We start from the raw sequence: 60,948 nt of genomic DNA, 5'->3' as shown, positions 1-60,948 counted from the left end.
ATGAATATACAAAAATACAAAAAAACTGTATATTTATAAACAAATTTATATACGAATGTGAATAAAATGAATATAAATTGTTTGATTTGTATTAAATTAATTATTATATACATATATAAGTTATTGTATATGTATAATTAAAAATATGAATATAGTACTTGTAAATACACAAATCCTTCAAGCAGTTTTGTACATAATAACGTAAAATACAAAAAAAATTGTGATTTAAAACAAATTATTACACAAATAATTGTATTATTTTTTAAAAGTCATACTTATATACATATATAACTAATTGAATATACAAAAAACTTAAAATATGAATATAACAATACAAAATAACTTGATCAGTTTTGTATATAATAATTCATTGTACAAACAACTATATACATAACATTCAAACAGGCAATTCTTACAGATTGAGATGAATCTTTCATTCAGATTTTAAACAACTTGTAATATGATGAGAAAGAAAGATTTTTTAAAAAAATAATATGAAAACTAAGAAACATAATACATATACAATTGTTGATGAAGGAAAAAAAATAGATTCATGGGTTACCTGCGAAAAATGAGAGCAAGACGGAAGGAAGTACGTGAAATCTTATGAAATTTGAAATTTAAAATAGTGTGGAGGAGTGATTTTAGGACAAAAAGATGTAATGGAGATAGAAGAGATAAAATGATTTTATATAAAATTATATATAAAATCATAAATAAGTCTTTTACTATTGGTATACAAATAGGTGGTGGGTCTCATTAATTATGAAAAAAAAAATGAAACTATTATTATTGAGAGTAAATAAATTAAACTATACTCTTATTAATGGGATAATACTCAATTACATCCCTAGCCTATACCCAAAATCCCTACGACACACCTTATCTTTGATGAGGTCCTATTACCCCCTCCAACTTTTTTTTTAAGTAATATATTACCCCTTGCGTGCCTACGTGACAAAAATCGTGATTTCACCCATCTAGGGCGTGTGAGTGCAGAGTGAGTGCAGCTTTTGGCTAACAATGGCCAATAAAAATGAGCCACGTGTCAAAGCAATTTGAAAAAAAAATCAAAAATAAATTTTATTGTTTCTCTCAAAGCATCTTCTTCCTCTTTTCAAAAAATAATCCCATGTTTATGGTTCTTCATTTTTGAAGAAGCTCCATCCATTATCATTCAAGCTCCTTGATTTGAAAAGGTAAAGTAAAATATATTTTTTACATCTTTTTATGTCGATTATTAATTCTTATTTTATGTTTATTAATTCTGAACTTGATAATTATATTAAACCAACTGATAAAATAATAAAAGATCAATATTAACAATTTGAAACAAAACTCATTATCTTTATTCATATAGATTTATTAATTATGGGGCATAGGAAGTGGGGTGGGACGTGAGAGAGGAGGAGTATATTTCATTAAAGTCACTTTATCGAAAACTGAAAAAGTGGATCCCGGCGCGTGTTCAACAAACAAATCGACCTTGCAGATTATTTTTGCCACGTACGCACGCAAGGGGTAATATATTACTTAAAAAAAAGTTGGAGGGGGTAATAGGACCTCATCAAAGATAAGGTGTGTCGTAGGGATTTTGGGTATAGGCTAGAGGGGTAATTGGTTATTATCCCCTTATTAATTAATTACTTAACATAGTTTGTCATGTAATTTCCCTTTAAAAGAATGTGACATGACATTCAATTAGGAAAGAAATACGTTTTTTTTTTGTTTGTCAAGTATATTTTTAGGAAAGTAAGTAAAGTTAAGTGATATTTTAGTCCTAAAACAAACATAAGTGATATTATTAGGTAATTTCTCAAACATGAGTGACTATCTAAAGAAATTACTCGTTATTGAGGTATAATAATTGTCGTCGTTGGAGCTATACAATAGATATTTCACGTTAATCGTCTCAAACAATTCACATTAATTTTGCTCTCCATCTTTCAAGTTTTAACACACCCCAGTTTCATCCCACCTACATATCCCCCCCCCCCCCCCCCAATCCTACCATCCACCCTACTTATATAACATTTTCCTAAATTATATATAAAATACTTTTAATTTTTTTTGTTAATTACTTATCAAACACTTGAAGATAAAAAAAAAATTGTCTTTTAGGAAAACATTTTACAAAAAAATATTTGTTTAGTAATTTCTTTTCTATTTCTCAACTTATCCCAAGAAAACGGATCAAGAATTCCTTTTGATATGTTGTTAACCAATCCAAACCATAGTTCATGGTAGTACCAATCAAGTTGTTGAATTTTGTCCTCCATAAGTTAGAAAATGTATCCATTAAGCTCACCTTTTGAGCACATAAATCACCTATATATATTTTCCCACATATCAAATCATTTCATCAATTACTACCTTAACTTCATCACACAAACATAAATCACAAAATTAATTAACATGGCTAGCAAAGACTTTTATAGCAGTGGTAAAGTTCCTGGACAAGCTCAGGTATATATACTCGATTTATATATTATTATGCATAAGCGATCGATTTCATGTCTCACTACATTTACTTTTACATGAGATATGAGAATATAACATAAGAAATTGATGAATAGGTCATAGGAGATATTTCAAAATTCATTGAATTGTAACTGATTATAGAAGATCATTTTTTCTTTCTCGAATTTGCTTAAGTGACATTATAATTTATTACTATAATTAGATACATTTAATTAAATTCTTGCAAAATAATGTTAGATGACACAGTTCTATATAGTGAAGTCATTTTTTTCCCATCAATTGCAGATAAGAAGGGATGAATCGACAGACCAAGGCCAAGCAACCAATTTGATTCAAGAGGTATTAACATAATTATACCATATGTTAGTCTATGGGTGGAAAAATGAGCCATTGACAGTATTACTTTATTTAATTTGATGTTAATGATTTATCTATTTATTAATTTTGTCTATTTTAATTAGTTCAAAATTTTCCTAATTCAAAAGTTGATTGATTTGTGTTAAATATGTTGTATAAACTGACTCATGAGAAATTGTATCAAAATATTTAAATAAAAATAGGAGAATATTTTTTTATTTAATTTTATTTGGTTATTAAATAAAATATAGAAGAAAATAAACAATAAAGTTAAATTCATTAAGTGTTAGGAGGGTTGGATTATTTATGACCAAATTCAATTCAACCTAATTTACTTTTCAACGCGCACTGAACCCATGTATTGATTCAACCATCTTTAAGCCATCAAATGCAATTTGAACTGTCCATTTAAAGACCCTCATATGAGTATAATATTTCGTTAATATTAATAATTAATTAAATAAAAAATTACTTAATATACAATTTATTTTTATTATATTTTCGATAATTTCGTATCATTTGAAAAAAATTATAAAAATATCTATGTTCTCCTATTTTTGGATACATCACTTTAAACGAAGTATCAAGACTTTACGTGATGCATTCGAAATCGAGCCACAATGTATCCAGACGCTAAGGGATGTATCCGAAATTGGGATGCGATGTATCAGGACATTTTGGAGTTGTATTGGAATTCCACCAAATTTAAGGGATTTTTCTAATTTGAAAAATAGTAGGAATAAAATGTAATTAGCTCTTAACACTATGAAATTGATGAGATTTATATAAAATTTCCTTAATTAAATATGTTTGATCAAAGACCGGGACACAAGTGAAGAACATGGCTCAAGGAGCAACACAAGGTGCAGCTAATGTGGCTCATGTAGCTGCAAATATGGCTCAAGGAGCAGCACATGGTGCAGTTAATGTGGCTCATGGAGCAGCACAAGGTGTAGCTAATGTGGCTCATGGAGCTGCTAACATGGCTCAAGGAGTAGCACAAGGTGCAACACAAGGTGCATCTAATGTGGCTCATGGAGCTGCAAACATGGCTCAAAACACTGCTGAAGCTGTTAAGAACACTCTGGGAATCAATCACCCTATAGGCACTGCTTCTACTAACAATATTACTGAAGGCGGATCCAGAATTTAGCGTTTGATGATAAGTTGAACATTTTTCCTTACGCATAAATAATTTTTATTTCATTTTTATTTTTGTTATATTACTACTATTGTAGACTGTAAGATGTAGCACCTATGATTTGTTGCTAGCTAGCATGCACACTACAACAATATTTATATATCGAGTTGTACTATTTCCAACTTTCCAAGAAACACAGTTACTTTTTATATCCACTTTTAATTGTTATGTTGTGTTTTACGAAAGCCTAGTTAAGTAATTGTTAAAATAAAATTATATAACATTAATTCAGTATTTTAAATAACAAGTTTTGATATTAAAAACTATATGGAAAGTATTATAAATTGTAATTTTTTACATAAATATGAAAAAAAAATACTTGTAAAATATTAGTCAAACTTTTTATTATTTAACTATAAAAAAGAAAAAACATGTCAGTTAAAAGTGGACGGAGAAAGTATTTAAGAATAAACAAAAATAAAAACTTATTTTTAAGTAATACTTAACTTGAAAAGAGAAGAAATAACCTATGAAGTTTATTGCTTTGAGAACTAGAGCTAGTTCCTAGCTTGCAATTGTTCTAATCAGAATTCAATAGAGGCCCATTATTTTGTATATTTTGGGAAAATTCTACAAAAGTGTGTGTCGTGATTTTTTCACTTTTATAAGCCCCGACATAATATTTGTATTTTATTGTATTTCTTAGTTGGTAACAAAGTATAAAAAATAGATAAAGTTATCAAGACGTACAAAAATATCAAAGAAAGACTTAATTAATCAAATAAGAATTTTTTTCTAATTTTAGTTAGTATTGTTGAAGTTAAAGGTTAGGTAGTTACTTTCCTAAAGTTAGTGTTTGTGTGTGTCTATATATATATATATATATATACACACACACACACATATAGGCTTATTCATTATATGATACACTTCAAGAATTAAAACAATCTTCACCTTCTTCTACAATTCTACTTTCATATTGTTCAATTGTTAGTCACTTCATGGTATCAGAGCTTGTGAGGAATCTGAAGTCTTCTTGTTCAGCTGCGTATTGTTTTTGAAAGCCTGCATTAGAAGTTGTTCTTGTTCATTTATTTTTCCTCAATTAAGTTTAAAGAATAAGAAGAAAAAATGCTAACATGATCTGAACAAACCATTGAAGCCAGTAGTGCTGTCGAAAATCCCAGCTCTGTTCCAGTTTTGTCTATGAGTCAAGGGGTCGATTATAGTCATCCAATGTTCTTGAGTCCTACTGATATCAGTGGGTTAAGTTTGATCTCGTTTCAACTGGTTGGAATTGAAAATTATGCTTTGTGGAGTAGGTCGATTAAGTTGGCTCTACTTGGAAGGAACAAGATTGGATTGATAGATGGATCTTGTACAAAGGAGGATGCAAGTGCAGAACTAGGAAGCCAGTGGGAGAGGGTGAATTCTATTGTTTTCTCATGGCTCCTAAACTCGATGTCAAAAGTCTGTTAGGAGGAATAGCTTTTGCTTCATTAGCTCAAGGGGTATTAAATGATCTCAAATAAAGGTTTGATCAGTTAGATGAGTCAAGAACCTTTAGCTTGCATAAAAAATTGCGACATTGCAACAGGGTACGGAGTCTGTATCAGTATATTTTTACTAAGCTTAAAACCTTGTGGGATGAATTTGAAGCTTTAGTGCCTCCTCCTGGATGTGACTGTGAAAAGGCAAGAGGATTTTTTGATTATTTGAAGCGACATAAATTGTATAAATTCTTGATGGGATTGAATGAATTGTTTGAAAAGGCAAGAAGTGAGATTTTGTTGATGAGTCATGTTCCTACAGTGAATCAAGCATATACAATGGTGGTGAATGATGAGTGTCAGAAGGTGACTTCTAGCAGGTCAAGGGTAGGGTTAAGTTCTGTGACTGATTCTGGTGTAGATCCTATGGTGATATATTCAAGAACAAGTGTAATTCAAGGATTGAAAATGTAACGTTTTTGTTGTGTGTGAGTTCTGCAGATACAAAGGTCATAATAAGGATCAATGTTACAAGCTGATTGGGTATCCTTCTGATTTCAAATCTAAAAGAAAAGTGAGTACAAATACAAGAAGTGGAGCTTACATGGTCGAGACTGAAGTTAATAGTACAAGAAAGAATGGCTATGAGGATGGTTTAGATGGATCAAACTTCAACTATGTAAGTAACAACAATTAATAGATTTTATATGATCATGGAGTTAAAACTCCATTGTTGCAGATCTCTGCAATTCTAAGGAATTGACAGATGAAAATATCTAGAAGAAGAAGAAGAAGAAACAGAGAGTATATTATTCATATATGTTGAATACAATTTTTATTCCTATTTATAGGAATCATGTTATGCTATTTATTCACACTTTAGGAGCTGTAGTTAGTTATAAATAACTACAAGTAGTCTAACTACTTTCATGACTCCTAACTAACTAATACTAACAAACTTAACTACTTATTGGATTATGTAATTCCAATACTCCCCCTCAAGCTGGAATCTTTATAGACATTGAAGATTCCAAGCTTGTCTAACAGTCCAAGATGTTGAGTAATTCTCAGTCCTTTGATTAGAAGATCTGCTAACTGTTCCTTTGAGTTGATATATTCTGTTTGTATCATTTCACTTTTGATTTTTTCCCTCACAAAATGACAATCAATCTCAATGTGTTTGGTCCTTTCATGAAAAATAGGATTAGCTCCAATTTGAATTGCAACTTACTATCACAATGCAATTTGACAGGAACTATCACATTCACATTAAGTTCTTTTAGTAATCCAAGTAGCCATGATATTTCTGATAACGCAGCTGCCATGCTCATATACTCAGCTTCTGCTGAACTTCTGCTGACTGTATGTTGCTTCTTGGATTTCCAAGAAATGAGTGAATTCCCTAGCTTGATTACATACCCTGTTACTGACCTTCTTGTGTTTGGGCATGATTCCCAGTCTGAGTCACAGAATGCCTCCATTTCATTGCTATCTTCACTGCTTAGTAGTATTCCTTGTCCTGGACATCCTTTAATGTATCTAACCAATCTGAATGCAGCTTCCCAGTGAGACACCTTAGGTTTTTGCATGAACTGTGATAAAACTTGTACTGCAAAACATATATCTGGCCTAGTAGTTGTCAAGTATAACAACCTACAAATTAATCTCTGATATGCAGTAACATTTGAATATAAAGGATCATCTGTCTTTGCAATGGCTTCATCATATTCAACAGTAGTTAATTTGACACCTGACTCTAGAGGTGTGCTTGCTGGTTTTGAACCTCCAACACCATAGTCTGAAATCAACTCCAGTGCATACTTTCTTTGACTGAGAACAATACCATTTTTTGATCTTAGTACTTCAATACCAAGAAAATACTTTAGATTATCAAGATCTTTCATTTTGAAGTTACTATGTAATGTAGCCTTTAGATCCTGAATCAAAACACTGTTATTTCCAGTTATAAGGAGATCATTCACATAGATCAACACTGCTGCAATATCACTTCCAACTCTCTTTGTGAAAAGAGAATGATCATAAGAACTTTGAGAATAACCAGCAATAACTAGAGCCTCAGTTAGCTTAAGGTTCCATTGCCTAGAAGCTTGCTTCAAGCCATATAAAGACTTCAACAATTTACAGACTTTGTTCTCCCCCTGCCTCTGAAATCCCTGAGGCAAGTCCATGTACACTTCTTCAGTGAGATCACCCTGAAGAAAAGCATTATGGACATCCATTTTAAAAAGATGCCAACCATGAAATGCTGCAACACTAATCACAGTTCTCACAATGACCATCTTAGCTACTGGGGAAAAAGTTTCATGATAGTCCAATCCTTCTTGTTGATTATAGCCTTTGGCAACCAACCTAGCCTTGTACCTTTCCACCTCACCATTGACCTTAAGTTTAACTTTATAAACCCATTTTGAACCACTAGGATGTTTACAAGATGGCAAATCCACTATTTCCCAGGTATTGTTTTGCTCTAAAACAGCTATTGCAGACTGCATTGCATCCACCCATTGTTGATGTTTGGAAGCTTTCTTGAAGCTGGTGGGTTCCTCTATAACTGAGAATCCCTTGATATAGCCATGATAAGATGGTGTCAAGAGTTCATAGGACAAATTATTAGCAATAAGATATAAACAAGTCATATTGGACTTAGTTGAAACTAAGTAATCCTTATGCCAAAGAGGAGGCTTAGAAGATCTGGCAGTCCTTCTAGCAGGTGCAAGATCACCATCACTTGTGATATCATTATGTTGTGGCTCCAACATATATATATATACATATATATATATATATATGTATATATATATATGTGTGTGTGTGTATGTATGTATGTGTATATATACATATATATATACATATATATATACATATATATATGTATATATATGTATATATACATACATACATATATATATATATATATATATATATATATATATATATATATATATATATATATATATATATATATATATATATTTATAAATTTCAAAATAATTGATATAAATAAATAATTATGTAAATTTTGCTTTGCTATTCTTGTTAAGTTAGAATAATAACTTACTTCTTGGAATAAATAATTGACAGAAAATAAATAAAAAGGAAAAAACGTGATTTATGGGAATATAAATAATATTAATGAAGAGATTAAAGAAGTTAAGTAAAAGAAACTAACAGCATATGATAGTACTTAAATATGGTCATTTTTTTAATAAAAATTTATAGTCTTTTAAAGTTAAAAAAAAAAATAGTGAGGCATACCTTTTTTTTTTTGCAAAAGTACCTTCATCTTTGAATAGTTATTTTAATAAAAATATATGATAAATGTTAAAATAATTGATAAAAAATAATAGGTATCAATGCTAGATTCATAAGGGTAACGTTGCATTTTTATTTTAGCTATTATTATTAAATATATATAACTTATTTTTAAAAATAAATAAATAATTTAAAAAGTTATTTAAGGAAATAATATAGTAAATAATATTATTAGTTATGATATTATGAGAAGAAATTAATATAATTGATGATGAAATGATTCAAATATCATCATCTTTTCTCCAAATAATTATTTTACCTAATGCTACACTAATTATTCTTCCAATCAATTTTTTTCTCACGATATAACATTTCTCATATCAATATCTTTGAAAGGATTATGATTGCTTCTTCTTTTCTCTTTTGTTGAAGAAATTTGAAAGCCTAAAAATTTGATATATCAAATCAATTTTTTTCGTCAATACAATATTTCTCCTATCAATATCTTCGGAACCATCATGATATACTTTTTTTCTTCTCTTTTGTCAAAGAATAGAGGAGTTCATTGTTGTTTGTGATACCCATATATTCTTCTTTATTATCGCAAGAAAAGAAGAAATGAAGAAATCATCCTTTCAATCAATTTTTTTTTTCTCAATATAACATTTCTCTCATCAATATCTTTGAATGGATCATGATATACTTCTTCTTTTCTCTTTTGTTGAAGAAATTCGGAAGCCTAGAAATTTAATATATCAAATCAATTTTTTTCTGCCAATACAATATTTCTCCTACCAATATCTTCGAAATCATCATGATATACTTTTTTTTCTTCTCTTTTGTCAAAGAAAAGAGGAAGAGTTCATTGTTGTTTGTGATATCCGTCTATTCTTCTTTATTATCATAAGAAAAGAAGAAATGAAGAAAAGAGCAAAAGAGTTCATTATTATTTGTCAGAAATACTCAAATTTTTTATTTTATAGTCTAAATAAAATAAACAGTTATGAAAAATGAAAAGTTTTTGATCTTTTCATGTTCTACTTACTTAAATATATATTAATGTGAGGGATGTTTTTAAAGAACATGATTAATTGATAAATTCATTTAAATGTTTTCAGTTTTTTTAAATATAAATAAAAAATAGAAAATAAATTAAAAACTTTAAAATAATGGAGATAAAAGAAAATGAAAATGCTGGTCATAAAGAGGTGTCACATAGGATTGTTTAGATTCAGATTTATATATATATATATATATATATATATATATATATAGATTCGATCTTATCCCTTATTCACAACTTTTGGATAATATATATGATTTACGCAACTATGTACATAATTAGTGTATTTTAGATTATTCGAAATTCGTCTAAAAAGATTTAATTTTATTTAAATATTTTACTAATTAGTTTAGTTATATAACATCTTACGTTTTTGAATTAGTAATTTTATAATTAAGTCAGTTATTTTATTTATTTAAAATTGAGAAGCTTATTAATTAACTGAAAACAAGCAAGCAATTGATTTTTGGTTTTAACTAGTTCTTGAATTGTATCTATGGAAGTGAGTAACAAGAAGGATAACTTTTTTCTTAGAGAAATTTACTAGTTTATCTTTTAAAGAAAAAAGATTTACGTCTATTCCTTCAAAGTTTGATTCAGGTTCAGTTTTCGATTCTTCTATGGCTATCAAAGCGAGGTCCTCATCATCTTCGTCATACATGTCCGAACCTATTCCCCAAGCTGCATACATTGCTTGTTCTTTTTTTTGTTTTTCTTTTTGTTGAGAAATTCTTTCTTCTCTTTTTCGGCTCTTCCCTTTTTCCATTCTACTTCCCACATAGGACAGTCCTTAATCTGATAATCAGTTTGACCACATTTGAAACAACCTCTGTCTTGTGGTTTCTCAGCAATTTTTTCTTTCTTAGGTGGTGTTTTTTTTTTTTTTGCAGAATTCAATCCTCTTTTGAAAAATTTCTTGAAGTTTCTTCTTATCAGTGTCAAATCATCATCATTTATATCTGATTTATCACTTTCAGTTGCTTTAAATCCAAGATTTTTCTCTTTGTTTCCTTCACCTCTTTTGTCAACATTCATCTCATAAGTTTTGAGATTTCCTACTACATTCATTCAAACTCATATTGGTTAGATCCTTGGCTTATCTGATTGCAGTGACTTTTATTTCCCATGATCTAGGAAGATTCCTTAGTACTTTGTATACGTTTTCCTCATTGGTGTATACTTTGCCCAAGGATGTTAACTCGTCTACAACAGTGGTAAATCTGGTGATCATATCTTGAAGTGATTCTTTTCATCTTGAAGGCTTCATATTCAGAACAAAGTCTGGAAATTCTAAATTTACAAACTTGAGTTGTACCTTCGTGAGCATTTTTTAAAGTGTCCCATATTTGTTTTGCAGAGGTACAACTAGAGATGTGGTTAAACTCATCAGGTATTAGTCCACATACGAGAATGCACTTAGCTTTTGCATTCTTCCCTAGCATCTTGTAGTCAGCTTCTCCGTAATTTTCTGTAGGTTTAGGTACCTTTTTCCCTTTACTATCAGTATTAGTAGGGATTAATGGTCCATTAGTAATTCTAACCCATATTTTGTAATCTTCATCTTGAATGAAGTCTTCTATCCTTGTCTTCCACGAAGAGTAGTATTCTCCATTAAATAATGGTGGTCTGTTGATGTGTTGTCCTTGACCATGCCCAAGAGGAGGTGCAGAATTCATAATGATCTTATCTTGAGTTGTTAGACACTTTAAAGATAACATGCTCTGATACCAATTGTTGGAATTCTACCCTCCTGAATTCTTCAGAGGAACACGTATAGACAATGTGTTTCTGTTTGTTTGAAACTTAACGATAATCAATTCGAACAACACAATAAAATAATTTACTTGCAGATTACAACAACTATATTTTGTGAAGCAAATAAAATAATAACACAATATTTTATCGCGAAAAATTCTAACTCTTAAGCGTAAAAACCATGACTTATACCTCTGTATGATTTAACTCCACTTTATTAAACTTTAAGTCTCAACAAAAAATTACAGAGCTATGTAACCTAAGGAATTATAAACTTTAATTCCTAGAGGAATTATAAACTCTAATTCCTAGCTAAAAAACTATAAATTCTAATTTATAGCTATCCAAAGACATAAAAACCTCCGGTTTTATATCTCCTACCGTCCGTCAAGTTTCTCAAACTTGTTAGACGAATCATACACACACACTCGATTGTAATCAAAACTCTTAATTACAATGTTACAACGTTTTCCTCACAAATTGGCAACATTCCCAAGTAACTCTCAAAACTCTTCAAACCTGTGTTTTGATCTTTTCTCTATGTAAGTGCGCAATTTTTCTCAAGCGAAACTATCGTCCTATTTATAGATTTGGACTTGAATCCAAAACCTATTTCAACTAAAAATCCTACTTCATGTAGGACTTCTCTTTTGTGTGGAATTCCTAGTTCAACTCGAACTTGTCTTCGCTTTTCTTTCTTGACTTTAACTTGATTTCCTTATTTGATCATGCTTCCTATTTCATTCCAGATTTGAAACCACATTCACGTCATTATACTTTCTTCTTTGCTTCAGCTTTCTAGTTTGTCTAGTTTTCCTATTTGATTAAGAAAACTATCTTGCCTGCGAACTCCTTTATGAAAAGAAACTTTATGTACTTGTTGGTTGTTGAAAAATCAATATTTTCACAGCTTTATATCTTCTAATTTGCGAGATTGACGTTCTCCTTATCCAAGTCGAATTCGATCACATCGGGCAACCTTTTTCTTTTACCTGATGTTGTTTTATACCAAATTTTCTTATTCTAACATATGAGATCTTATATTTTCTTAAATAGAGATTTCAGATGATTTTTGACACAGTTTACGAGGTGAACAGATGAGTTTGGGTAGTTTTTTTTAGTTTTGAATCTGAAAATAGATAAGCTTTGATACAAGTCAACATTTCGGATAAACGAAATTTCATCAATTTCATTAAGACTTTTGAATTAGTTACATTCTTGATTCTATCCCAAGCATTCACGCGTAATTCAAATTGTTGATTGAAAGTTGAAAGTTTAGAAATATTTAAACTATCTTCAGTCAACATTCGATCTCCGAAACAAATTAAGTACTTTAATTGTGGGTTTATGTACCTAATTTATCCAACTCACATTTCAAATCAATAAAGCTACCAAAAGTATCATTTCATTTGTAATTTATTTATTATAACAACAATTCTGAATAAGTGTTACACTAATTAACTAATTCTAGTTTAAGGAATATAATTGAGTGGGACATATTCCATTTGTGATGTAATTGTGTGAAGATTATGTATAGAGCAAGACCTAACCATGTCCCCAACAAGTGGAATAATAGGAAGCTTATCACAATTGCAAATTTCAACCATAAATCCATCTGGATCATGGAAAAATAGTTGATCAACATGTTTACCTCCTTCTTCAACTAGCTGTTTTATGTACTCTATCCCCATTTCTATAAGCTTCTTCTCCACTCCATCTATGCTCTCACACTGCATGCAAAGTTTAATTAGGAACGAACGTCAATCTAAGTAATTATATGCACTAATATTGTAAAACGTAAGGTAATTTTGTTTAGTATGTAAGATAGAATTATTCAGTTGACGATCTAGAATTTGGACGTGTTATTGATTCACGATCAATTAAAATTCAGGACGAATTCAATAGCCTTTTGTAGATTTTGTGTCTGCATTAGAAAAATAAATAAATATATATAAATTAACTTGTGAACTTGTTAACAAAATTGACTAGTGGCTTAGTGATAAGAAAGGAGTCATGAGATGTTCTGCCACGATAAAATTGTGAGTTTGAACTCCATTATTATTAAAATTTCTTTTTTCCTAAAAAAACATATTTTACGATATTGTTCTTTTCTTTAGAACTCCAAACTCCTAAGTTCTGACTCGGTCTCTAACTCAAATTATTATTATTAGTATAGAAAATACACAAGTAAACAACAAAAGGGAAACATAAAAAACAAGAACCTGAAAAGACATATGATTGTCTTTGGGATTAATTTCAGTCTTCTTTGGCAATTTTTCTGAATCTTCTAACTGAAGTAAATGAATTCCTATCCCATGACCAAATAACCTATTCGTAAAACAAGAATCCCCACGTCAAAACTTTGACAATAACTTTAATTATTCAATATCCAAATATATAGGTCATGTCATACCTCGTTTTAATTCATTTGGTATATTTTGACGTGATATAAAGCTTTAAAAAATAAAAATAATTTTAAATGTCATGGTTTAAAATTTCTGATATGTCAAATAAATCAAAATGTTATTTAATTTCATGATCTTAAAGATATTACAAATAATTTTACTGAGAAAAAAGATTTTTGTTAAATTTATGTCCTAAAAATACAATTGTTAGATATTTATGTAATTATAAATCACTTTACATAGAATAAAAAATAAATTATTTTACTATAGAATGTTTATATTTTAACGGACTAAAAAAATATTATCACCTAAAATGAGACGGACGAAGTTATAACAATAGGAAAGAAAGGAATTCATATGGTGGAAACTACCAAGCGCCATTGAAATTGAAAGATGTAGGTCTTCTTACAGGGACAAATCCAAGGATATTTTTGTAAAAATCAATGGATTCTTCAAGTGATGTGCAAACACGGGATATATGATTCAAGGATGTTAAACCTAGTGGATTTCCAATATTGCCCTTCATCATTTTTTTTCAATCAATAAACTAAAATTAAATAAATGGGTTTACGAAGGATATAAGAGTCAAAGGACAAATTTAATTAAAAGAAAAAAAATATAAAATAGAGGGATATATATTTGAATGTGTAAAGATGGAAAAGTAGTATACGCAAATATATAGAGGCCATGAGTAGCCATCTCTTCTTGTTTGCCACTTGGAATTTGTTAAATCCACGTGTCACATAAAATAATATTTTCTTCGTTTCAATTTATGTGACATCTTTTGAATTTTAGATAATGTAAATTTTTCATATATTGTTTTTTGAATTATCAATTATCATGACTTATAGTATTATTTAGATATTTCATAAATTTTTATTTTTAAAAAAATAAAATTTCACGAATAAATTTTTAATCAAATTTAAATAATTTGATTTTCAAAAAATAAATATAGGACATAAATTGAGATGAAATGAGTAACATGACACGTAGATCTCACGTTGGTTAATGAGTTGGACTATAGCTAGCAGATTGGATATGTAAAACGTAAGTTCATATTATTGCTGTAAGCTGGCAAATTGAATATGTAAAACGTAAGTTATATTATATATTGCTGTAAGCAAGCATATTGGATATGTAAAACCTAAGCTATATTATTAAATCCTTCACTACGTATAAAATCAGTAGAAAATTCTTGAAACATACCCATAAGTTCCATGGTCCTTTTGTCCATTTTAAAACTCGAGTGATTCACGGGATTGAGAGAAAAAAAGATTACATAGATAAATATATGATATGTATTTATTATGCATAATTATGATTTAAGTAAAGAAAAAGCTTAAATATGTTATTAATTTTGTAAAAATATTTATTTATATATTTCGTAAGAAAGTTTGACTCATTTATACAATTGTTAGTTAAAGAAAATATTTATTCATGTTTTTTTTTTAACTGTGGTTTTGCAAAATCACCTTTTACACTCCAAACAAGATTTAGCACTTTTTCAATTGAATTCAGATCAAATGTATTATTTTTGTTTGTTCTTCCTTAAGAAAACATGAAGAACATAAACAACTCCCACATTTTCAACATATTTAATTCTTCACGAAATATTCTCAAATTATTAAGCACTTTACTTGTAAGATTAACTTTGACCACAAGAAAACTGTAAATTACATGGGGATTTTCCTAGAAACTAGTAGGAAAATTTTCATACTAATCCCCATGAAAATCTCCATGTAATTTACAATTTTCTGTAATGTTTAACCATAATGAATATGGTAATTACATGAAATATATGACATAACAATTCAACGGTAAAGTTGAAAAAAGTTTTTTTTAGAGTTTTAAACCAAACACGAAAATAGGTTAGAAATAATGAACCGAACACTTTATAAAAAATAATCTCTACATTGTTGATTCTTGCATTGAATTTCTACATTATTAATTTCTTCTTTGATATTTCTTGCATTACTAATTCTTGTACCAAACGACTCGTTAGAGTTTTGAATTAGGACTTTTAGATTGTAAAGGTTAAATTTTGTGATTCTTTAGGATGAATTTGTTATAAATAGTTGAGTTTATGGAAAATCAATCTATATTTATTAAACTGTTGATTAGTTGTTTCCTTTCATGATTTGGTGTATAATTCGTCTTCGATGAGTTAAGTGAGTTAGTAATTAATTTTCCTCACTCACAGCGGCTCAGGATCATGAAAATTAGGTATCAGAGTCCTATAATCGATTTCATCGTATCAAAACATGTCTTGTAGAATCTTGTTAAACGACAAAAAGAAGTTTGTACTTTCTGCAAGAGGTTGCAGGACTTAAAAGGAAATTCTCTCTTCTTTTTTCCTTCGTGTTATAACTTTGATTCTAATTAATATCTGACGATACAAATTGATATCTAGCCTCTTTCACTCTTCTATTCGCACATAGTTAACATAAGGCGTAACAATGCAATCATAAATGCTCCAACAACTTAGCCAACAAAAGAACCTGCAACAGTGGACACGACAGAGACATGTAGAGGTATGAATAAAAGTGAAATGTATTAATTAATTTGATTGAGAAACAATTAAATGTAACATGAGTGTGATAAATTGATATACTAACTAGACTTGTTCATGGTCATGGTTACAAAATCAAATTGAATCACAATCTGAATCATATCGATTAAAAAATTGATATTTATTTTGATTTGATTTTAAATTTTGAAAATCGATACTATTTGATTTGCTTTTGATTTTACTAAAAAACAATCACAAAAATAACCAAATCGAATCGATAAATTAGATATACAAATTTTATACTTATTTATATATTATTCGTAAATAAAATTTTAATTAACTCAAGTCTTTAACTTTTTCATTTTTTCAGGCCCAACATTTTATTCTAACTATAACAATTTTAAGTTCAAGTCCATCAAAATCCATTTTAGTCTTTATCGATTCTACTTCACATAAAAAATCACACTTTTTTTAATTGAATAACTTTATTCGTGTGATGATAATTCTAGCATTGTTTTATTGCTTAATTAAATCATCAATTACTTTTTTGATGAACACAATTAATTCTCCGTATTAATTCCAAAATCAAGATATATTGTTGATCAACACTTGTCACAAATTAATTTACAAACAAAATTCCAAAATTGCATCCAATTTGTTTTGAAAATAAGTGACTAAAAGTAAATAATCACATACGCGCCTTAATTTTCGCCTTATTCTCCATCATATTAATTAAGGTGCAAATTTGTACGTATCAAAGAGGACTTAAAACAATTTTACAAGTCAATCAAATAGTTTGTTATTTCTTTTTCACTACAAAAAATTTAAAAAAAATGTGTAAATTATAATATTAATTTATAATCTTAAATATACAATCAATTATATATTTAATTTAAAATTAATTCAAAAAATAAAATTTAACAAATATTTTAAGATAGAAAGAAAAATATTCCTTCTAATCCATATCTAAATAACTTGTTGGAATTTTTAAGAAAAATATTTAAAAATATAAATTAGAAATCATATATTACTACGCATTACTTATTTTATATCTCAAACTCATTCAATTCCATTTTAATTATAACACATCTTAAACAAACTATAATTAATTTTAACTTATATAAATCGTAAAATATTTAAAGGTACTTAGCAAATATATAATTTTTAAAATTAATTGTATATCTAATAAATAATAAGCTATAAACTGTTTGTTGGTCACAAAAACAGAGAAGTATATTAATAGAGTGTAGTTTCTGGAACACTCTTTATTATGCACTAAACGGCGTCACTTTTAGTGAATGAAGCAGCAAGAACCTTCTCAAAGCTTTGATACTATACTACACTACACATCATCAAGCACATCCTAGAAGCTTTACTTAATTATATATATCTTCACAACCGCCTATATAAATTTGCCTCAATATAATTCCTTCTCATCATAGAAATCAGAAAAGCTAATCGGTGAGTGTTTCTTATTAAAGTACACATAAGAAAATTTCAATTAATTTATTAGCAATGTCTTTGTCAGGCTTAGTTTTGAAAAATATCTATAAAAAATCGAATGCAAGTGTGAGGCATTTGAGTAATAATGTGCAGAAACAGGGCTGGTGCTCTGAACTTGTACGTCGTTTTTCTACAGAGTCTGAGAAACAACAAGTAGATGGCAGTGGAAAATCGGAGAAACAAGAAGTAGCTGTTTCCGACAGTGGCAAACAATCGAAGCTATTTCAAAGAAGACGCCGCCGTGGTAATCTTTGGAGACGCAATGAATACGACTTTGCACCTGCTCTTGTCGGTATGATTTCCCCTTTCTATTTAGTAGTCTTAATGAAATGATTTAGAATTTATTATTATTTTTAAAGCTAAATTAATTTATATATTAAAATGGAGAGAGTATTATCTTTTGCAATTTTCAATTATTAAGAATATTTTTTTTTAGGCATAATACATACATACATGTTAACCCTTTATCATGACACTTTCGTGTCAGCTAGTAACTATGACTTTTAATTTTAAATGTGTATAAATAGTATATTTAATTGTTTAAAATTGAATAAATAGATATTTTTATCATACATACGTAATTTTGTGTTCTACTTAATTACTCAAGTTTAAGTGTTTACTTGTGCACGCTCAAAATTGAAATTTATAGTTTATCCCTCGAAACTAAGGGTGTGTTTGGTATGTAGGAAAATGTTTTTCTGAAAAATAAGTAGATTTTGAACTTATTTTTTCATGTTTGGTTGGTGAGTAGAAAATATTTTTCGAAAATAATTTTTAGTTTTTCATTTATGAATGAAAAATATTTTTGAGGAACATCTTTTATTTCTACTAGAGTAGAAAACAATTTATGGAATTGAAAATATTTTTTAAAAATAATTTTTTTTGGAGTGGTGGTGGTGGGGCAGGGGAGGGGAGGGGAGGAGAGGGGTGAAAAAATAAAAATTTGAAGTTGATAGTATTTTTTTAAAAAAAATTAATTTTTTTTGGGGTTGGGCGGGGATGGGGCTGGTAGGGGTAGGTAGGGGGCTGGCCATGGGAGAGGCAGAAGTTCAAAAATAAAAATTTAAAAATGAAAATATTCTTAAAAAGCAAAATTAATTTTTTTGGGAGGGGTTGGGGTGGGAGAGGTGGGTTTGGGGAGGGTTGTCAGGAATCGGGTAAAAAAATAAAATTTTGAAATTAATTTTTTTAAAATAAAAAATTGATGTTTTTTCAATAAAAAATGTAATTTGAAATTGGAAGAGAACTTTGAAAAATATTTTTCTTAATTTTTTAAGGGAAGACATTTCTTTAATTTTGAGGAAAATGAGTTGATTTTGTAAAATTTTTGCCCAACCAAATATGAGAAAATTGAAAAACATTTTTTAGAAATGTTTTCCTCATACCAAACACACTCTAAGTTAAGAGTGTATTATGTCTTCTTATTTACTTAATTTCCGTCTTTCAACATTTTATTTTATCCACCAAACAATTTAGTTTTCATAAAGATGATTCAATTTTACTAGTTTAACTTTTTACTTTGGCTTTAAGCCATGTACATGTATGGAGGTGTCAGGATTTTCAACAAAAATTTTCAAAATTTGAAGAAATAGACACAGTCTAACGAAGTTTGATATATATATATATATTTATATTATACATATTATTTTAATTATATAAAAATAATGTAGTATTTGTTTCTTTTTTTGGAACAGAAAACTTACCAACGGGACTTGGCAATGCATTATTGCAAGCCACACAGAACATCAACAAGATATTTGATAATTTCAACTTGAATCCCTCACAATTACTGGGAAGGTACAAAGAGGATGATAAGAATTACAAAATCCGTTACGACGTGCCAGGACTCGGCAAGAAGGACGTGAAGATCATGGTTGAGGATGGAATTTTGACAATAAAAGGTGAACACAAACAAGAGAAGGAAGAAGAAGGATCAGATGATGAGTTTTGGTCATCAACAAGTTATGGTTACTATAATAATAGCATTGTGTTGCCTCAAGATGCTAAGGTTGATGAAATTAAAGCTGAGATGAAAGATGGTGTTTTGACAATTACTATTCCTAAAAGTGACAAACCTAAGAAAGATGTTAAGGAAATTGAAGTTTTGTGAGGTTTTTCTTTGGCAGTATTACCTCTGACATGTTTGTGAGTGTCTTCATAATAATAATTTAAGTTTTCTTCAGTTTCAAGAGGGTGTGACAAGAATGGCTTTGCTTTATTCGAAAAAATTGGCCATAATTTTGGCCAAGAATTGTTTCAAAATAAAATCTATCGTTTTGTTATTTTATAAATTATATGCGTATTTATTCTTCTTTTTGTCATTTTAGCTACTCTTTTTATAACAAAATAATATGTCAGAATAAATAATTATGTTTGAACAGTTAAATTTTAAAAAAATATGATATATAATAGCAAATAACTAAATCAAATTAAATATTTTAAATTTAATTGTTTATTACAAACTGGTTTTATTTCGTTTTTTCCTTGGTAATTTTGCTTGTCACTCTTATTCTTTTTTCTTACCTTTTTTGTTTTTATATAAATATAAATATATAAAATGTATTTTTTATATAAAGCGAGAAATATATATATATTTATTTATTTATTTTTCTTTCTTTCTTAAATTTCGCCCGCCACTTTTTTAGACCATGTTTACTCACTCGCACTCTCATTTTGTACAAAATTGAAAATTTATATTTTACTTGAAAAAATAAAAGAACAAAAAAAATATTAAGTTTTAAAAAATCAATAAAAAATTGACTTTCCAAATTAATAGAGTTGTCACTTAATTCTTTAGTAAAAATCAAAGAATAATTTAAATTTCTAAAATGATTTAAGCAGATAAAATCAATTTGAAATTATAAGGGTTCAAAATTTAACATACATTCCGAAAAGGTGTTAGGTTCTCAAAATACGCTAAAATAAAAGAAAACTATTTATTTATTATTTACTTATTTTACTCAATCTTATTATTATGTTATGTTCAGCGAAAATGAACTAGTAAAATATTCTCAAGGGAAACAACTTAAGTGACAAGACTAGTAAATAAAATAAAGCGAAGCAAAATGTAAATATTTTGATTTGCATTTAAAAAAATTAAAATAACTATCTTGGGGAACTTAATTAAATTAAATCATAAAATGAATAAAGTTAATCAAACCATATGATATGAATAATAAAGAAAAGGGGAAAGTTTGAATTGGTCCTTTGTCCAAATTCAGCTGAAATGGACCCTTAATTAAGTCCAACTCTTCCTGTCCTATTCGTAAGTATAACTTATATAAATATCATAATGTAAAATTTTAATTACCTTCTACTCCTATAATTTTTATAATTACATAAATTTTATGTTTTTTAGGTATTTCAGATACATAAGTAAGGATCCGAGATACATTATTATTGATACATCATGCATCAATCTGTTGCATTTATTAAGGAAAAAAAGGATGTAAAATCAATTTAAAATCTCAACAAGTGTTTTATTAGTAAAATAAGAAATCAAATACAAATATCAAACCCAACAGTGATTTGGAAATAATAGAAAAACAAAACAACTATTAAACTAAAAAAGAAAAAAAAAGAAATTAAAAAGAAGATAACAGAAAAGGCAAATTTTTACAAATATTATATTAATTATTATTGAGTAATAACTAATACAAAATTAAAATAAATTCAAAATTCGTAACTACCAATGAACCGGAGAGAATTTAGGAATAAAATGGAGGAATAAAATGGGGAGTGAAAAACCTGGATATAGGCTGAAAATAGGAGTGAAATATTGTCACGACCCAAAACCGGGCCGCGACTGGCACCCACACTTACCCTCCTATGTGAGCGAACCAACCAATCTAAACCTTAACATTTCAATATAATATCAACAGAAAGTAATGCGGAAGACTTAAACTCATTAATAAAATCAATAACAATTATTATCCCCAAAATCTGGAAGTCATCATCACAAGAACATCTATGATCAAATTACTAAACTAAGAGTATTCTAAAAGCTAAAACAAGTAAAAGCTAATCCATGCCAGAACTTTAAGGCATCAAGACATGAGGAAGAAGATCCAGTCCAAGCTAGAAGCATTAGCTCACCCTGAAGATCCGATGTAGTGAAGACTGGCTAGAGTTACTTTTGAGTCGAAGATGACGGCACGTTTGCTGCACTCCACAATTAAACAAGAAAAAAACATAAAAGTAGGGGTCAGTACAAAACACGGGTACTGAGTAGATATCATCGGCCAACTCAAAATGGAAATCAATATATACAAAGTAATATCATAAAATCAACTATGATACTCAACATGTAGCAACAACAAGTACTATATCATTAACAATTACCGTCAAGTTCACACATGAGGACTCAAGCCTCAATACCATACTCATTTGGGAATCATGTTCATTAGATTGAGTATATTAACATCTTTCAAGATTCATTATCTTTATTTCTCTTGTGTCGGTACGTGACACTCCGCTCCCTCAATATTCATTAATCCTCTTGTGTCGGTACGTGACACTCCGATCCCTTAAATCTACGTGTCGGTTCGTGACACCCGATCCCTTAATTCTACGTGTCGATTCGTGACACCCGATCCCCTAATACTACGTGTTGGTTCGTGACACCCGATCCCCTAATACTACGTGTCGGTTCGTGACACCCGATCCCCTAATCTCCTTCTATCAATTTATCAAGCCTTCTTTCTTACCAAGGCATCATCAATCCCATTATTTTAGTTCATCATGCCTTCTTTACCAAGGCCTCATTATTAACAAAGAGATTAGGATTTTGCAAGATTTGGGATTCAATAACTTCATCACGCTTATATAATCACAATTATATAATTACATTCATGCAAGCATACAATTAAGCACATAGCAGGGTTTGCAATATTATCAATACATATCATTCGCTATTAAGAGTTTACTACGAATATCGTAAGAGAAACCATAACCTACCTCCACCGATGATTAGAAATCAAGCAAGCGAATTTCCAAAGCTTTGTTCTTCTTCTCTCCCTGTTCGTTCGTTCAACTTTCTCTCTCTTTCTCTTGTTCTTTCTATTTTCTTTATTCAAACCCTCTTTCATTTACCCTAATTAATATATAATTAAGTGTAAAAGATGACAATAATAACTCACAATTTAACTCAAGGTTACCTCTTTTATCCCCCAAGAAATTGAGTTATTAATATAAACCCACGAAATATATAATTATAGCAGGAATAGTCCAAAACGCCCCTTTAAAACTTAACCAGAAATCCGACTCCGACTGGGATTACGCATCCTGTGACGGGCCGTCGTGCCTGCGACGGTCCGTCCTGCTGCTCCGTCACAGAGTTCAGAGACTGAAATTCTCTGAAGAGTCTGTGACGGTCCGTCACACCTGTGACGGTCCGTCCTGCTATTCCGTTACGACGTTCAGAGAATCGTTCCCTGTACCAAATTCTCAAGAGTTGAAGTGTTTTGAAATGGTGGATCACGACGGTTCGTCGTTCCTGTGACGATCCGTCCTGCAGGTCCGTCACAGAGTTCAGAGAGTCGATTTCAGCACCCAAATTTCAGAATTTCTAAGTGTTTTGGGACGAGACACCCTCGAAGATCCGTCGTGCCCATGACGTTCCGTCGTGGGTTCCGTCGTCTCAGCCTGTTTTTCCAGAAATAAAATCTGCTGCTCAAGACGACTAAATAGGTCGTTACATTAGATACCAATTTACCAATCGTTCGTCCCCGAACGATCACAAGAAGGAGAATAAGGGCGAAAAGGAGTACTTGAATCTGTGAACAGGTGTGGATATCTTTCTCGCATATCAACCTCCTTCTCCCAAGTGGCTTCTTCAACGGGTCGATTCTTCCATTGAACTTTGATGGATGCAATCTCCCTTGATCTCAACTTGCGAATTTCTCTATCTAGAATAGCAACAGGCTTCTCCTCATAAGACAAATTCTCATCAAGCAAAACTGAATCCCAACGAATAATATAGTTTCCATCCCCATGGTATCTTTTCAACATCGACACATGGAATACCGGATGTACTCCGGACAGCCCTGGAGGCAAGGCTAACTCATAAGTCACCTCCCCTACTTGCTTAAGTACTTCAAAGGGACCAATGTACCTTGGACTTAGCTTACCCCTTTTACCAAACCGCATCACCCTTTTCATGGGCGAAACCTTCAGCAAGACTTGTTCATCCTCCATGAACTCTAAGTCTCTAACCTTTCGATCTGCATATTCTTTTTGCCTACTTTGCGCTGCTAGAAGCTTTTCTTGAATCGATTTCACTTTCTCTATCGAATCCCTCAAAAGATCAGTACCCCAAGATCTAACCTCGAATGCATCAAACCAACCAATGGGGGACCTACATCTCCTACCATACAATGCTTCAAATGGAGCCATATCAATGCTTGAGTGATAGCTATTATTGCATGAAAATTCCACTAAGGGTAAGAAGCTATCCCAATGGCCACCAAACTCTATCATACATGCGCGAAGCATATCCTCCAACACTTGAATCGTTCTCTCAGACTGACCGTCGGTCTGAGGATGGAACACGGTACTAAGGTCCAACCTAGTACCCAATTTCACATGCAATGTTTTCCAAAACTTTGAAGTAAACTGCGTACCTCTATCTGATATGATGGAGAGTGGAACCCCATGCAATCGAACGATTTCTGAGATATAGATCTTGGCTAACTTCTAGGCATTGTAAGTCACCTTAACCGGAATAAAATGAGCAGACTTAGTTAACCTATCAACAATCACCCAAATGGAGTCATACTTACCCAATGTCTTTGGAAGACCAACCACGAAGTCCATTGCGATTCTCTCCCATTTCCATTCAGGAATGGGCATTCTCTGAAGTGTTCCTCCGGGCCTTTGGTGTTCATACTTTACTTGTTGACAGTTTGGACATTTGGCAATAAAATCCACAATATTACGCTTTATTCTACTCCACCAAAAGTGTTGCTTTAGGTCACGGTACATCTTGGTTGCACCCGGATGTATCGAATACCTTGAACTATGAGCCTCTGTCAGAATAGTGTTGATCAAATCATCGACGCGAGGTACACATACCCTTCCCTTAATTCTCAAAACACCTTCCTCATCGATCTGTGCTTCCTTAGCCTCTCTTCGCAATACTTTACCTTGGATTCTGCGCAGTTTCTCATCATTAAATTGTCTTCCCTTAATCTTGTCAAGAAAGGAAGATCTTGCCTCCACACAAGCCAACAATCCTCCCTTCTCATTTACTTCTAATCTCATCAAGTCGTTAGCTAGAGTCTGAACCTCTCTAGCCAATGGGCGTCTAGAGGCTTGCAAGTGAGCTAGACTTCCCATGCTTCCCGCCTTTCTACTTAAAGCATCCGCTACAACATTCGCCTTCCCCGGATGATACAAAATAGTGATGTCGTAGTCCTTCAGTAGTTCCATCCATCTCCTCTGTCTCAAGTTCAGATCTTTTTGAGTAAAAACATATTGTAGGCTACGGTGATCCGTGTATACTTCACACTTAACCCCATATAAATAGTGTCTCCATTGCTTTAATGCAAACACTACCGCGGCCAATTCCAAATCATGAGTTGGATAGTTACGTTCATGCACCTTTAATTGTCTTGAAGCATAAGCAAACACATTCTTCTCTTGCATTAGCACTGCACCCAAACCCGAATAGGATACATCACAATAGACAATGAAATTCTTACCTTCCACTGGCAAGGTGAGAATTGGTGCAGTAGTCAACAGAGTCTTGAGCTTCTGAAAGCTTTCCTCACACTCATCCGACCATATAAATTGAATATTTTGCTTAGTCAAGTTCGTCAGTTGGGAAGCAATGGAAGAGAATCCCTTGACAAATCGACGGTAATAGCTAGCTAGACCAACAAAGCTCCTTATTTCTGACACATTAGTAGGTCTTACCCAATTATTCACTGTCTCAATCTTAGAAGGATCCACCATCACTCCATCCTTAGAAACCACGTGCCCCAAGAAGGACACTGCATCTAGCCAAAACTCACACTTAGAGAACTTGGCATAAAGCTTTTTCTCCCTCAACATTTCCAATACCATTCTCAAATGCTCCTCATGTTCCTCCTTACTTTTAGAGTATATCAGTATATCATCAATAAATATGATCACAAAGAGATCCAAGTATGGCTTAAAAATTCCGTTCATCAAACTCATGAACGCAGCAGGGGCATTTGTAAGACCAAAAGACATCACTACAAATTCGTAATGCCCATACCTGGTTCTAAAATCAGTCTTCGGCACATCCGTTGCCCGTATTTTCAATTGATGATAACCGGATCTTAAGTCAATCTTAGAGAAGACACAAGCACCTTGTAACTGATCGAACAAATCATCAATGCGAGGAAGAGGATACATGTTCTTTATGGTTACCTTGTTCAATTGCCGGTAGTCCATGCATATCCGAAAACTCCCATCCTTCTTCTTCACAAACAAAACCGGAGCACCCCAAGGAGATGCATTTGGTATAATGAAGCCTTTGTTCAACAACTCTTGAAGTTGGGCTTTTAACTCTCTTAACTCTGCGGGAGCCATTCTATAAGGGGGTATAGAAATGGGGCGAGTACCCGGTTCAAGATCAATACAGAAGTCAATATCCCTATCTGGTGGCATACCAGGAAGATCTGCATGGAACACATCCAAAAACTCACGAACCACCGAAACCGACTCAATCGAAGGTACTTGGGTAGTGTCATCCTTGAGATGTGCCAAGAAAGCTAAACACCCTTTACTAACCATTTTCTTAGCACGAAGAAAGGAGATGATATGCACCGGATTGGAAGTGTAGTCACCCTCCCACACTAACGGATTTGTCCCAGGCTTGGCTAACGTCACCGTTTTAGCATTACAATCCAAGATCGCAACATTCGGAGAAAGCCAAGTCATACCCAGAATTACATCAAAATCAACCATTTCTAAGATAACCAAATCTACATAAGTGTTGCTCCCCACAAAATTCACCAAACAAGACCTATATACTTTTTCGACTATCACAGACTCACCCACCGTAGTAGAAACACGAATAGGTATATCAAGTAATTCGCAATGTAAATTTAGACCATTAGCAAATGCGGAAGATACATATGTAAATGTAGAGCCAGAGTCAAACAATACAAAAGCCATGCAATCACAAACCGAAAGATTACCTGTGATGACAGCATCTGATGTCTCCGCTTCTGACCGCCCAGGGAAAGCGTAACAATGGGCCCTTTCGTTTGTTTGTCCGTTGCCCCTACCATATTGTGATGTAGTGGCTCCAGTTTGCTCATCACCCCGTCCGTTTTGGTGACCACCATTACCTCGACCATCGCGTCCTCCAGAATGACGGCCTCTTCCATAACCACCTCTACCTCTAACATTTGGAGGTCTGTAACTCTGTTTTGGACAATTCCTCCTAATATGTCCAGTCTCCCCACATCCATAACACTCTCTAGAGTCAAGCATGGGTCTCTCAGAAAAGTGTTGACCGGTCTGAGGTGGACCCCCAACTACAGTCTATAGTGAAGACTGAATGGGTCGAACTGAGTAACCTCCGGAACCCTGTACTCTAGAGTAAGAACCATTAAACTCACCTTCCTTTCGAAACCTTTTTGATGTCGATGCCATGGTGAATTCATCTGGCTTCACTCCTTCCACCTCTACCACGAAATGGAAGGATTTTGCCGTAGCCGCTACCTGTAAGGCTGAAATCCGCAACTCTGACCTCAACCCCTTCACAAAACGACGAATCCGCTCTTGTGGACTGAAACAAAGTTGGGTGGCATACCTTGATAGTGCACGAAACTTAGCCTCATATGCATTGACCGACATCCTACCTTGCTCTAGGCTCAAGAACTCATCCCTTTTCCTATCCCTCAAAGTCCGTGGGATATACTTCTCCATAAACAAACCAGAGAATGAGGCCCAAGTCATAGGTGGTGCCTCTGTTGGTTGACGCTCAACATGTGACCGCCACCACATTTTGGCGTTCCCTTGAAACTGATAACTCACGAACTCAACACCAAACCGTTCTACTATACCCATCTTGTGTAGTAGCTCATGACAGTCAACCAGAAAATCATAAGCATCCTCAGATTCAGCACCCTTGAAGACTGGAGGTTTCAATTTCAAGAACTTACTGAAAAGTTCATGTTGATCATTTGTCATTATAGGCCCGGTAGTCAGACGTGGAAACGTGCCTATGTCCAATGAGGCATCCATACGAGGAGCCATAGTGGCTGCATGTGGTACCTCTGGAGCCTGAGGTGCTGGTGTAGAAAACACTAGAGGCGTTTGACCTTGATCAGATAACCCACTAAGATAAGCAAGCACCTGATTTATCATCTCTGGGATAGGTTGGGGTGGCAATCCCTCATTCTGCACTTGTTCATTTTCCCCATCCTCCCCTTCTCTTATTACTTCCTCAGTAGGTGGAGGAGTCACTGCCCTAGTATCAGATGGGCTAGGTGCTCGTCCTCTTCCCCTAGAGGACGTCCTCCCACGACCTCTACCACGGCCTCTTGCCGCTGTTCTTTCTCGAGCTACAGCCCCAGTGGCTGGCTCAGACGCACCCTGTCCCACCGGTGCTGGTGTTGGTGTTGGCGTAGTCGTTGCTCTAATTCTAACCATCTGCGAAATAAAGTGAAGATGGTCAGATACCAATTTGTATCACCTAGATACCAATTGGACCCAAGTAATAGCACGAAAGAAAGAAAGAAAGAATTGAATTTTCCTAAAGTCTTATAGCCTGTCAAAGAAAAGTAAAGGTGTCCCCCTACCGTTCCTTAAGACTCTACTAGACTCGTTCTTGTGTGATGAGACCAACGAACCTAATGCTCTGATACAAGGTTTGTCACGACCCAAAACCGGGCCGCGACTGGCACTCACACTTACCCTCCTATGTGAGCGAACCAACTAATCTAAACCTTAACATTTCAATATAATATCAACAGAAAGTAATGTGGAAGACTTAAACTCATTAATAAAATCAATAACTATTATTATCCCCAAAATCTGGAAGTCATCATCACAAGAACATCTATGATCAAATTACTAAACTAAGAGTATTCTAAAAGCTAAAACAAGTAAAAGCTAGTCCATGCCGGAACTTCAAGGCATCAAGACATGAGAAAGAAGATCCAGTCCAAGCTAGAAGCATTAGCTCACCCTGAAGATCCGATGTAGTGAAGACTGGCTAGAGTTACTGTTGAGTCGAAGATGACGGCACGTTTGCTGCACTCCACAATTAAACAAGAAGAAAACATAAAAGCAGGGGTCAGTACAAAACACGGGTACTGAATAGATATCATCGGCCAACTCAAAATAGAAATCAATATATACCAAGTAATATCATAAAATCAACTATGATACTCAACATGTAGCAACAACAAGTACTATATCATTAACAATTACCGTCAAGTTCACACATGAGGACTCAAGCCTCAATACCATACTAATTTGGGAATCATGTTCATTAGATTGAGTATATTAACATCTTTCAAGATTCATTATCTTTATTTCTCTTGTGTCGGTACGTGACACTCCGCTCCCTCAATATTCATTAATCCTCTTGTGTCGGTACGTGACACTCCGATCCCCTAAATCTACGTGTCGGTTCGTGACACCCGATCCCGTAATTCTACGTGTCGGTTCGTGACACTCGATCCCCTAATTCTACGTGTCGGTTCGTGACACCCGATCCCCTAATACTACGTGTCGGTTCGTGACACCCGATCCCCTAATACTACATGTCGGTTCGTGACACCCGATCCCCTAATACTACGTGTCGGTTCGTGACACCCGATCCCCTAATACTACGTGTCGGTTCGTGACACCCGATCCCCTAATCTCCTTCTATCAATTCATCAAGCCTTCTTTCTTACCAAGGCATCATCAATCCCATTATTTTAGTTCATCACACCTTCTTTACCAAGGCCTCATTATTAACAAAGAGATTAGGATTTTGCAAGATTTGGGATTCAATAACTTCATCACGCTTATATAATCACAATTATATAATTACATTCATGCAAGCATACAATTAAGCACATAGCAGGGTTTGCAATATTATCAATACATATCATTCGCTATTAAGAGTTTACTACGAATATCGTAAGAGAAACCATAACCTACCTCCACCGATGATTAGAAATCAAGCAAGCAAATTCCCAAAGCTTTGTTCTTCTTCTCTCTCTATTCGTTCGTTCAACTTTCTCTCTCTTTCTCTTGTTCTTTCTATTTTCTTTATTCAAACTCTCTTTCTTTTACCCTAATTAATATATAATTAAGTGTAAAAGATGACAATAATAACTCACAATTTAACTCAAGGTTACCTCTTTTATCCCCCAAGAAATTGAGTTATTAATATAAACCCACGAAATATATAATTATAGCAGGAATAGTCCAAAACGCCCCTTTAAAACTTAACCAGAAATCCTACTCCGACTGGGATTACGCATCCTGTGACGGGCCGTCGTGCCTGTGACGGGCCGTCGTGCCGTCCTGCTGCTCCGTCACAGAGTTCAGAGACTGAAATTCTCTGAAGAGTCTGTGACGGTCCGTCATGCTATTCCGTTACGATGTTCAGAGAATCGTTCCCTGTACCAAATTCTCAAGAGTTGAAGTGTTTTGAAACGGTGGATCACGACGGTTCGTCGTGCCTGTGACGGTCCGTCCTGCAGGTCCGTCACAGAGTTCAGAGAGTCGATTTCAACACCCAAATTTCAGAATTTCTAAGTGTTTTGGGACGAGACACCCTTGACGGTCTGTCGTGCCCATGACGTTCCGTCGTGGTTCCGTCGTCTCAGCCTGTTTTTCCAGAAATAAAATCTGCTGCTCAAAACGACTAAACAGGTCGTTACAAATATTTATGTATTTGGAAGATTTTATGTATACAGGAATTAAGAGATTTTTGAAATTTGAAAAAAATAGAGATAAATGGATATTAAGGTAAGTTAATGTGTGTATATAAGTAATTTTTCTATTTTCTAAAAGTGAAGTGTTATAATTGAGTTTAGGCCCAATTTGCAAATTTTGCAGAAACTTCAAATGGGGGCTTTGACCCATTTTTCTAAAAAAAAGAACTGGTATACATTGGATGTATACATGTTGTATACGGGTTGTGTTTTGCAGAAACTTCAAATGGGGGCTTTGGCCCAATTTTCTATAAAAAAAAGATCTGGTATACATTGGATGTATACATGTTGTATACGGGTTGTGTCTAATCCATTTTTGGCCATCCGAAACCTGTATTTTATTTTCACTTTGTATTTCCACCCTTTTCAACCTGTATTTTCATGTATTTGCACTTACACATTGTTATTTTATCTTATATATCATTGTATACAGGAGGTATGCAACTGATATACAACATGCTCCTTGGGCCTGTTACTGATGCATTTTGATTGTGTCTATCAGCATATATCGCTGTATTTCTGCATTTTTTTCTATGTAAAATTCTATACAACTAGTGTATATCAGCTTATTTTTCTGTATATCATTTGTATATTGATATATACAATCACTTTTTATGCCTTCAAGACCTGTAAGTCAACTCCTCATCACCACACATCATCTTCCAATTGGTTTGGTTAAGTCGAAAAGGAATAAAGTCAGATTTTGACTCAACTCAAGATGCAAATGCGGAAGAAAGAGTCTGGTAAACTCGATTTAAACCGGTTCATGCATAAAGAAATCATTAGAATCTAATTTGCAGCCATATCAATATACTACCGAGATTCCAAGTGTTAGGATATGGATCATGGTTTAAATGACCATCTAAAGGATAAACAAATGAACCAACAAACACAGAATGAAATTAACATCATCTAAGCTTTGATACAACAAAATAATACATATTATAAAAAAAAAAAAAAGACTCTAAAGGATGAATGTAATCCTAAACAAAATAAAGTTAAGCTACTAAATAAACTCATAACAGTAACTCAAGTAAATTAAAATAAACAAATATGCTACTTTTGAACTCTAAAAAAGATCATTATGCACAAGTAGAGTGGATATAATTTAGTTAAAATATGAAAAATCATTTAGTTTTCCTAATAAAGATAAAGAAGCAGGAAAAAACAATCCTATCTCAAGATTGAAATGAAGTTATAATCCCAACTACTGAAATTCTTGGACAGAAAATTGTTACTGAGTCTAAATCCTTCTTAATAGAGTAGAAAACAGAACATCTAAACTATTTCGACAAGAGAGACAGAAACCGACCTTGGAGAATAAAAAAGGGGTCAGCAACTTCAAATACAAACATATGAAACCAAGGGAACTTCATTGATTCTTGGGAACACATTAGTAGTAGTAGTTGTTTGCAACAAATTTTAAACATATGGAAAATAAACAAACCATACAAATAAAATATGAAGAAACATGATTTTATTCATCAAGATTGTGAGTACAAATCTGTTTCTCCCTTGATTCTACTCTCTAAGATGATTTAACCATGATTCGAGGACCTGGCGTATTTCTCGAACTGGGATGATTTAGATTTGACCTCTCTATATGAATAATCCATCAATTTGTGGAGTATTCGAGATCTTGATCTCTTTGGGAATCTTTTGAGATGCATTTTAAGGGAATTTAGTAACCGGCATAAACTAGGGTTTAGGGTTGAGTAGCCTCCAAAAATTTTTATCTGAGTTGAACACAATTTGTAGAGTTCCAACCAACTCGAATTAAACGCATCTTGTAGAGTCCTAAAAAATTTCAATGTCAAGAGAAGAATAGCATGTGATTCAAAACAACACGACAAGCTAAAACATAAAACAAACAACAACCTGACTGGTTCCTTAAATTAAACGAAACATGAGTAATACAATAGTCAGTCAGAAATCCCAACAGTGAAGATAATGAGCAATGAATAATCATATTCAAATCGAGCAAGAAATAAGTCACAGAAAGCCCAATCGAGACGGGTCAATCGCACAATACTCGGAATTGAAATGAATAGTAAGCAAGGGAAACACATTACCTTTCTCTGGGCAGCGACCTAAAAACTCGAGCTACTGGAGACAATTCCACCACCAATAGATGAACTCCGGCGAGCTCCGAAGAATAACACAGTCTTGAATTCGTGTATAAGGAACTAAAAATCTCTGTGTTATAATAGGAATTATAAATTAATTAATGAGCCTCTTAATATTAACAAAATAAAATAATCGACTTAAGTATATAAAATAATTAATCCTAAATTGTAAACTATCATATAACAAAAACTAATTTAGTAAAATAGTTAAACAAAATTAAATCTTTTTGAGATGATTTTTAAATATTTATAAAATATATTAATTGTACACATAATCAGATGAAAACATATTTACTAATTATAAATTATAAAAATCGACTACGATTACTTAAAATAATTTTGAAAAGTATTTGAATTCTATAAAAATTAATTCTTCTAAATCGTTTGAGAACTAAGAAGCTCGTGAACTAAATCATATCGTGGGTCAAAATTGAATGTCAACAACTGTCCTCATTTTACTTTGATTGATACAAGAACTTCAAGGAAAATGAAATTAACCAAGCCAATTTTAACTGTCCACATACTCATCTTTTTTAAAAAAGGGATTTGATACGGACTTTAGGAATTATGACAGAACCCCAAAAATGGATTTTCTACATATTCAAACCACTTGTAGTTTGATAAGCCTGATTTAACACACGATTCTGAAAGAATTCAAAAGTTATCCCGATATCAAATTATGAAGCAAATGTGACGCTCGAAAATAAGATTTGAGTGCGAATGTGGAAATACAACCGTGTTTTCAAAGTTGCCGCCTACATATCCCTCCATTTATGGAATCAGACTGCTTGTAGTTCGATTCGATCGGTTGAAAAGGAAACTTAGTATGCTAAGATAACTTTTTGTTCTAGAAGAGTGACAGACAAGTCGAGTATAAAGAAAGGCTTGCAACCTCTTAGCCATGAATGTGGGGTCTTTCACACCCATAATTAAGAACTTACACTGACATAATTCTCAAAACTCTTAGTGCACTATCACTCAGATTGGAAAGATGCCACCGGTGAAAATAAATTTTTCGGATGCAAAACTTAAACCAAAAACAGTAAGAAAAATCCACATGTCTTCTGATAGGGGTGTGGTTCGAATGTGGTGAAAGTCGCTCCTCAGCTCGCGTCTTAGAAGTTTGACACTCTCTTCGGACTTGTGTTGCATCCTTGTTGATGTCGTCCACACATGTGGTTTTATTTGAGAATTCACCCTCTTAGATGCTCTTGACAAAGACTGAAACAACATATTAGTGGAAAATGAAACTGAAAAAATGGTAGTGTCTCTTACGATGCTTTTCAGTTACTCTTGATGTGAAAGATGTCACATAAGTATGTTCAGTATATGTCACGACCCAAAACAAGTCGTGAGTAGCACCCACACTTAACCTCCTAAGTGGGCGGACTAAGAAATTCAAACCCAACATATATCACTAATTCAACTATGAATAACAACAATAATATAGAAGCTCCAAAACTTATTAAAGTAATCAATCAAATGAATCTCTAAAGTTTATTACATATTATCCACAAAATCTGAAAATTATCACATCAAGGACATCTAATCTTCAAATACTAAGTCTGAGAGTATTAAAGACACAAAATAAATGAACAAAATAGTTTATGTCCAAAAACTAAGGACATCATGTCATGTCCAAGAGAATCCAACACGAGCTTGAATGAATAGTTCACCCTGGAACCTGATATGCTGAAGACTGGCTAGAGCTGAGGACAATTTGAAGTCATTGGTACACTCGTTGCACTCCATAAAAGGAAAACAAAGAAAAACACAAGTAGGGCGCAGTATGGGGCAACATGTACTGAGTAGGTATCATGGGCCAACCCAAATAGAAACTAATATACGATGAATAATAGTATGAACTCAACTATGACACTTAATAGGTGGTAAGCAACAAACAACATCAAAAAGTGACTACATAATCAATCACAATATTAAACACGCCCATGAGGATTCATGCCTCCATGCCACGCTCATTTGAGAAATGAGTTATTTGAGGTTGAGTACATTAAGTTAATTCCATATCTTTTTCCTTTAATGTTACCGTGTCGGAACGTGACACTCCGATCCAATTATATTATGTCAAAACGTGACACTCTGATCTAAGAATACCGTGTCGGAATGTGACACTCCGATCCAAGAATATTATGTCGGAATGTGATATTCTGATCCAATTATACTGTGTCAAAACGTGACACTCCGATCCAATAATATCATGTGAGAACGTGACACTCCGATCCAATTATACTGTGTCGGAATGTGACACTCCGATCCAAGAATATCATTAATTTATCATTTATTATCACCACTTTTAATTAATTGATAATATTTCATCAAACCTTTTTTATTCAAGGCATCACTTCGATAAAGAGGGTTCAAGAATATAAATTTCACGATCTCAGGATTTCAAACCAATCATAAACACACAACCAAGCAACACAATCAAGTACATAAAAAACTTCAGAATATCATTCAATGCATATCAATCACTATTAAGAGTTTACTATCAAATAGCATATACCATAACCTACCTCCACCGAAGTCAAGCAAACTACGTCTTTAGTGCTTTTGCTTTCCTCAATGCCTCTGAACCTTTTCAATCTATAAAGTACATATACATAATTTGTAATAAAATATAACTAATATTTAATTACTATCTCAATTTATTAAAACTTTAATCACAACCCAATAATTTTAAGAAATTAAGGACCAAACCCACATATTACAATTGACCGTATCATTATTGTATAAGGATGATGACTGCAAGTTTAATTTAGGCCCCCACATACATGGATTCGATATTTTCCAAATATTCTATTGCCTTTGACCAATCATATCTCATCATGATTTAATATTTAACTTCCTCACATTTTTATCCAAAATATCAACCAATCACTGAACCAATTGCATGCATATTATCACTACACCTTTTCGTTTCATATATAATTTCTTTAATCCCCTAACAACCATCCATGTAATTAAATAATTCCCACCCCTACTTTCATTCAAAAATTCAATTTTCCGATCCATAAAACCAACTCATGTAACACCATATGCACATACATGAATTTAACACTAATTTCCTTACCCCTTTAACAATTCCCATCATGATCCTGAAGTTGGTCACTTGGAATTTTTCAGATGTCTACAGGTTTCACGTAGATTAAACAAATAAGGTTTCTACAAAAAATTTTAACCTAAGGAGTCAATAATCAGTATCCACAAATCTTTCACCAAATGGAGAATTATTTATATAGGAAATTTACGCATATCATGTTGAATATCATATTGAGATCCAATAAATTGCGCAAAACCAGATATTGGAACCTGTGGAGTTACAAAATCAACTGATTGCTGACTAGAAAAATTAACATTAGTGTTAGAGGGCCCTATAGAAAAATTAAACATGGGATTATAAGGCTCGGAGTCGTCACATTAGTATTAGAGGGCCCTGCAGAAAAATCAACTGTTTCACCAGCGGTCTTTCTACCTCAACGTGCACCCTCTCTCGGTGTTGTTTGTCGTGATCGGCGAGATACTTGTACTGGTGGTGGTTCATTGTATTGAGTGGGAGGATTGTAATCAGGATCAAAGCTCAATCGCGTTCCCTGGAAGGCCGCATTCATTGACTCCATTGAAATACGAGCAACTTCCTCTGCATATTGTCTCATTTCATTAGATTGATTTTCATCATTTTCAATCATCCGAGCTCGATGATACTGAATTTCATGACCCCTAGCTTATAATGAATAAACAAATATTAATAACAAAAAATTATTAAAGATTGACATAATAATTTAAAATTTACATAATATACATACTAATGTCTCATGTCTTCCTGCCCTGTGTTGATACCCTTTTTTTACAACATGTTGTGAATTTACAATGACCATGAGGATATGCCTCATGTACCAACGAAAGTAATCTGTTTGATCACTTACAAATGGAGGTCGAAATATACGATTTTGACGTTGTTCCCATAAATATTGTGTGTAGTTAAATTCATCTATATCTTCTTGTTTTATTTTGGATCGTTTATCACGCTTAAAATGATATTCAAAAAATTGGGTACATGGTCCAGGAATATGTTGTAAATAACCGAACTGTCTCACAACACGAACAACCATGTGCCACCCACGATAAATTCCATAAATCAGTGGCACCTGTGCCATCCAGACACGTTGTCTCGACCGACACCACTCAGGCAATCCATTAATAACATCTTCCGAATAAGGTTGCCAAATAAACTATAAAAAAATAATTAAGTAAGATAATTATAAAAACAACATTGACAGAAAAATAAAAAAAAATATGTACGTGAAAATGAACAATCTTACAAAATAATTTTTTTGAACCATTGTGTCATAAGATATTTTACTTTTAAGGACCTAACAAGAATCTATGTATATGTCATTTTATTCACATAATTTTCTTGGGTAGTGAAACATAAGTGCCTCATTTAAAGATCTACCAAACATATTTGTATTTAAAATGAAATAAAATATGAATAGTTTAAGATACTAATAATATTAAATACCTGTTCATCAGTTAGATTATCTAGTACATCCCTAATCACACCGATTACAGTTCGTGCCTCATTTTGATGATTTCTACGTCGCGTCCATTTACGTGCAAGCGCAGTTGAAGCCTCAAGTTGATTGGTCCTTAGAGGCTTTGACAATGGTTGCAGGGGAATAATTCTTTCCCATGCCCAAATCTACAATAAATAAATTCACCATTACTTATAATGCACTTAAATTTAAAAGTGCATATTACTAGTATATAAAAAATATTTAATTAAAAAATATGTATACCTGCACTAAAGAGAGAAATCCACAAACTTCATTTGATTTTTTCATTGATGCACGACATAAACAATTATATAAATATGATAATGTGACTGGTCCCCATGCTTGAGTTGACATTAAATCTAAATTTCTCATGTCAATCAAAATGTCCAAATTAATATTATTAATAGATTTATTCGAAAATATTGATCCACCATATAACCATAATAAATATAATTTAAATCTTTGTTGCACTTCATGCTCAGTTCAGTGATCATTAATACCATCCAAACCTTCAATATAATCAATCAATTTATATGTTAACAATCTACTAACACCAGAAAAACAACTAGTATCGGGTAACCATCCTGTTAATTCAAATATCATTTCTTGTCTACTGATAATCCCTAAAGAATCATCTCCATTTAAAATTATAGGACTACCATCTACTACCATTCTAAATAAAATTTTAATATCTTGTAAAGTTATGGTAGTCTCGCCAGTTCGCATGTGAAAAGTATGATTTTCTAGACGCCATTTTTCCATTAAAGCAGAAATTAATCCAGAGTCATACGACTCCTACATCAATAATTCCTTTATATCTACAATTTTCAAAATATTGACGGATGCGAGAATGTAATGGATGATATTTAATATGTTGCCAAAATTCAATATCACCACGACGCGTATATAAGCAAGACCTCTTTTCTTTTATGCTACCATTCCAAATTCCTTCAGAACGATGATGAACTTGAATTTTTAATACATCATGCTCTACTGGACCAGGATGTACGTATACATTTGACGGATGCATATCTATACACAAAAAATAAAAAGAAATATTTACATTAATATAAGTATCAAAAGATTGAATATATCAACAATATCATATAAAAGTATAAAATAAATTAAAAATAAAATAAATTCAAACTCACCTTATAAAGAAAAGGCTTTTAAAAACTTTAGAAAATTGGAAAAATAGAAAGACTTTTAAGATTGTTGGAAAATTGAAAAAGTACAATGCAATATAAATAAACAATTCATCAATTTATAGCAAAGTAAAAATGTTGACACTATTTGCACGTGAACTGTATTCAACAATTTTTAATAAAACAAAAACTACACTATTTACATGTGAATTCAATCAATCCATAATAAAATAAAAATTACACTATTTGCATGTGAATATTCAGTCAATTTATAACAAAATAAAAATTACACTATTTACATGTGAAATACAATTCAATCAATTTATAACAAAATAAAAATGTAATATGTGACTTTGACACTAATTGCATGTAAATTGACCCAATTTTTTTATAAATGCATGTAAATATTTTAAAAAAATTTGAATATTTTTGTAAGAATTTGATATGTCACTTTTTTTTTAAGTTGACATGTGATTATCTTCAAAATAATTTTTTTTAAAAAAACATATATAAATTTGAACGAAAGGGAAAGAGCTAAAAGGAATTAGTTGAAAAAAGTAAAATACTACTCCCCCATTCTAATTACAACCTTCAAAATTAAAATAAATTTTAAGTAATGCTTAGTTTCTATTGCGGCAGTAGTGGGTAAACCAATCCAATTAGATGAAGACACGAGCTAGTTGTGCGCGAGTGAATACACATACTCAACAAAATTCATAATAAGTGATCCATAGTAACAATATTTGTCTAGTTGATGGAGGAGATATTAAGCAGATTGAATATGAAAATGATAGATGAGCATGAGGCCAATGGAGAAGCTAGGACTTGTAATAACGGCATTCAAATAGGAAGAACTAGACATACGAACTAACCGTAATATCTATAATATATATACATAAAAAATAATTTTATACTATATATAAATAGTAATATTTTCCATCTGATAACAGAGTTTTGCACGATATACTATCTCCTAATGTTATTGCAGTAAAATTCCACCAAGCTTTTCAGAGAGTGTAAATGCTACACAACTTCCATAATTTCTTATTCACTGGAACCTTTTCAAGATTCTAGACGTATCAACAAGTATAGACGGAGAGTGAAGATGTCAACAAATTGTTTTAGAAGATATGACCTATTAATATACTTTGTGAAGTCTGAATTATTTTTTGTTAGTTACTATATCATATCATGCACTTGGTGAGAGCCAGATGATATGAAACCAAGACTCATAGGTCAATAGTAGGAGGAACTTTGTAAGATCTCTGTTAGTATTTATTCTCTTATGTCACATATTCCAATAATTTTTGCTACTTTTGAGACTCTTCTAGTAAGATGGTGGTATTAACCTATTAATAACCTTCTCGTATTTAAAGTGAATAATTTTCATTCTTCTGTTAGATATTAAAAAATTAATAAATCTTATAAAAACATGAGCAGTTTTTGTGATTATCAACAAAAATTTTCTTGCATGATTTCATTACTAAAAGTAGTTCTTGAAAAAAACATTAAAAATCTTAGATACTATTGCTTACTCAAATAAAAAATGTTTGAAAGGTATGAGGATACATACTCTAATCTTTTTCTTATGTAGTAATAGAACAAAGCTAGAGCTTAATTATCTTTACCTTTTTCACAGCCAAGATGTATTTAGATCAATAAATTTTTGGGCTAGAAGTGATCATAATATTGATTACGTCTTGCATTTGAGTTTCATTCTGCATTATTAGAAAAGGAAGTCTCCAGAAAACGCAACTTCTAACATATTCAATTAAGAAGAAACATCTTTCAACTTATAACATTTTTAATATCAAATTACAGGAAAAATAAATGAAAAAAAGAACTAACAAATTAAAGGATTTTGCATAATGCTGAACTCAATTTCAAGTTTACTATAGTATTTGTTGTATCAAAGAATAATATTTACGAAGGGTGATTTGATTTTTGTGGGATCTTTTCTAATAAATTCAAGTAGAAGAATGAAAATTGTTTACTTGTCACGACCCAAAACGGGTCGCGAGTGGCACCCACACTTATCCTACTATGTGAGCGAACCAACCAATCTAAACCCCAACATTTCAACCATAAATAACAGAATATAATGCGGAAGACTTAAAACTCATTAATATAACCAATAAATAACTTCTAAAATTTATCAATTACTATCCCCAAAATCTGGAAGTCATCACCACAAGAACAATCTATCCTCAAATTACTAAATCTAAGAATGTCTAGGAAGCTAAAACAAATACAAGAGATAGTCCATGTCCGAACTTCAAGGACATCAAGGCATGAATGAGAGAGAATCCAGTCCGAGCTAGGAACAATAGCTCACCCTGGAATCTGACATGGTGAAGACTGGCTAGAGTTGCGGTTGAGTTGAAGATGACGGTACGTTTGCTGCACTCTACAAATAACAAAGAGAAAACAAACAAGTAGGGGTCAGTACAAGCACAAGTACTGAGTAGATATCATCGGCCAACTCAAAATAAAAAGCAATATATATCAGATAATATCATAAAATCAACTACAATACTCAACAGGTAGCAGCAACAAGTACAAAGATCATTGATAATAACACCAAGTACACCCATGAGGACTCAAGCCTCCATACCATACTCATTTGGGAAATAGGTTCATTAAATTGAGTCCATTAACATAATTCAAGATTCACTCTCTTTATTCCTCTTGTGTCGGAACGTGACACTCCGATTCCCTAATACTACGTGTCGGTTCGTGACACCCGATCCCCTAATACTATGTGTCGGTTCGTGACACCCGATCCCCTAATACTATGTGTCGATTTGTGACACCCGATCCCCTAATACTATGTATCGGTTCGTGACACCCGATCCCCTAATACTATGTGTCAGTTCGTGACACCCGATCCTCTAATACTATGTGTCGGTTCGTGACACCCGATCCATTAACCTCATTCTTTTAGTTCATCAAGCCTTCTTTTATACCGAGGCATCATCATTAATAGAGAGGTTTTTAAGGTTTAAGATTCAACAGCCTCAGCATGCTAATTCATCACAATTACATAATCATATCATGCAAGCACACAATTAAGCATATAGAAGACTTTACAAAATTACCCAATACATATCATTCGCTATTAAGAGTTTCACTACGAAATAGAATAAACCATAACCTACCTCCACCGAAGAATTCGCGATCAAGCAAGCTATCCCCAAAACCTTTGCTTTCCTCTTCGTTTCTCTCTTCTCTCGATCATTCGTCTCTCTTCTCTCTGTTTCTGATTTTTTTCTTTATTCAAACTCTTTTTCTTTACCCAAATTACCATATGATTAAGTATAAAAGATGATCAAAGTAACCCACTAATTAATTCAAGGTTATCTCCTTTAACCCCCAAGTAATTGAATTATTAACATTCAACCACTAACTTTATATTTATAAGCAGGAATAGTCCAAAACGCCCCTTAAAACATTTAACAAAAATCCGACCCAGTCAGGGTTACGCAGTCTGTGACGGGCCGTCGTGCCTGCGACGGTCTGTCCTGCTGAGTCGTCACAGAGTTCAGAGACTCAATTTTTATTTAAGACCATGTGACGGTCCGTCGTGCCTACGACGGTCCGTCCTGCTCTTCCGTCGCAAAGTTCAGAGAGTTGTTCTCAGTACCCAATTTTTCAGAATTCTAAGTGTTTTGGAACGAGACACCCTCGACGGTCCGTCGTGGGATCCGTCGACCCAAACACTTATTACCAGAATAAACTCTACTATTCAAAACGACTAACAGGTCGTTACAATAGATACCAATTTACCCATCGTTCGTCCACGAACGATCACAAGAAGAAAAATAAGGGCGAAAAGGAGTACCTGAATCTGTAAACAGGTGTGGGTATTTTTCTTGCATATCAGCCTTCTTCTCCCAAGTGGACTTTTCAACTGGCCGATTCTTCCATTGAACTTTGACAGATGCAATCTCCCTTGACCTCAACTTGCGGACTTCCTTATCTAAGATAGCAACAGACTCTTCCTCATAAGACAAATTCTCATCAAGAAGAACTGAATCCCAACTAATGATGTAGTTCCCATCCCCATGGTATCTTTTCAACATAGACACATGAATTACCGGTTGCACTCCTGATAGTCCTGGGGGCAAGGCTAATTCATAAGCTACCTCCCCCACGTGTTTCAGAACTTCAAATAGACCAATATACCTCGGACTAAGCTTATCTCGCTTACCAAACCGCATCACCCCTTTCATGGGTGAAACCTTCAGCAAAACTTGCTCGCCCTCCATAAACTCCATGTCTCTAACCTTTCGATCCGCATATTCTTTCTGCATACTTTGAGCCGCTAAAAGCTTTTCTTGAATACATTTCACTTTATCTAACGATTCCCTCAGAAGATCAGTACCCCAAGGTCTAACCTCAAATGCATCAAACCACCCAATGGGAGACCTACATCTTCTCCCATACAATGCCTCAAATGGGGCCATATCAATACTTGAGTGATAGCTATTGTTGTATGAGAACTCTGCTAAGGGTAAGAAGTTATCCCAATGACCACCAAACTCTATCACACATGCACGAAGCATATCCTCCAAAACTTGAATCGTTCGCTCAGACTGACCATCGGTCTGAGGGTGAAATGCAGTAATAAGATCCAATCTAGTACCTAATTCAGCATGCAATGTTTTCCAAAACTTAGAAGTAAACTGCGTACCTCTATCTGATATGATGGAGAGTGGAACTCCATGCAATCGAACAATTTCTGAGATGTAAATTTTGGCTAACTTCTCTGCATTATAAGTCACCTTGACCGGAATGAAATGAGCAGTCTTAGTTAGTCTGTCAACAATCACCCAAATAGAGTCATACTTACCCGTCGTCTTTGGAAGACCAACCATGAAGTCCATTGCAATTCTCTACCACTTCCATTCAGGAATGAGCATTCTCTGAAGTGTCCCTCCAGGCCTCTGGTGTTCATACTTTACTTGCTGACAATTCGGGCATTGAGCAACAAAATCAACAATGTCACACTTCATCCTGCTCCACCAAAAATGTTGCTTTAGGTCACGATACATCTTGGTTGCACCAGGATGTATAGAATACCTTGAACTATGAGCCTCTGTAAGAATAGTGTGAATTAAATCATCGACGCGGGGTACACATACCCTTCCCTTAATTCTCAACACACCTTCTTCATCGATTTTTGCTTCTTTAGCCTCTCCTCACAATACCTTATCTCGAATCCGGATCAGTTTCTCATCAATAAACTGCTTTTCCTTAATCTTGTCAAGAAAGGAAGATCTTGCCTCCACGCAGGCCAACAATCCTACCTTCTCATTTACTTCTAGCCTCATAAGGTCATTAACCAGAGTCTGAACCTCTCTAGTCAATGGGCGTCTACAAACCTGTAAGTGGGCTAGACTTCCCATGCTCCCTGCCTTTCTACTTAAAGCATCTGCCACAACATTAGCTTTTCCCGGATGATACAAGATAGTGATGTCATAGTCCTTCAGTAGTTCCATCCACCTCCTCTGTCTCAAATTCAAATCTTTTTGAGTAAAGACATACTGTAAACTACGATGATCCGTATAGACTTCACATTTAACCCCATATAGATAATGTCTCCATTGCTTTAATGCAAACACTACCGCAGCCAACTCCAAATCATGGGTAGGATAATTACGTTTATGCACTTTTAATTGCCTCGAGGCATAAGCAATTACATTCTTCTCTTGCATTAGCACTGCACCCAAACCAGAATAGGATGCATCACAGTAAACAATGAAATTCTTACCTTCCACTGGCAGGGTAAGAATTGGTGCAGTAGTCAATAAAGTCTTGAGCTTCTGAAAGCTTTCTTCACACTCGTCCGACCATACAAATGGAACACTCTGCTTAGTCAAGTTTGTCAGTTGGGAAGCAACAGAAGAAAATCCCTTGACAAATCAACGGTAGTAGCTAGCTAAACCAACGAAGCTCCTTACCTCTATAACATTAGTAGGTCTTACCCAATTCTTCACTGCTTCGATCTTAGAAGGATCCACCATCACTCCATCCTTAGAAACCACATGCCCCAAGAAGGACACTGAACCAAAACTCACACTTAGAGAATTTGGCATACAACTTTTTCTCCCTCAACATTTCCAATACCATTCTCAAGTGTTCCTCATGTTCTTTCTTGCTCTTTGAGTATACCAGTATATCATCAATGAATACAATGACAAAGAGATCCAGGTATGGCTTAAAAATCCCATTCATCAAGCTCATGAAAGCAGCAGGGGCATTCGTAAGCCCAAAAGACATTACTAAGAACTCATAATGCCCATACCTGGTCCGAAAAGCAGTCTTAGGAACATCCGTTGCCTGTATTTTCAATTGATGATAAACAGATCTCAAATCGATTTTTGAGAAGGTACAAGCACCTTTTAACTGATCGAACAAATCATCAATGCGAGGAAGAGGGTACTTGTTCTTAACTGTTACCTTATTCAGTTGTCTGTAGTCAATGCACATCCGAAAACTTCCATCCTTCTTCTTCACAAACAAAACCGGAGTACCCCAAGGAGATGCACTTGGTCTAATGAAGCCTTTGCTTAACAACTCTTGAAGTTGGGACTTTAACTCTCTTAACTCAGCGGGAGCCATCCTATAAGGGGGTATGGAAATGGGGCGAGTACCCGGCTCCAGATCAATACAAAAGTCGATATCCCTATCCGGTGGCATACCAGAAAGGTCTGCGGGAAACACATCCAGAAACTCACGGACTATTGAAACCGACTCAATTGAAGGTACTTGGGTAGTATCATCCCTAAGGTGTGCCAAGAAAGCTAAACAACCTTTTCTAACCATTCTCTTGGCGCGAAGTAAGGAGATGATACGAGCTGGAGTGGAAGTGTAGTCACCCTCCCACACTAACGGATCTGTCCCAGGCTTGGCCAGCGTTATAGTTTTAGCATTACAATCTAAGATTTCGAAATTTGGAAAAAGCCAAGTCATACCCAAAATTACATCTAAGTCCACCATTTCCAAGATAACTAAGTCTACATGAGTACTACTCCCCATAAAAGTCACAAGACAAGACCTATACACCTTTTCAACTATCACAGACTCACCCACCGGAGTAGAGACACGAATAGGCATGTCAAGCAATTCACATTGTAATTTAAGACCAGTAGCAAATGAGGAAGATACATATGAAAATGTGGATCCAGGATCAAATAATACAAAATCCATGCAATCACAAACCAAAAGATTACCTGTAATGACCGCATCAAATGTCTCCGCTTCAGACCTCCCAGGGAAAGCATAACAATGGGCCCTATCACCGGTCTGTCCGTTGCCCCTACCATGTTGCGTTGCAGTAATTCCAGTTTGCCCGTCACCCCGGCCATTTTGATGACCACCATTACCTTGGCCACCACGTCCTCCCGAATAACGACCTCTTCCATGATCACCTCTACCTCTGATTATTGGGGGTCTGTAACTCTGTTTTGGACAATTTCTCCTAATATGTCCAGTCTCTCCACATCCATAACAATCTCTAGATTCAAGCAGAGGTCTTTGTGAGAATGACGGAGTCTGAAAATAACCTCCAAACTCAGAGAAATGTTGACCGGTCTGCGGTGGACCCCCAGCTACAGTCTGTAGTGAAGACTGAATAGGGCGGGCTGGATAACCTCCTGAACTCTGCCCGCTAGAGTAAGAACAATTAAACTCACCTCCTTTACGAAACCTCTTAGATGTCAATGCCATGGTGAAGTCGTCTGGCTTCACTCCCTCCACTTCTATCACGAAATCTACCTCCTCCTGAAAAGATTTTGCTGCAGCAGCTACCTATAAGGCTGAAATCCGCAAGTCTGACCTTAACCCTTTCACGAAACAGCGAATCCGCTCTTGTGGACTGAAGCAAAGCTGGGTGGCATACCTAGATAATGCACGAAACTTAGCCTCACACGCAGTAGCCGACATCCTGCCTTGCTCTAGGCTCAGGAACTCATCTCTTCTCCTATTCCTCAAAGTCCGGGGTATATACTTCTCCATAAACAAGATAGAGAATGATGCCCAAGTCATAGGTGGTGACTGTGCTGGTTGACACTCAACATGTGACCGCTACCACATTTTGGCGTTTCCTTGAAATTGATAGGTCACAAACTCAACGCCAAATCATTCCACTATGCCCATCTTATATAGAAACTCATGACAATCAACCAGAAAATCATAGGCATCCTTAGATTCAGCACCCTTGAAGACTGGAGGTTTCAATTTCAATAACTTACTGAAAAGTTCATGCTGATCACTTGTCATTATAGGCCCTGTAGTCAACCGAGGAAATGTGCCTATTTCCAATGAGGCATCCATGTGGGGAGCCACAGCAGCTGCATGTTGTACTCCCGAAACCTGAGGTGCTAGTGCAGAAAACACTGGAGGTGTCTGGCCCTAATCAGATAACCCGCTAAGATAAGCAAGAACCTGATTAATCATCTCTGGGGTAGGTTGGGGTGGTAATTCCTCATTGTGCACTTGCTCATTCTCCCCTTCCTCCCCCTCTCTTACTACTTCCTCAGTTGGTGGAGGAGTCACCGCCCTAGTACTAGATGGGCCAGGTGTTTGTCCTCTTCCTCTAGTGGACGTCCTCCCGCGACCTCTACCGCGGCCTCTTGCCACGGCTCCTCTTCGAGCTACAGTCTTAGTGGCTGGCTCAGACGCATCTTGTCTTGCCGGTGTTGGTGTTGGCGCGGTTATTTCTATAGTTCTAACCATCTCCGAAATAGAGTGAAGATGGTTAGATACCAATTTGTATCACCTAGATACCAATTGGATCCAAGTAATATCACGAAAGAAAGAAAGAATGGAATTTTTCTAAAGTCTTATAGCCTCTCAAAGAAAAGTAAAAGTGTCCCCCTACCGTTCCTCAAGACTCTACTAGACTCTTTCTTGTGTGATGAGACCAACGAACCTATTGCTTTGATACCAAGTTTGTCACGACCCAAAACGGGTCGCGAGTGGCACTCACACTTATCCTACTATGTGAACGAACCAACCAATCTAAACCCCAACATTTCAACCATAAATAACAGAATATAATGCGGAAGACTTAAAACTCATTAATATAACCAATAAATAACTTCTAAAATTTATCAATTACTATCCCCAAAATCTGGAAGTCATCACCATAAGAACAATCTATCCTCAAATTACTAAATCTAAGAATGTCTAGGAAGCTAAAACAAATACAAGAGATAGTTCATGTCCGAACTTCAAGGACATCAAGGCATGAATGAGAGAGAATCCAGTCCGAGCTAGGAACAATAGCTCACCCTGGAATCTGACGTGGTGAAGACTGGCTAGAGTTGCGGTTAAGTTGAAGACGACGGTACGTTTGCTGCACTCCACAAATAACAAAGAGAAAACATACAAGTAGGGGTCAGTACAAGCACAAGTACTGAGTAGATATCATCGGCCAACTCAAAATAAAAAGCAATATATATCAGATAATATCATAAAATCAACTACAATACTCAACAGGTAGCAGCAACAAGTACAAAGATCATTGATAATAACGCCAAGTACACCCATGAGGACTCAAGCCTCCATACCATACTCATTTGGGAAATAGGTTCATTAAATTGAGTCCATTAACATAATTCAAGATTCACTCTCTTTATTCCTCTTGTGTCGGAACGTGACACTCCGATCCCCTAATACTACGTGTCGGTTCGTGACACCCGATCCCCTAATACTATGTGTCGGTTCGTGACACCCGATCCCCTAATACTATGTGTCGGTTTGTGACACCCGATCCCCTAATACTATGTATCGGTTCGTGACACCCGATCTCCTAATAGTATGTGTCGGTTTGTGACACCCGATCCCCTAATACTATGTGTTGGTTCGTGACACCCGATCCATTAACCTCATTCTTTTAGTTCATCAAGCCTTCTTTTATACCGAGGCATCATCATTAATAGAGAGGTTTTTAAGGTTTAAGATTCAACAGCCTCAGCATGCTAATTCATCACAATTACATAATCATATCATGCAAGCACACAATTAAGCATATAGAAGACTTTACAAAATTACCCAATACATATCATTCGCTATTAAGAGTTTCACTACGAAATAGCATAAACCATAACCTACCTCCACCGAAGAATTCGCGATCAAGCAAGCTATCCCCAAAACCTTTGCTTTCCTCTTCGTTTCTCTCTTCTCTCGATCGTTCGTCTCTCTTCTCTCTATTTCTGATTTTTCTTTATTCAAACTCTTTTTCTTTACCCAAATTACCATATAATTAAGTATAAAAGATGATCAAAGTAACCCACTAATTAATTCAAGTTTATCTCCTTTAACCCTCAAGTAATTGAATTATTAACATTCAACCACTAACTTTATATTTATAAGCAGGAATAGTCCAAAACGCCCCTTAAAACATTTAACAAAAATCTGACCCAGTCAGGGTTACGCAGTCTGTGACGGGCCGTCGTGCCTGCGACGGTCCGTCCTGTTGAGTCGTCACAGAGTTCAGAGACTCAATTTTTATTTAAGACCATGTGACGGTCCGTCGTGCCTACGACGGTCCGTCCTGCTCTTCCGTCGCAAAGTTCAGAGAGTTGTTCTCAGTACCCAATTTTTCAAAATTCTAAGTGTTTTGGAACGAGACACCCTCGACGGTCCGTCTTGCCCATGACGGTCCGTCGTGCCCATGACGGTCTTTCGTGCCCATGACGGTCTGTCGTGGGATCCGTCGACCCAAACAGTTATTACCAGAATAAACTCTACTGCTCAAAACGACTAACAGGTCGTTACAATACTTTTAAATAATTGAAGAATAATTTCTGTTAAGAATGATACTTTACGAATATTATTTAAGTTTGAGACATAATTATATGATAATTTTCACCAAAACCTCTATTCCTTTTATTGAAGATAACTGATAGTGATAGAAGTAGTTAGTTAACTAATTAAGTGTAATTAGTTCTTATTTTATGTTATTAATATTCTTAGGTTCAGTTAGAAAAGTTAGTTAGAAAGTTTGTTACTATTTCCTCTTCTCATATATAAGTAGTAGCTCACACTTATTGTATGGTATCTGATTCATTTTACAATATCAAAAATTTCCCAAACTCTCTTAGTCTTTACATGGTATCAAAGCAGTGAATCAATAATTTTTTGATTCAATCTCATAGTTCGATTTTGATTTTGAAGTCAAGCAGAGACAGAGTTTCAGTGGCTTGTAATGGTGATCGAAAATACAACACCAGTGGTTTAATCGTCTGCATCTGTACCTGCAGCAGAAACACTTGAGATAAAAGAATCAAAGAGAAATCATCCTCTTCATCTTCATCCTTCGGATACTCCTGGATCTGTATTGACTACAGTTCAGCTTACTGGTTCAGAAAGTTACTCCTTATGGAGTAGATCAATGATTATAAACCTCTGAGCTAAGAGTAAGCTTGGTTTTGTACTTGGAACCTGCAGAAAGAGTGATTATACACCTGATTTGGAAGAACAGTGGGAGAAATGCAATGCATTTGTCTTGGCATGGATCATGAATACAATTTCGAAAGAGTTATTAAGTGGAATTGTATATGCTTCAGATGCTGCGATGGTGTGGGAGGATCTGAAGGAACGATTTGATAAGGTGGATGGTTCTAGGGTGTACTAACTTCATAGGGACATATGCATAATTCATCAAGGTAACTTAACTGTTTCAACTTATTTTACCAAGTTAAGGTTGCTTTGGGATGAATTTGATGCACTTGTTCCACCTCCTTCATGTAATTGTGATAGATCTAGAATATATGTGGATCACATGCATTATCTGCGATTGTTTGCATTTCTAATGGGGTTAAGTGAGATCTATGGCCCTGCACGAAGTCAGATATTAATAATGAATCCTTTGCCAACAGTTGGCAAAGCATATGCCATGATAGTTTCAGACGAAAATCAAAGAATCACCTCTGGTTTGCGCAATGGAGGAGATGTAATTGAGGCCACAACATTATATGCAAACAGAGGTGGTTATGGTTATAGAAACGCAGGTCGTGGTGATGGAGACAAAGGTGAATATAATGGAGGTGGTTATGGTTATAGAAACACATGTCGTGGTGATGGATATAAAGGTTATAACAGTAAGAAAAAAGTAAATTCGAACCTATTTTGTGAACACTGCAAGTTGCATGGACACACTAAAAATATTTGTTATAGGTTGGTAGGATATCCTGAAGACTGGAAATTCAAAAAGAAATCAGATACTGGAATGACTATAAACAAAGGAAAGGGCATAGCAAATAATGTACAAGTTGATAGAAATGGTGAGGGAGATGTTTTTGGAGTAATCAATTGAAAGAGATAAAACTGAACAAGGATCACATGATCTCAATTCTGTTCGAACAAACTTACAAGCACTTGAAATGAAATCGACATACACTCCTGACCAATATCAAAAGATAATGAAGCTATTGAATGAAGAAAAGCAGGCTGAGGGCATGGTCAACATGCATTTCCAATGATTTTGATATTTTACTAGAATGTCATAGAAGAAGAAGTTGTGATGATGCTATGAATGCAAGTAATGAACATAATATGTTTAGCAAGAAAGGTCATTGGATAGTGGATTCAGGAGTTACATGTCACATGACATCTAAATCTGAGAATTTAAATAAGATTAGCAGAAACAACAAGAACACAGGGAGAAAGGTTTATCTGCCTAATGGTCAAACTACATTAGTTACACAATCAGGTACATGTATGATATCAACTAATGAAGTAGTTGAAAATGTTCTTGTTGTCCCTGAACTTAAACATGGTTTATTATCAGTGTCCCAATTAACAAGACAGTTAAAGTGTTCTGTTCAATTCTTTCCTGAATTCTGCATATTTCAGGACCTCTTCAATGGAGAGGTGAAGGGGATTGGTAAAGAAAATGAAGGGCTGTATTACTTTCCTAGAAATCTGTCAGAAGAAAAGGCAGTTGCTGCAAATGTTGGTGACAGAAGCTCCATGAATAAGGCAAATTCACAGTTTATGATATGGCATTACAGAATGGGACATCCTTCATATAGAGTCTTAAAGCAATTGTATCAAAGTGTTCCTGTAGGAGTGTGTGATGATTGTCCTATATGCCCATTAGCCAAACAGACCAGGCTTTCATTTCCTATGAGTAGCTCTAGAACTAATGATGTTTTTTTATCTTATTCATCTTGATATATGGGGACCATATAGACATACTACTCATAATGGTTTTAGATTCTTTTTAATTTTTGTGGATGATAATTCAAGGGTGACCTGGTTGTTCTTATTGAGACTTAAAAGTGATGTTCTTGCTACCTTGAAGTCCTTTTTTGTTTTAGTTAAAACTCAGTTTAACAAGCAAATCAAAAGAGTAAGATCAGACAATGGTACAGAGTTCTTTAACAATTAATGTAAAACATTGTTTACTTCTTTGGGAATTGTTCATGAGAGTAGTTGCCCACACACTCCACAACAAAATGGAGTGGTGGAAAGGAAGCATAGACACATTCTTGAAGTGGCAGGGGCTCTTAGATTTCAAGGGTCCGTTCCTATTAAATTTTAGGGTGAATGTGTATTAGCTGTTGTATATTTGATCAAAGAATGCCCACAAGTGTACTACAGGGAAGGTCACAATATGAAGTCTTTCACAAGACTAAACCACAATTAGATCATCTAAGAACAATTGGATGCTTATGTTATGCAACTAATCTGTGAAGGAAGATAAGTTTTCTTCCAGAGTTGATCAATGTGTTATGATGGGGTACGGTACTCTTTAACTTAGAAGGGATATATACTGTACAACCTGGCTCTAAGAAAGTTTATTGCGAACAGAGATGTTGTGTTCAAAGAACACATATTTCCATTTAGTCAGCTGAAGGATGAGCATATGAGAGTGTTAATTGAGCAGCCATTTTGTGATTATGACACTGCTGAAGTTCATACACCACTAGATGTTGAGACTTTAGATGAACATGTTGAAGCACTTGTTCCTAATGAACATGTTTCTGAGGATATTACTGAAGAGCATGGTGATGACAATGTGGTTGATATGCCTGGTTCTGTGCCCAGAGTTTCTTCAAAAATGTCTCATCCACCTGTTTGGATGAAAGACTATGTTACTCATGTGACTGATTCAGTTCATCCTCATTCTTTAGCCAACTATATGTCATATAATCATTTGTATGGATCTTATCAGACATATTTAAGTACAATATCTGGAGAAGTTGAGCCCAAAACATATGAAGAAGCTATTCAAGATCAAAGATGGGTAGAAGCCATGAAACAAGAAATTGTTGCATTAGAAGATAATGGCACATGGACAGTTGTGACTTTGCCTTCAGGGAAACATGCCATAGGCTGTAAATGGGTGTTTAAAATAAAATACAAAGCCACTAGAGAGATTGGCAGGTTCAAAGCCAAGCTTATAGCTAAAGGATACAGTCAAACTGAGGGAGTTGATTCTCAGGAGACATTTTCACCAGTTGTGAAAATTGTTACTGTTAGAACTATTATTGCAATTGCAGCTACTGAAAATTGGAAAATATTTCAAATGGATGTTTTCAATGCTTTTTTGCAAGGTGATTTAGATGAAGAAGTATATATGGAACTTCTTAAGGGTTTCATAAGTCAAGGGAAACATAAAGTTTGTAAACTAAAAAAGTCATTATATGGTCTCAAGCAAGCATCTAGGCAATGGAATGTTAAACTCACTGATGCATTGTTGAATTCTGGATACATACAAAGTCATTTGGATTACTCTTTGTTTACCAAGAGGAAGAAGTCAGCACTAGTAATTTTGTTGGTCTATGTGGATGATTTAATGATTACTGGAAATGATTATGCACTGATACAGGAGACAAAGCATATTCTGCATCTTCATTTTAAAATAAAGGATTTGGGAGAATTGAGGTATTCTTGGGAATAAAATTCTGTCGATCAGAAAAAGGCATAGTGATGAATCAAAGGAAATATGCATTGGAGTTAATTTCATAAACAAGATTATCAGGAGTTAGACCATATTTAACACCTTTGGAGACAAATATGAAGCTTACAAGTGCTGATTATATGCAAGATGCCTCTGATGAACTATTTACTGATATAAACCAATATCAAAGATTGATTGGCAAACTACTATACCTCACTAACACTAGGCCTGATATTGCTTTCTCAGTTCAGTGTTTAAGTAAATTCATGGAGAAACCAACACTTTCCCACTGGAATGCAGCATTGAAGGTGGTTAAATATGTTAAAACAGCACCAGGTCTGGGGATACTCATGAGTTCTGATAAACAAGCACAACTCACTGGTTTTTGTGATGCAGACTGGGCTGCCTGTCCAAACACCAGAAGATCAGTGACTGGCTATCTTTTGAAGTATGGGAAATCTTTAATAGCATGGAAGTCTAAGAAACAAAATATAGTTTCTAAAAGTTCTGCAGAAGCAGAATATAGAAGCTTAGCAACATTAACAGCTGAAGTCGTTTGGGTGAATAACTTGTTCAAAGAATTGGGAATGAATGTGCATGGACCAACTATCATATATTGTGACAGCAAAGCTGCTATGCAAATAGCAACAAATCCAGTTTTTCATGAACGTACAAAACATATTGAGATTGATTGTCATTTTATCCGTGAAAGGTTGCAACAAGGATTGATCAAGACAAGTTATATCAATACTAAGGAGCAGCAAGCTGATTTGTTAACAAAGGCTTTGGGAAGATCTCAACATGACTTCTTATTGACCAAGCTAGGTGTATTAAATGTTTTCAATACATCTAGCTTGAGGGGGACTATTGAAGATAACTGATAGTGATAGAAGTAGTTAGTTAACTAATTAAGTGTAATTAGTTCTTATTTTCTGTTATTAATATTGTTAGGTTCAGTTAGAAAAGTTAGTTAGAAAGTTTGTTACTATTTCCTCTTCTCATATATAAGTAGTAGCTCACACTTATTGTATGGTATCTGATTCATTTTACAATATCAAAAATTTCCCAAACTCTCTTAGTCTTTACACCTTTGTTTAAATAAAATGACCCTGTGGTCTTTGATTAAAAATAAATAAAAGGAACTTGATACCAGTTGATATCATATAGAATAATAATAATAATGCTTTGTGGGTTCGAAACATTGCTTGGGCCTTTTTGGCAAAAGGAACGAAAATGCAGCGTTACATAAAACTGTGAAAATGAAGTCGAAAACTTTCCCTCTCACCACTGACACCGTGTATGTGCTTGTTACAGGGGGTGACAAATTTAAGGGGTGACAAATTTAATATATATTGTACATATTATTATATATATATATATATATATATATATATATATATATATATATATATATATATATATATATATATATATATATATATACGAAGTTTGGTGTTGTGACAGTACCCGTTCGCTTACATATTGATCCGCCCCTGCAGATAACATACAAGCTCAATGTTATAGGTGTAAATACCTTGATACTATTAAGGTGACAAATTTGGAATAAACATGAACTCATATGAAGAGAAATTATTTCTTACAATTTTAGTGCTTCTTCTTTTTCTTCTTCGGAATTAACTTTGAAATTTATTGACGTGTTTTTTTTATGACACAAGATGTAAGTTACTTTCTTTTCTTTTCAAAAACTTAGAGAGTGTTAGGGTGATTTAAAAGTTGGTCAAACTGATTTTTAAATCAGTTTTTTATTTTGTGTTTGACAAATATAAAAATTAACTTCAGATTATTCAAAAATGACTTAAAAAAATTAAAAAGTGTTTGGAAAAGTAAAAAATAAATTAAAATACATTTAAAAGACTTAATGTCAAAAATCAACAGTAACTACCTTTTATTTTTCGACTTAAAAGAAATTTCATTTTGATTTTTTATTTTTAACTTAAAAGCTACTTTTTAAATTCAATTCAGATACACTCTTACTTTGAGTTCAATGTGTTCACATCGTTTTACTCTTCTTACTGAAATATTAGAAATATATTAGAAATGACTTGTTCAACATGCTTGTGTCATCACATTTAAGGGTATTTTTGTCTTTTTGATGCTTAATATAGCTACATATCTTACACATATGACACCCCCTCATTGTTTACTGTCTTTCTTCTTCTTCATATGCTCATAAAAATTTCTCCTTTGTATAGCATTCATTCGAATTTCTAGGTAAGCTTCTTCCTAATGTTTCTTTGATTTTTTTTTGTGCATTTTTGTTGTCCTTAAATTGATAGTTCATTAAAAAGTATTTCCTAATTGATCTTTCTTTGAACAATTTGATTTGGGTGTGTTGATATTTTTCTCTTTTTTTTCATTTGGATTTGTTGTTGATGTTCAATTTTTGTTGTGCTTTTCAATGATTTCAATTTTTGTGCCTTTAATTTGGGTTTTCTGTTGGAATCAAATTCTGGGTTTCTTCATTTTTGTTGATCTTCTTTCATAACTTTTTTCTGTTCATATACAATTTTTTTGTCAGAATCAACTTTTTGAATTACTTCATTTTAGTATTATATTATTGTGGGTTTATGTTGGAGTTTCTTCACCTCATAAATTTGTTTTTGGCTCAATATAAAAATCTTGAGAAAAAATAGATTCATACATGTTGTGAAGTTTTGATTTTTCACTTTTTTTTATGTTAGTATCAATTTGATTTCTCTCATCTCACTCTAGCTGGTATGCTGTTATTTTCACATTGTTTTGTTCATGAGTTCAATCTGGGTGTCTTCATATTTGGAGTTTTTTTCAATTTGAGTTAGTTTTTCATGTCCAATTTTTTCTTTTGCTTAAAAGACCTTGATAATTTAAAGCTTCAATTTTGATTTTGTTGTTTCATTTTTCAATTCGCCCATGTTGCATTTCAATGTTTTTTTGTCATATGCAGTAATTAATTTGACTTTCTTTCTGTTCATATGGATTTTTGATGCAATTCAACGGAAAAAAAAATTTCAGGACAACTTTGATTCCGAGCGAACCAATTTTTTGTGTTAGATTGGCATTATTTATGGCCACCAACATTTCATCGGAGCATATTAGAAAAGATATAAAGAATGAAGAGATATTAAAACTAATCCATCTATATTTTGTATGTTTTTGTATATATGTAAATGGTGTATCAAGTCATTGTCAACTGAGTTGTCCTTTGTACAGGTGAGTCCCTCGAATTAGCAAATTGACTTTGTATGCTATTTTACTTTTATGAAAATGCCTTTGTAGTGTTGATGTAAGTCGTAGCACCTTAAGTCGTATGGTTTTGTATAGAAAAGGAGAACACTACATTCTGAGGAGAAAGTTTGTGCACAAGCTAATCAACTTGAAAAGCTGGTTGTGAAGATAAAAGAGGAAGTTGAAATGAAGAAAAAGGAGAAAAGAGACTTCGTAGCGCATAAAGGTGAAATTGAGAATAGAATATCTAAGTTAAATTAGAAGGTTGACAAGGTGAGCATTTGATATATTTTACTTCTTTTATAAGATAATCAGTAGCTTATTTGCATTCTTTTCTCTTTTCTTTGTGATTGTAGTTTTCTGAATCGTTTTCTTTTCTTATCTAAAAACACTTTATGTCAATATTTTGAGATAACAGGGTGATTTCCAAAACATTTGTCTATGCATTAATATCCTAATATTCATTTATTTTTTCTTTTATGTAGGATTGGATTGTTGTTACTTCCCATTTAATTGAAGCAATAGAAGGAGATATGGTGCAACACAAAAGAAACCCAATTTGCCTGGAGCATAGCACTAGCCTATATCTCGTACACCAAAACGACTAAAGGTCCATGTGTCCATTTTCTCCAAGGTTTCTCCTACTTCCTTTTTGCTGCAATGCTGTTATTCTTAGTGCAGATGTTTCTAAATATAGTTATATTTCATGAACTTCTTATCTTATGTTGTTTGTAGCTTGTGGATAAGAAATTTTTTCTTGGATACTTTTAAAATATAGGCTAGTGATGATGTACATAATGAGGAACATCAGATTTTTCACTAAAATTATACATTGTTCTAGTGTGTTATACATTTTCATTGAGGTAAGAATTTAATATTTTGCTTAACTTAAGTATATAAGCGAAGACTAAACTGATCGAAGAAAACTCTAAAGACGCTAAAGTAGGAGATGAGTAGTTCCTTTCAGTTTTCCTACTTGAAGTGTCTGGATTATAGGAGGGAATTGGACACATTTGTCTAGCTGCTCCAAGTCATAAATTTGTTTATTTACAAATATTTATATTTTAATTAAGGGAATCTATCAAAAAATTTAAATCGGTGCATCTTTTCCCCCACCACTGCAATGTTCTGCAATCCATATTGTTTGAGTTCTTGATAGGATGAGAGGTTTGGTGAACAAATAGTAGCTCTCTAGCAGCTGGTGTTACACCATATGACAAGGTACATTCTGCAGGAATTGTGCTATGAATTACAACTATTATTTCAAAGGTGTAGCAAAGTTTTTTTTAAAAAAGTTTTAGGAATTGTTTTTGAGGTACCAAATAGTGGAATATCATTGAGATATTTTTCTTGAACTTGATGAAATTATGTCTGCCAACGAAACCTAAATCAAATACTAGATGGTAAGCTGCCAGGATTAAGCGATTTCACATTAAGAACTTACTTGTCGTTTGCTTAAATACACTATCCGTTATTCATGATGCGTATGTTCGTGAGAATCGCTGCAATAAGTTCAATTTTATTTTCTTAACAGTCTTTGTTTCTCTAAGTACAGATAAACAGTATAAAATGTTACCATTTCTAAGCAGTCAGTCTGATGATTCACTTTATTCAAGACACGTGTAGTTCACTCGACTACACTCGACGTTTCTTGTGCTTATTGAATTCTTTGTTCTCAATCGTTAGTTTTCTACTATGCTTTGTCTGTTAACATTCACATTGTTGGGTCTCTTTTAGTTCTTCTACATTGTTGAGTTGTTACACTCATTTTCACTTGCAGTGTTAAGTTTAAGATATACAACTTATACCATAATTTGAGCTATTGGTATGTCCATTGATGCTTGCTTATTATTCTGGTTTTTACCGTACATTAGATTCCTTTTGTGGTTTTGTAGAATTGTGACGCCTTATTTTTTTTAAGGTGAACTAACTTAGTCTTATGTTTCGAGTTTTGTAAATCTTAACTATCCCATATAGCTGGCCCAAATTATTTTGCTATCGTAAAGTAGTCAATTGATTAACACAGTAACAAAATTTTATGTTTTTAGAGTCAAAAATGGTTAGAAATTTCAATATCAGTTCTTGATTCTTAAGGATGAATGGATGTGTCACAATTATATACAGGAGGAATATAGAAAAACTCGTGATTGATTAAGTAAGTTTTCAGCTACATTCAAATTGTGCCTATTTCTAAATAGTTTAATTCTTGAAAATTGGTAAATATGAACTTTTGATTCAGTTAGAACTTAAATCATAGTCCTTTTGCTTTTGGGGTGGGGGATAGTGGAGGTAGTTGAAATGAAAAGACCCATTTTCATTGTTGTTAAGTGCAGGTTAGGTGAGGTATTTGTTGTAACTCGTCCTTAATAGAATATCATTTCATGAAAAGTTATTTCTGCTAGGGAAAAGAAACCTATTACATAGACCTAGATATGGATAGGTATACCTGTTGTGCAAGTTATACTAAGCTTTTTTTTAAATTTATGTTAAAGGATCGGGCGATATGTGTCCTCCTATTTAACCTGTTTGCTCTAAATTATGAATTTTATTTTTGATGTCTGCAATAACTGCTATGGACTTTATTTTCTTTATACGTCTCGCGGTGACATACTTTCTTGAAGGAATAGTTAATTTTTAATTGTTATAGAAAGTGTAGACAGTTGAATATATTATTAACCTGAAAAGTCATGATAAACCTCTGCCATGTCTTTCACAATTTGATCATTGTTGCACACATCAAGTTTGAGTAAAATATCAGTACGAAAAAATTAGGAACATTTATATGAACGTAACAATTTCATTTAAATTAATATTTACTCGATATAGCCTTAAAGAAGCTTTTTAGTAGTAAGTTTCAAAGTTTTGCAAAAGGATCTTCATTAGGTAATGTTTGTGCTAATTAGGCAACTTTGGTACAGTTGTTTAGCTGATAACTTAATGATTTGAAAAAAAATCCGATTTTGTTGGTTTGTGTGAGGGGGTTGATTTGAAGTTGGTATCTTGGAGGGGTGGGGGTGATGTTTGATGATTTTTGAGTTTGATTATTAGTATTTATAAACTATGAGATTAGGTGGTAATGTTGTAAAGGGGTTGTCTTGGGATGTAAGAAATCAAAGGGAAGGAAGAAAAAAGAAGGGGATGAGGAGGAGATTGGGTACTGGATGAAGTTGAGGTTTATTATTAGATGTTTTTTCTCAATATCTAAAGTTAATACCTCCATCAGTCACACTAGCATTCGCTGTGGTAATTTTGAACTCACATTGAAGAAAATCCATTGTTTTGTTATGCTTGCAAATTTTAATTGCATTTTTCAATTGGTTTTCCTTGAAGATTAGTCCAATCTCATAAAAAATTGTCACTTAATAGTCGCTCAGGATATGAGGTTAGACGGAGAGGGGTTCTTCTTTTGTTATTTTTGTTGGAAATGGTTATTGAGCTAGGCATGCCTTGTTATTATTAGCTTGAGACTGTTTGTTGCTGTGATTTTGAAGTGCTATTCTCCATTTATAAAATAATGAAATGAATTGAGTTTAGTTTAGTTAAATTGTGTGCAGGTAAATATTTAAAAAAATTGATGTCGAAAGAAATGTCCATATGTTTCTTCTGCTTTAGAATTTGATGATTTTAACTCTAGAAAACTAATAATGAAAGCCAACTTAAAGAAATTCCAGATGGATAGTGTATTCTGTAAGAGGCATTATTTCATTTTATAGATAAAAGTAATTTGTTTTTGACATATCTTGAAGAGGTATTAGTAGAACAGACCTAGGGAACTTGTGAATGCTCCTTTTTGAAAGGCCACAGTTATGTAGGGGCACAATCTCATACTCTTCGAAAATGTCAACGATTGCGTGTTGGATTTTTCAAAAATTGTGCTATTTTGAAGAATACAACACGGATGTGGCATCGAAACATTAGCATTACACAGATATCGATTTTGAATCTAGTGATGCTATATTAATATAGCAACCTGTAATGATACTCACCTTATTCCTAGCTAAATAATCACATATTTATTCAACACTTTATTTGTTCAACAACCAATGTTATCTCCTTTTGTTAACAGTGTA

The 60,948-nt window shown here is 33.7% G+C and overlaps 7 protein-coding genes and 2 long non-coding RNA genes across 13 annotated transcripts in view; 5 read left to right on the top strand and 4 right to left on the bottom strand.

Annotated features, from left to right (window-relative positions):
* The first annotated feature begins 2,305 nt into the window (after positions 1 to 2,305).
* Positions 2,306 to 4,194, top strand: LOC109119152 (predicted GPI-anchored protein 23). Its single transcript, XM_019211475.3, has 3 exons — positions 2,306 to 2,466; positions 2,767 to 2,820; positions 3,659 to 4,194. The coding sequence occupies exons 1-3, from the start codon at positions 2,416 to 2,418 to the stop codon at positions 3,989 to 3,991; spliced, it is 438 nt and encodes a 145-aa protein (XP_019067020.1). The 5' UTR covers positions 2,306 to 2,415; the 3' UTR covers positions 3,992 to 4,194.
* Positions 4,195 to 5,185: 991 nt separating this feature from the next.
* Positions 5,186 to 6,232, top strand: LOC138340479 (uncharacterized). The gene is made up of 4 exons (XM_069292204.1): positions 5,186 to 5,394; positions 5,577 to 5,849; positions 5,971 to 6,148; positions 6,209 to 6,232. The coding sequence occupies exons 1-4, from the start codon at positions 5,186 to 5,188 to the stop codon at positions 6,230 to 6,232; spliced, it is 684 nt and encodes a 227-aa protein (XP_069148305.1).
* Positions 6,233 to 10,474: 4,242 nt separating this feature from the next.
* LOC138340478 (uncharacterized) lies at positions 10,475 to 11,481 on the bottom strand. Its single transcript, XM_069292203.1, has 2 exons — positions 11,121 to 11,481; positions 10,475 to 10,860 (listed from the first exon to the last, which is right to left on the bottom strand). The coding sequence occupies exons 1-2, from the start codon at positions 11,479 to 11,481 to the stop codon at positions 10,475 to 10,477; spliced, it is 747 nt and encodes a 248-aa protein (XP_069148304.1).
* Positions 11,482 to 12,932: 1,451 nt separating this feature from the next.
* Positions 12,933 to 14,614, bottom strand: LOC101249440 (glyoxylase I 4). The gene is made up of 3 exons (XM_004252438.5): positions 14,337 to 14,614; positions 13,783 to 13,888; positions 12,933 to 13,290 (listed from the first exon to the last, which is right to left on the bottom strand). Exons 1-3 carry the CDS (start codon positions 14,492 to 14,494, stop codon positions 13,033 to 13,035), a joined length of 522 nt encoding a protein of 173 aa, XP_004252486.2. The 5' UTR covers positions 14,495 to 14,614; the 3' UTR covers positions 12,933 to 13,032.
* A 3,226-nt stretch (positions 14,615 to 17,840) lies between these two features.
* Positions 17,841 to 20,268, top strand: LOC101261304 (26.5 kDa heat shock protein, mitochondrial). The gene is made up of 2 exons (XM_004252271.5): positions 17,841 to 18,269; positions 19,672 to 20,268. The coding sequence occupies exons 1-2, from the start codon at positions 17,990 to 17,992 to the stop codon at positions 20,085 to 20,087; spliced, it is 696 nt and encodes a 231-aa protein (XP_004252319.1). The 5' UTR covers positions 17,841 to 17,989; the 3' UTR covers positions 20,088 to 20,268.
* A 1,594-nt stretch (positions 20,269 to 21,862) lies between these two features.
* On the bottom strand, positions 21,863 to 33,129 carry LOC109119135 (uncharacterized). Its single transcript, XM_069292566.1, has 4 exons — positions 32,964 to 33,129; positions 29,144 to 29,209; positions 27,145 to 28,606; positions 21,863 to 22,138 (listed from the first exon to the last, which is right to left on the bottom strand). The coding sequence occupies exon 3, from the start codon at positions 28,604 to 28,606 to the stop codon at positions 27,494 to 27,496; it is 1,113 nt and encodes a 370-aa protein (XP_069148667.1). The 5' UTR covers positions 29,144 to 29,209; positions 32,964 to 33,129; the 3' UTR covers positions 21,863 to 22,138; positions 27,145 to 27,493.
* A 3,203-nt stretch (positions 33,130 to 36,332) lies between these two features.
* On the bottom strand, positions 36,333 to 38,815 carry LOC109119126 (uncharacterized). Of its 2 annotated transcripts, none has more exons than XR_003244821.2 (3): positions 38,743 to 38,815; positions 37,558 to 38,623; positions 36,333 to 37,267 (listed from the first exon to the last, which is right to left on the bottom strand). It is a non-coding gene; the product is annotated as an uncharacterized lncRNA (long non-coding RNA). The 2 variants fall into 2 exon arrangements; XR_011213237.1 differs by lacking the exon at positions 36,333 to 37,267 and having other exon boundaries at positions 37,525 to 37,737; positions 38,509 to 38,623.
* Positions 38,816 to 53,769: 14,954 nt separating this feature from the next.
* On the top strand, positions 53,770 to 54,534 carry LOC138340477 (secreted RxLR effector protein 161-like). The gene has a single exon (XM_069292202.1). It carries the CDS (start codon positions 53,770 to 53,772, stop codon positions 54,532 to 54,534), a length of 765 nt encoding a protein of 254 aa, XP_069148303.1.
* Positions 54,535 to 55,800: 1,266 nt separating this feature from the next.
* Positions 55,801 to 60,948, top strand: part of LOC101260999 (uncharacterized) — a 5,586-nt gene continuing 438 nt past the window's right edge. Inside the window, exons 1-5 of one of the 4 annotated variants that reach the window (XR_738930.4) lie at positions 55,805 to 55,885; positions 56,834 to 56,863; positions 56,975 to 57,151; positions 57,364 to 57,512; positions 60,945 to 60,948. The exon at positions 60,945 to 60,948 is cut by the window's right edge and continues 129 nt beyond it. This is a non-coding gene — a long non-coding RNA (uncharacterized lncRNA). Of the gene's footprint in view, positions 55,886 to 56,726; positions 56,864 to 56,974; positions 57,152 to 57,363; positions 57,513 to 60,944 lie in introns of those variants that run through there. The other 3 variants (XR_183353.5, XR_011213282.1, XR_738929.4) reach the window with 3 other exon arrangements.

This window comes from Solanum lycopersicum, chromosome 12 (genome assembly GCF_036512215.1).
Source record: "Solanum lycopersicum chromosome 12, SLM_r2.1".
In the NCBI taxonomy this organism is placed as follows: Eukaryota; Viridiplantae; Streptophyta; class Magnoliopsida; order Solanales; family Solanaceae; genus Solanum; species Solanum lycopersicum.
This window is presented reverse-complemented; position numbering and strand designations above follow the sequence as displayed.

Coding starts and splice junctions, on each gene's coding strand:
- LOC101249440 (XM_004252438.5), bottom strand. CDS start 14,494: ATGATGAAGGGCAATATTGGAAATCCACTAGGTTTAACATCCTTGAAT. Junction 13,889..14,336: donor TTCAATTTCAATGGCGCTTG/GTAGTTTCCACC, acceptor TTTTACGAATAG/GTTATTTGGTCATGGGATAG. Junction 13,291..13,782: donor ACAATCATATGTCTTTTCAG/GTTCTTGTTTTT, acceptor CTTTGCATGCAG/TGTGAGAGCATAGATGGAGT.
- LOC138340478 (XM_069292203.1), bottom strand. CDS start 11,481: ATGAATTCTGCACCTCCTCTTGGGCATGGTCAAGGACAACACATCAAC. Junction 10,861..11,120: donor TTTAAAAAATGCTCACGAAG/GTACAACTCAAG, acceptor TGAATGTAGTAG/GAAATCTCAAAACTTATGAG.
- LOC109119152 (XM_019211475.3), top strand. CDS start 2,416: ATGGCTAGCAAAGACTTTTATAGCAGTGGTAAAGTTCCTGGACAAGCT. Junction 2,467..2,766: donor AAGTTCCTGGACAAGCTCAG/GTATATATACTC, acceptor CATCAATTGCAG/ATAAGAAGGGATGAATCGAC. Junction 2,821..3,658: donor CAACCAATTTGATTCAAGAG/GTATTAACATAA, acceptor GTTTGATCAAAG/ACCGGGACACAAGTGAAGAA.
- LOC138340479 (XM_069292204.1), top strand. CDS start 5,186: ATGAGTCAAGGGGTCGATTATAGTCATCCAATGTTCTTGAGTCCTACT. Junction 5,850..5,970: donor CAGAAGGTGACTTCTAGCAG/GTCAAGGGTAGG, acceptor TGAGTTCTGCAG/ATACAAAGGTCATAATAAGG. Junction 6,149..6,208: donor ATGGATCAAACTTCAACTAT/GTAAGTAACAAC, acceptor CCATTGTTGCAG/ATCTCTGCAATTCTAAGGAA.
- LOC138340477 (XM_069292202.1), top strand. CDS start 53,770: ATGAAGCTTACAAGTGCTGATTATATGCAAGATGCCTCTGATGAACTA.
- LOC109119135 (XM_069292566.1), bottom strand. CDS start 28,606: ATGGTTAGAATTAGAGCAACGACTACGCCAACACCAACACCAGCACCG.
- LOC101261304 (XM_004252271.5), top strand. CDS start 17,990: ATGTCTTTGTCAGGCTTAGTTTTGAAAAATATCTATAAAAAATCGAAT. Junction 18,270..19,671: donor CTTTGCACCTGCTCTTGTCG/GTATGATTTCCC, acceptor TTTTTGGAACAG/AAAACTTACCAACGGGACTT.